Raw genomic sequence first — 72,089 nt, 5'->3', positions numbered from 1 at the left:
GTCCCTATGTGAAAAAAGGTTACTGTAGTGTGCCTGCTTCCCAGCTGCAGCAAATTTTCAATTTGCCATTTTTACTTCACTTGAATAAATAGATATAGCATTGTATTATTTGGTAATTCCAATTTTGAATTTTTGGATCTTCTGTTTGTTGCTTAGTTATTCATTACCCCCTGCAGTGTGTTTGTTTATATGCTGTTATTTCTTACTATTCACTGTTTTCATCCTTGGAAAATTATTTGTTGGAATTAGGTGAATAATCATAAGGGATGAAGGTATCTCTGACCAGAGCGGATTCTTGTTGGCTTTTGTCAGGTGTTTGGTTCCAGTCTTTTGTTGGCTTTTGTCAGTTGTTTGGTTCCAGTCTGGGATCACTTTAAACAAGTTCGTGGCTCAGAGTTGCTTGGGCTATCTGGACATGGGAACCCAACTTGCAAAAGTGCATGAAGCTGACAGGAAATCACCTAGTGTGATTCCCGGTGATGTGTCGGGATGACTCTTGGGGTGTGTGTGGAGTGAAGAATGGTTTCAGAAAAAGCTTGACAGCTTCTTTTTGGATGATGAAAATGTTCTAATATTAGATCGTGTGGTTAGATTTAGCAAAACTCTAAATATTCTAAAATCAGTGTACAGTTGTATACTTATTACAGGTGACTTTTATGATATATAAAGTATAACTCTGTGGGGCGCCAGAGTGCATGACTGCACTCTTCCCGTCCTGATGCCTCAGATTCTGACCAACCACTGCATTTGCTCTGGTTAGGGCAGAGTCTAGCTCCGATAGTAAGATGGTCTTCTTGTGGGATGTGTCCCCAGGGTTGAGTTACAGTCACCTGTCCGTCGTAACCCTGCTCCTTCTGACCTTTTTTGGATGGTAAAAGCCCACTTCCGAATGTGCTCGCTCTCGTCAGCCTCTCGGGACTTTCTCTTGCTCTCCCTCTTGGGGGGGCCTGAGGCCGAGAATAGAGAAGCCGCCCTGAAGCTTGTGTAAAGGTAAAGTGTGTCTCTTTTATTTGGTGTCCCTGCAAATTCACAGAGGGACCTTAAGTTCAGCTGCCCGCACAGGTTGGGGGCGGCATAACTCAATAAACTGTTAAAAATGCATGAGGCTGCTTGTGATTCTGTGTCCTCAGGGCCATGATTTTGTGTCTTTTCTCTAATGCTCTTGTCACTGCCAGGTTCCCTGGGGTGTGGGTATGGAGGTGGCGCTTGGTCTGTGAGGATGGCCTTGTGCCTGGATTCTGGGACTCTCATCCTGGTTCCTGCTTTCGGCTGCTTTCTCCTTGAATCTTCCCCTCATCAGAAGATTCTCTAGGTCTGCGGAGGCCCACTCTTCTCCTTGGATTTTGACCTTCTAGTTTCATAGTCTCTGGACAGCTCCTCTGTGTTTTTATTGAGATTATAAATCAAAGAAAGGAAAACATTTGGTATTTGGTCTAGTTTACTCCTCCTCTGCACTGTCCCCACCTCCCCATGTGGAAAGGCAGGCCCCAGCAGCTGGCCCTCATCCCTGGATCTTGAGGTCTTTTCCTTTGCTCCCTCATTTCCTACAGTCTCTCGTGACTCATCACACACTTTCTGTAGAGTGGGGCTACTTTCTCTATTATATGTTAATGTCATCTCTAATCATACAGGTGACATTAAACAAGCGGTCTGGTGAATGGGGTGAGGCTGGGACTGGGTAGAAACAGCCTGTCTGATCCTATACTTCAAGGAAGTCTGCATCTTGGTTTTACCAGAATAGTTTTAGAAATGGAGCTAATTTTAGCTAGGTGTGGTGGCCCACGCCTATAATCCTAACCTCTTGGGAGGCTGAGGCAAGAGGATTGAGAGTTTGAAGCCAGCCTCAGCAATAGAGAGGCACTAAAAAAAAAAGTAAAAAGAAACTGGTTTGATTTTTATGTGTAAGGTGTAAGTGGTGTTTGAAATAAAATAGTTGCATTGGTATGTTAGAATTTTTAATAAGGAAAATATTTTTTTGCAGTAATTATTACTATAGAAACATAGTTTTTATTCTTTTTGTTTCCTAGTGTTTCTGCTTAAGTATATTAAGCATTGGTTTTTGTGAATCACCCTTAGCTGTTTGCCTTTCTTAGTAAGGACAGAAAAGGAAAGGATGTGGCTTAGGAAAGACACCAGATGTACACAAGGAGAGGAGGGGTGAGATCTCAGTATAGGCACCAGCAATAAAATGCATGAAACAGCACTTTTGCTACATTAAAAATAAAAAAAGCCACATTTACTGAGCTAACAGCAAATGAAAATGAGGTTAATAATATATTTCTAAGTTCAAAATTTATAGTGTATTTACTTGCATAGAAAGAGCCACACGTTTTTCAAATGGAGTTACTTTTTGCATTGCATTTTTTTTTACTCTAGGCTTTCCACTTATTCTGACATATTCACGTCCCTATGTGAAAAAAGGTTACTGTAGTGTGCCTGCTTCCCAGCCGCAGCAAACTGTGACACCTGTGTGGTTTATTTCAGATCCAGCCTCTTCCTGCTTCCTGTCCTAACCTCCTGTTTTAAGCCCCATAGCATTTTGTACTGCTTTGTACCCTGGAACACAAGTTACCTTTGTTTTATAGTTTTCCACTTGCAAGAAAGCAATATCATAGATTTGAAAAACCAAAGCGTATAGTATTAAAATAGTGATAATGAAATAATGCTAGGAACCACTTAAATGAGCTTTGGCATTGCTTTTCCTGCCATTTCCCCAGTGCATTACCTTGCTTTCAGGGAGCCACAAACTCTATGTCGCACTCTTTTTTGTTTGCTTATGCAATTCTTCCATGTTACTCAATGTTATTTTTGCCAATTTTTAAACATCTTCTTGTTATTCTACACTTCCACACTTGCTTCTTGTTGGATATTCAGGTTTCTTCCTGTATAGCCCCTGTCCCTCCTGTGCTTGGACTGTCTCATTATCTTAGAGTCCGGGGAGTCAGCTGATAGGGTGAGAGGATGACGGAACCCCTGTGGGAGGTGGGAGTGAAGCTGGAGGACCAGCCTGGAGCCTCTACCTGCCTGGAGCGCTTGTTGCCTTTCTCTCTTTCTTCACTTCCCACAGCTGTTCCCCCTGGTATACTTTAAAATGTTTTTGCAGTGCTGGGATGGAACCTCAGTGGACTCCCACGGCCCTCCAACTTCCTACCTCCAGAGTGGACGGTGGTAGGGGGTCACTTCCATCATCTGAGTTCTGGGTGCAGACTGCTGGCTAAAGGTGGCCTGAGTCTGTTCCCTTGCCTGGGGGCTTGTCCTGCTGCTGTGCTTTCTTAGAAATTCCTTGAGCCTCCTTTTATACATGCTCAGCCACTGCTTCCCATTCTCTGCTTTGTGGTTGGTTTCTCCTGGTGCAGAACCTGAGATTTTGTCTTAGGTTTCATTTGGCCTTTGCCAGATCTTTCTGGATTCCTGATTACTTCCTGGAGCTTATTTGCAATCTTCTCTGCTTAAGTCATTCAAGAATCAGGTAAGTGTACTTGCTGTGCCCTCCATTTTCAGGTAATTCATAAAGGTGCAACAGGGTGGTCAGGGTGCAGTGATTGGAGACTAGCATTCATCTGTAGAATACGTTCTCCTGTGTCCTGCTTCAGCAACATGCCTGTCTCCATCACTATTTTCTCAGAAGGGCTTTGAATCTACAGCCTTCCTGGAGGGAGAGGGTGAATAGCTAAGAAGCAGAAAGGGTTTCCTTCGTTATTTGAGGATTTACATATAATGAAGACATGGTAGGCTCAGACACCTTCATGTCAGTGAAAACACATTTAGGTGTTTCAGTTGATTGAAGGCAAAATGTGGCCCAGCACTGTGAAATGCTGCCAGAATAGATGGATCAGATCCTGGTTATCAACTTCTGGCTGTGCTAACAGGTTCCAGCATCCAGATAAGGAGGAGAGAGCTTTCCAGCTTATGAACTGTTTTTTTTAAAACATCATTATTTTTAAAAAGAGTGTATATGAAATTAGAATTCTTCAGGGTGCATTGCTCAGGAAGTGAGGGGTTCAAAACCCTGTCTTCCAAGGAGATTCGGCCAAGCAGTTGGATTGGTTCAACTTAGAACACAGAGTATTTTTGGGCAAGTGAGACGGGTGAATGGCTTCCTAGATGTCAACAGTCACGAGGAGTTGGCTCTGCTCTTACACATACTTAACAAGAGAAAATTGAAGGTTTTAGAGGTGAAGTAATTTGAACTCGGAACTGGCTGTCTGCAAGGTGGCAGGGTGGGCTGGGGAACGAGGGGAGACATTCTCTGGTGGGAGTTTCTGATCAGCACAATCTGACTGGTGTCCCAGCATTGTCAAGCAACAGGGCAGACATTATTGCTCTAAGTGCTCTGAACAGCTTTAGATCATGTGTGTATTTTTTTCTCTTTTTTTTGACAGCATGGGAGATTGAACTCAGGGGCACTCTATCACTGAGCTACATTTCCAGACTTTTAAATTTTTTTTGGTCTTAAGACAGAATCTTGCCAAGTCACCTAGCTGGCCTCAAACTTGCAGATCCTCCTTTCTTCAACCTCCTGAGTCTGGGTTACAGATGTGCACCAACATGCTCAATTGTGTCTTTTCCCTTTGAGTTGAAGCATAAGGAAATATCCCAGTCAGGATCTGGTAAAGGAGATAGGAAACCTTCTGGGTACTTCAGTAGAGGGCATTAGTTAGGGAATTGATTTCATGGGAGTTGGAGGCTAGAAAGACAGACAAGAAAGCTTAAGATGGCAGAATGTAGCTAGAGGAGGCAGCTCGCACCTCTAGGACCAGGAGACAAAGTGAAGCAATAGAGAAGACCTGGGGAACTAGAGCTGGGACTGCAGAGGTTGGGAAACAGCCAGGTGGTGCTGTGTATGTGCCTGGGTGTGAGGTGGGTCCTGGGGGCACCAAGGAGCTGGGAGTGCAGGGGGCACGGTTCTTTTGTCGGCAGTCTTCCTCTGGTGTTCCTGATGGCAGAATCCAATAGAAGATTCTCTGGAATAGAGGTAGGAGTTGCACTCTCCTTGTGTCTGCATCTCCAGCAGAGGTTAGGAGGGCATCTGGAGAGTGGGCTCCTTGATCCCCATTGCAGGCTGCTCCTTGGGACAAGTAGCATCAGTTTGTCCGTTCTGTGTATTCTTTTTTTTTTTTTATTCTTTTGGTTGTAGTTGGACACAATGCCTTTATTTTATTTATTTTTATGTGGTGCTGAGGATCGAACACAGCACCTCGCACATGCTAGGCGAATGCTGTACGGCTCAGCTACAACACCCCCCCACCTGTTCTGTGTATTCTTGAACCTTTCATGCAGCAGTGGTGGTTCTACTTGCTGTGCCTCTGTAACCATCTGATACACAGAGCCTCCACCGAGGGAGGGTGAATAGCTGAGACACACAGTGAGTTTCTGCTGGCTTGTCCACCTAATGAGCCTCTTTGCTTGCCCACAAGGGCCTCATGGACTCTGTGGACTCCTTTATGGCCAGAGGTTTTTGTAATGAAGCATGTCTTGGTTCATGCCTAGGGAAGCACATACATGGTCATCATGGACCACATGTGGATCTCACATTTCTCCCTCCAAGAGGCAGGGGTCAGAGCCCCACTTAATTCTCTTCAGTGATGACTACACATCTGGGCCTGCTGGCAGTGCACTAGAATTTTTTTAAAAATCAAGAATGAATTTCATTCAGAATTCAGAAACATTCAAGAATGTTTCAGAGATGTCCATGATCCATGTGGTTGAGAAATGTGCAACCTTCTTAGGAACCATACTCTTCACAAAAATCTGGATGTGGAGTAGTGAAGTTCCATTTGTAGAATCAAGAAGGTTCCAGTTCAGTTTCTTCTTAGCTTCTTTGATGAGCGTTTGTTCTCTTCGTAATAGATTATGACTGTGAGATTATTCTTGATGTAGTGCTGTGCAGGAAGAGAAGCCACAGCATCGAATCTGTGATGCTTTGCTTCTGTATTCAGAAGGAGAACCAGAATATTAGAATAGTTGCTTATTGCTCTTCAAAACAGCCAGGGCTGCCCTCCATATGCAAGCCTGCTTTTCTGTGGTCGGGCTGCTTCCCGACTGTAGTTTCTCTGGAATTACATATTTACTGTTGGGATATACCTGTAATTTATATAACAATTTTTCTACTGTTAGATATTTAGTCTGCTTCTGATGTTTCAGTATTATAAATAATGATATATATATATATATATATATATATATATATATATATATATATATATATATATATATATATATATATTAAACCTTTGGTCCAGATTTCTGGCTATTTTCTTACTGTAGTTTTTAGAAGTGATGTAAAAAACTGGAGATGAAGCTTGTAAGGGGTGTTGCTGTGATTTTCAAAATTGCTTTTCAGGAAGGCTGGGCTACTTTCCATGCCCACTAATGGGATCAGAGAGTTTCCTTCTTTGTACCATGGGCAGTGTCATTTAAAAAAGTCTTTGCAGTTATGTAGATTTGATCATTTAATTGTTTTAATTATTAGTGTTACCATAAGTGCACTGAACTCTTTTGCATATGTTTATGAGTCACTATGATTGCTTCTTTTATTATTCTTTCATCTCTTTTGCTTATTTCCAAACACAGAAGTTGAAGGTGAGCTGCACCATATTAATACTCTGGGATTCTGCAGCCGCCTGGTTCTGAGAATTATTTTGTAACTCTTAGGACCTAGAGGGAGGCCCCTTTTGAAGTGCGGACTGGGGCTCAGGTCCCAACCCTTTCTGATCAGTGTGTGTCAGTGCCTTGGGTAAAGATTTGGTGTGCTTACCAAGTTTTCTAAGTCCAGGTAGTACCGTGGATGAGAAAATCACCATGATCATGCTGTTGAAGGACAGACTGCTGGAGGTGCTCAGATACTAAAGGGAGGTGTAGGAAGTCTTACCTGTAGTGTTCTCCCCGCTTCCTCCCCTTCTGCACTCTCCCTCTCTTCCTTCTTTACCACCATTCCCTCTTTCCTTCCTCCCCTTATTTCCTGCCAATTGCCTAAGTGCTGATGGACATTCAGAGTCCCTGTGACCACCCTGGGGAGTACAGAGCTGAGTGTGCAGCCCCTGATGGGTCTCCACCTGGGCTCAGACTCCTCTGTGCTCTGTGCAGTTGAGGCTGCAGGTGAAATATCTTATTTTGTTCTGGATCTTCTTTTTTGAGCGGTATTCGCAGAACTGACCTGATAGGGGGTGGTCCTGAGAGGTCTCTAAGTGACCCTGTGCCCCTCTGTGAGTTGCAGAGAGTGGGGGATATTGAGTAAGGGAGATAGGCTCTGGAAGAATGGATGACCCTCACCCAGGCTGAAAAGGGTGACCATTGGTCACTTGGGGACTGACTTGTACTTGCTGATAGTCATTGCACATAAACTCCTCCACAGGACAGACCTCACAGTTACTGGAGACCTGTCAGGAGGAATTGGAGGCCACTCCTAGGTGATTGAGGATTACTGTGTTGCTAGGAGGGTGCTTGCTGTCATGGAAGGAAGGATACCAGGTAGACCTGATTCAGGGAATAAGGGAATAGTTCAGCTCATTCCTAGACTTGTGGCCTTAGTGATTTTTTTTGGGTGCTGGGGATTGAACCCAGGGTGCTCTACCACTGAGCCACATTTCTAGCCCTTTTTCTTTTTTTATTTTGAAACATGGCCTTGTTAAGTTGCTGAGTCTGGACTCAAACATGTGATCCTTGTGCCTCAGCCTCGTGAGTCACTGAGATTGCAGGTGTGTGCCATGGTACCTGGCTCCTGACTTAGTGGTTCTGAAATCACTTAGAACATTAATTTCCTGCAAAACAGGTATTGATGTGTGCTTCCCACAATTGATGTGTGTATCTAAAGATGTGATGTTGCTGGAGCCACCTGTTTCCCTTTCCTTAAAGGTTGCCTGTGTAGACCTGGTCTTGCAGCTGACTCTGGGACTCTCTTCATGCCTTTGGGTGAAGGTGACAGAAGGCTGATGGGTTGGTTTTTAAAGCATATCAGAATTTTTAGCCTCAGATAAACATTCAGTACTTGTAGAGCAACTGCCCACCAAGTTGCAAATTAGCAGATGGTGCCTGTCATCCATGTTCAGGGCATCTTTCTGCCCTGCATGCCATGCTGTAAGCCCAGAGGCTTGGGGTAGCATCTGAGGCCATTGCTCATGCTGTTTCTGCTCCTCTGTCCCTCGTTCTTACTACATAAGATGGGAATGATGGTATTGGTCTCCTGATCCTGGTGGTGAGATGGAGGGGTAACTAGGCACTCTGAAACAGTTACATGTTCTCTCATGATTGGCTCACCATGTGGCACAGGTGACTTGGACCTTCCAGCCTGTCATTGGCCGTGGGCAAACAGGGGATTTCGATTTTTCTTTTTTGGACTCTGTTGAGCAGAGAGTAAGACCCTTGCTTAGGAATCTGTGTTACTGAAAGGAAAGACTGGGGGGTGGGGTCTCCCTAATTCACTCTATCTCCTCTTCCAGTCCAGGGCCTGCTCTGCAGCTGGGGTTGATGGGAGAATGAGCCAGGCAGTGTCAGGCTAGGCCAGGCCCAAGGGGATCCTATCTTTAGTTTTTTGTTGTTGTTGCTGCTGCTGCTGTTCTGAATGCTTGGTTCCTTGAGTTCTTTCTCTGTCGGGAAGGGAACCAATTAGCATCCTGAATTGCACTTTGATGAAGTTTACTTTTGTTCATTGAGATTCTACTGAGAACTACAGAAAAACTATTCATCTGGGGGTTTCAGAGGAGGGTTGTGTCATGCAAAGTTTTTCTTTGAACTTATAAGGTTAGAACTCAGGGGAGCTAAAAAAAAAATTAAACTTTATAGTGTGGCTCATAAATAACTTACTGCCTTTCAAGATGAGTGAATTCATTTGGGGGAAAGCCCTGTGGAGGTTTTCCTGCCCACATAGAAGAAAGAGGCCACTAGGATGAAGACTTCTGCAGTCCGGTCTGTGGGTGGATCGGATCCTGTGGGAGCCTGCCGTCCGGGGAGTGCGACTCTGCTCTGATGACAGAGGAGGTCTTTTTCCAGGTGTGCTCTTTCTTCCTGACCCTTTCTATTTCACCACCATTTGCCCTTTACCGACGGTGGTGCACTGTGTAACCAGTCATATCCCTTCTCTGTCATTTGGAAAATGGATGCCATCAGTGTGTTACTGCTTTGATCTATTATTTATTTAGAAAAATTTTGTATCATGAGAAAATGGGAATTGTGTTTTGAACTTTGAATTCAATCAAGGCTTTGGTAGCTGGTGAGTCATGAAACTTTATTAAAACAAATGATCTCAGACATGTTAGATGTTTACTGACACTGTGTTACCAGAGTTGAGACATTTAAAGTGAGCCACACATTATTTATATGAACTCATAAAATACAGAGAGAGCATGAGCTGGTTGGGGCTGGATTCTGCATCCTTCTCCAATTCTGCCTCACTTCAAAAGACTGAGTATGTGCTTTTATGTGAACAGGTGTAGAAAGCTGGAGAAGGGTGTCAGCTGGAAATGGAATTAAGCCTGAGTTATGGAAGAATGTTCTTAGTTTTACAGCCTCCTATTACTGTTCTGTTGCTCCAGTTTATTTTTTCCCTTAGCATTCTGAAGCACATGGGGCTGCTCTGTCCGCCAGGGGCAGTTGGGGCACTGTGTGCATAGTCTGCAGCAGGGTGGTCCTGAGTGTGCACACTGCCCTGGGCACTCAGGTGGGCGTGCCTTAAAACATTGCATAGTTTAGGGGCAATTGTCTTTGTGAAGGTGAATTGTACTTGCAATCATTTGCATATGGCTCAGAAGTAAGACACTTATTTTATAATGTATAATATAATTTTTGGTTTAGGTTTTAAGGAATTGGAATGCTTGTGAAACAAATAAATTCCATAGTGATGAAAAGTTCAAAATTTGCAGTATGTCTGAAAAATATTCATCCTGAATCTACTTCCCTTTATAGTCCAGGTATATGTGCAGTTTGCTCAAAATTCCTCACATAGGGCCTTCAGCATTGCTTTGAGGCTGCTGAGCTGGTCCGTGGTGGTGGCGGCTGTGAGCTACGTTTCCAGCATAGATCATAATGCTTTTTGCAGTTTGTCAGAAGGCGCTCTGTGCTCAGGCAGATGGAGGGGCTGAGGCAGGATGTTGAGAATCTGTGAGGACATCAATCCTCCGTTTCTGGCACAGATTTGTTTGGTTTGCCTGGGAAGCCATACGTTAACTTCTGCTTCAACCCTGCCCGATCTCGCCACAGATGCTAGCTTTACACAGGTCTATTTTTCTCTGAAATTGAACCTGAGAGACAAAAATCCACACTGGAGTTGTCATAGATTTTGCTAGATTGAGACTCATTGAGCTGATTGGATGCTTTCTATCTGCCCAGGTGATCCCTTATGTAGCAGTCAAATCGTCATCCCGGGGAACATGTCAGGAGAGCTGCCTTCTAAGATGGGAGTTTCTGTTTTTCATTTCCCCTAATATATGACCAAAATCCAGCACTTAACTCCCTGCCTCTCTTAGGTACTGGGGATTGAACCCAGAGGTGCTCTGTCATTGACTCCTTTTTCATTTTGAGACAGGGCCTTACTAAGTTGCTGAGGCTGGCTTTGAACTTGAAACCCTCCTGCCTCAGCCTCTGGAGTTGCTGGGATTAAAGGTGTGCACCACAGTGCCAGGCCTAAATTTTCTTCCTGAGAAAGTAATGATGAATTCACTTTGCTCTGGTCTAATGGAATCTGTGTTGGGTCAGCTCTCTCCTTTGGCCTCAGGGCCTGTGGTTTCCATCCCCAGAGGGGAGCCAGAGAGCAGCCTTCAGGTGACTCTTTACTTGTCCCACCTGGTCCCTTCTACTGCAAGGTCATTCCTGAGTAGGAGTATTCAGATGCTTCCAGCTCCTTGGGGTCTGGCCCAGGAGCTGAAGATTCTGCTGGGTTGGGTTTATGTCTCTGTGGTCTTCCTCACTTGCTCTGTGTGCCCTGGTTGTCCTTGTTCTGCAGACCAGATTTCAAGAATCTCAAGGGTGAGAATGTCCTCGGAAATCATCTGTGGAATGAAAACATGAGCCTATTGTGGACCACTTCTTCTGTTTTTGTAACCTTTGTCAGTATTTCTAAATGTGCCATAAGGGCACAAAGATACATAACACAAATACATGTTGAAATGAGTCCCTGGAAGGCAGTGTTGGCGGCTGCAGGCAGGCCCTAGGCCACAGCTTCCCTCCCAATGCTGTACTTACCAGCCTTGCCCCCTGGCTTTCCTTTCTCTGTCTTACCTGAATATCTGTAAACTGCACGTGTTCCCGTGTGCCTCCCGCACCTGCAGAAGATCTGTCTGGTGCAGCTGGGGTCTTTTACAGTCACTGTTGTGCACCACCTGCCAGTATATGCATTTGTTGAATATTTGGGTTGCCCTTGCATATTGTAAATAATGCTGCTTTAGGCATTTTTATATAGGATTTCTGCTTCACAAGTGGAATTTTGGGGTGGTTGCTTAAGGATAGAATTGCAGGGTGACAGGGCTCAGTTTTAGAAGATAACTGCCAGTGACTTTTCAGAAGGTTGTGAGCTCCCACCAGCAGCACACAGGCCTGCCGTTGTGCTCTCTGCCAGCACACTGGTCTTTATTTCAGCCGTTTCATGGGTATGGTATTTTGGTTTTAATTTTCCTTAAATTTAATTTTTTTTCTTTTTCGAAATTGTTATTTACTAATGGGGTGAATGTGATAATGTTTTGGTATATATACACATTGTGCAATGATTAAATTTAGCAAATTAGCATATCCATCACAGGGTGAGAACATTTAAAATGTACTTTTTGGGGAACTGGGGTTACACTCAGTGAGTAGAAGAGCACTTGTCTTGCATGTGTGAAGCCCTGGGTTCCATCCCCAGCACTACTAAACAAAACCAAAAACAACAAAAAGAACCCACAACTGTTTTTTTTTTTAATATTTTAGTTGGACATAATATCTTTACTTATTTTATTTTATTTTGTGGTGCTGGGGATTGAACCCAGGGTCTTGTGTATGAAAGGCAAGCACTCTACCAACTGAGATATATCCCCAGCCCTATTTGTTTATTTTTATGTGGTGCTGAGGATTGAACCCAGTGCCTTGCATGTGCTAGGTGAGTGCTCTACTGCTGAGCCACAACCCCAGTCCCCCTCCCCCAACTATGTTTTTAGCAAACATCTTTTTAGGCTTTCTTTTGGTAAATAGGAACAGGTGAGATTTGCTACTGCAGTGCATGTGTGTGCATATCTTCCCTGAGGCTTGTGCTTGTGTTGAAATCTTCTCACCTTAAGGTCAAGATTTGTCCCAGAATGTGTCCTAAAGCTTTACAGTTTGGTGCGATTTGCTTAGGTCTGGTAACTAGGGTGCAATAACTCCTGGTATGGCCTGGAAGTTCTGTGTCATGCCTGCTCTCTTGGCATAATTATTCGTATCATCCTTTTTCATTCAACAGTGCCCCACGTGGATGGCAAGTTGCACCGACTACTACTTACTGGTATTGGGCTTTGCATATGGAGTGAAGGAGGAGTCCAGTTTCACTTTGTTCCATATAACTATTCATTTGTCCGATACCTTTTATTTCCATGGACTGAGGTTATTCCTCTACAGTGGTCTCTGGCATTGGCTTGGGCGTGCCACTGGCCCTGCCTCTGGCATTCTGTGCTGCCCTGGGTGTGTCTTTCTGTGTCAGCACCACACTCTTAATCTCTGTGGCTTCATATGATCTGAAAAGCAAGCTGTGGCATCTGGTGTTCAGGAGGACCTCTCTGCTTCTTCCCTTTGCCTTGCATACACATCTTGGGATCAGCAGCTCTGATTTCCCTGCTGAAGCTCTGACGGAGTCCGCATAGATGATTCAGCCAGAGACTTGATCTCAATAATAAGTTTTCTAATTTTCTGTGTGGAGGTCTTTCACATCTTTTATTAGAATTATTCCTAGTTATTTAAAGTTTTAAATGCTATTTTGATGATGTCTTAGAAGTGTTTTCTCATTTGCTCTGGTGCACACAGGAACATAGTTGGTTTTTATGAACTGATTTGCATGCAGCAGCCTTGCCGAACGTTAGAATTTGGATATTTATCCTCATATTTGTTTGGATCTAAAAACACAGCCATCGTCTTTTGCAAATGGTGCCAGTTTCTCTCTTCCATCTTTACATTTTCTCTTTTTAAAACTATGTCACACCATCTAGGATTAGTGTTGAATAGAAGGGGATATCCTTGACTTTCTTCTTACCTCATAGGGAAAGGTTTTAGCCTTTTACTACTAAATGACAATTTTTGCAGAGTTTTTATAGATAGGCTTGATCAGAATAAGGGAGTTCCCTTTCCTTGCTGTGAGAGTTGTTTTGATAAGGAGTGTGTGGTTGGTTAAGAGCCTTTCCTGCCTGGGTGGGTTGGTCAGCAGCCTTCCCTGCTTGGATTTGTTGCAGTGGAGGAGCATGCTCTCAGGTGCAGAGCTGCTCTGCAGGTTGAGCCTGGCTGTATCCACTTTGGGACACAGGTCTTGAGCTCTTTCTGTATAACGAAGTTATTTAAGATTTTTGCCCATTGTTATTGATGAGAATGACTCACTGATTTTGTTTAGTTTTGTCTTTTTGGTACAGTTTTTATACCAACATTATTCTAGTCCAGAATTATGATTTTGGGAGTGATTTCTTATTTTTCCTATTCTCTGCCTTTTAGCAGGATTTGTAGAACTTGTTGTCCAGATCTTGATTTTTTTTTTTTTTTTTTGGTTACTGGGATTGAACTGAAGGGTGCTTTATCATAGCTACATCCCCAGCCCTTTATATTTTGAGACAGGGTCTTGAGATCATGGCTGGCCTCAAACTTGGGATCCTCTTGCCTTAGCCTCCCAAGTAGCTGGGATTATACAAGGTACACAAGCAGACGCATAGCCTGTTCTGTTGTGAACACCTCACAGGTGAGATGCTGGGGGTGGTCCTGAGTTGAGGTTGAGGGAAGAGTGGATCTGGGGTTCTGTTGTGGTAGAGGTGATGAACATTAGTATAAGTTGAGTACAGTTGTTGGACAGCCTGTCCACTGACTGTTGTCTTTTGTTGTTTAGCAGTTCACAGTAAACCGGAGCTTTATAAATTTTCACTTACTTCCATGATCATTCAGTGTCTTACAGAACAGGAGGTTTAGTTAGGCAAACAGGTCCTAGGAACATTAACTTTGAGTATTCCTGAGATGCTTATCAGAAACATAGAAAGCCCGGTTCAAGGGGTTTCAGGTCATACAAACTCAGTGTAGTCCAGTGCTCAAGGTCTGCTGGCCGTCCTCAGGGGTTCTTTAGGACGCTTTCAGGGTTTGTGAGGGGGGTTTGCATTTCCCCTGTCGGTGTTTCCGCTGGGTGCAAAAGCATGATGGGCAAAGATGTTGGTGTCTCAGTGGCTCCAATGGCACCATCCATGCATTCTTGCTAGCCTGTTACCAGCACCCCAGGCCAGAGGTACTGCTGGGGTCCCCACCGACTGGATTCAGTTGCCTGACTGCATCAGAAATGAGAGAAAGGGCTGGGGATGTGGCTCAAGCGGTGGCACGCTCGCCTGGCATGTGTGTGGCCCAGGTTCGATCCTCAGCACCACATACCAACAAAGATGTTGTGTCCACCGAAAAATAAAAAATAAATATTGAAAAAAATTCTCTCTCTCTCTCAAAAAAAAAAAAAAAGAAAAAAGAAAACAGCACAAACATAAGAATTTAATCACAGTTTGGACCAAACTGGGGTGACAGCTAATCTGCCTCTGTCCATCCTGCAGGAACATTGCAATTCATAGGTACAAAAGCCAGGAGTTATGTGGATTTAGCAAGCTGTGGTCCAGTTTTTCAGCCTTGCTGTCAACTCCCAGTCTTTGGAGTCAGTTCCTCTGTTCCCATTCTCAGCGTGGGAAAGTTTAGTTGCAGAAAAACAATGGATCAGGAAATTTGGGAGGTGGGGGCTCTGTTACAGCCTTGCACTTGCGATAACAAGTTTTATTTTGTTAAATCTTGCGCTTTTGTTACATGTGTTTTTAATATGTTCAAGCACTTCTGCCACACGTGGAGGAATCTGGGTGTCTGAAGGGCTTCCCTTGGGTGCTTGGTACTGCAGTGGGCTTGTGTTTTCTTCCCCACGGAGCACTGCTTTTCCTGAAAGAATGACTGACATAATGTTTTCAAAAAATGGGTGAAGTGAGGGCTGTGGCTGTGGCTCAGTGGTGGAGCGCTTTCCTAGCATGTGTGAGGCACTGGGTTCGATTCTCAGAGCCACAAGAAAATAAATAAGTAAATAAAATAAGATATTGTGCCCCATCTATAACTTAAAAAACAAAAAACAAACAAAAAGAAATCCACCCAAAACCTAAAAAACCACGTCTTCTGGTTTGAGTATAAGGTGTCCTCCTGAAAAGCTCATGTGGCCATGCAGGAATGTTTAATGATGAGATTATGAAAGATGTGACCTCATTAGTGGATTAATCCATTTGATGGATTCATAATTTGATTGAATTACTGGGTGGCAACTAGGTTAAGCTGGAGGAAGCAGGTCACTGGGTGGGCCCTTAGGGATTATGTTTTGTCCCAGGTCCCTTGCCTGCTTCCTCTCTGTATCCTGGCTGCCATGAGCAGAGCTGATCTCCTCCAGCAGCACTTCTGCCATGATGTTCTGCCTCATCGTAGGCCCAGAGCAGTGGAGCTTGCTGACTGTGGACTGAACCTTTGAAACTGAACCAAAATAAACTTGTCCTTCTTAGAGTTGTTCTTGTCAGATATTTTAGTCACAGTGATGAAAAGCGACCAACACACCATGCCATGTGTGGGTCAAAGAATCACTTAAAGTATGAGGTAGAATAATAGATTTTAATGTAACAGTGTGAAAAAGTTATTGAAATGGTTTCAGATTCTGTACTGTAGATGACCTTTAAGAAGCTACCCCTAGGGGCTGGGGATGTGGCTCAAGTGGTTGCACGCTTGCCTGGTATGCATGAGGCACTGGGTTCGATTCTCAGCACCACATAAAAATGAAATAAAGATATTGTGTCCACCTAAAACTGAAAAATATATATTAAAAAAAAAAAGAAGCTACCCCTACTTGAGGTTTGGCGCAGTAGCAGAGTATTGGGGTTAGGGATTTAGCTCACTGGTGGAGTGCTTGTCTATATGTGCAAGGGACCCTGAGTTTGGTCCTCAGTCCTGAAAAGAAAAGTATTGACAGTTATTTGAAAAGACTGCATTTAGTATGTAAGGCTGGATTTTCTTTGTCTTCAGCTGAAGCAACAAATTGTGCAGATTGCATTTTTTCTTATTTTTTGGTTCTGGGGATTGAACCCATGGGTGCTCTGCACTAAGTTACGTCCTTAGCCGCCTTATTCTTTATTTTCAGACAGGGTCTTGTGAAGTTCCCAGACTGGCCTTGAATTTATGCACTTTCTGCCTCAGTTTCGCGTAGCTAGAATTACAGGTGTGCATCACTGTGTCCAGCTCACTAAAATGTTTTCTTTGGGAAAATAATCTTTTTTTTTCTCCCCCTGTGGTGCTGGGGATCAAACCCAGGGCCTAGTGCATGCAAGGCAAGCACTCTACCAACTGAGCTATATTCCCAGCCTGAAAATAGTCATTTTAAAAAAAATATTAAAATGCCAAGTTGGGTGTGGTGGGCACACCTACAATCCCAGTGATACTGGAGGCCAAGGCAGGTGGATGGCAAGTTTGAGGCCAGCCTGGGCAATCTAACAAGATCCTATCTCAAAATTTTATAAAATTAAAAATAAAAATATAATTTATGTTAACATATAACTTTTTTTGGGGGGGGTACTGGGGATTGAACCAAGGGGTGCTTAACTACAAAGCACATCCTCAGCCCTTTTTATTTTTTATTTTGAGATAGGGTATTGCTAAGTTGCTTAGGGTCTCACTAAGTTGTTGAGGATGTCCTTGAACTTATGATCTCCTATCTTAGCTTTCCCAGATACTGGGATTACAGGCATGCCTGGCTGTGATTAATTTTTTATTGTTAATTTAAAATAAATCAATAAAAATGAAAAAACCCTCATTTTAATTTTCAAAATGATAAAAGCTGATAATTATAGCTGGCAAAAGCTTTTACAGATCTTCCATAATTGTTAGGAGTATAAAAGTGTCTGGAAAATGAAAGTTTGAGAATGGCTGGTTTGTAGAAAAGAAAATACTTAGTGATCTTGTAGTTCTTGGGATGCGGGAGGTGAGGCCGGGCGTTTCAGGTTGATACTAGCCCCTCCTGCCAGCAGAGGTGGATGTCTCTGTCAGTGCTCCGCAGCAGGCTGTGAGGGAATGTGAACACGACCACCCCCTTGGCCTCCGGGTCTCTCTGAGCAGTGAGTGCAGCGCAGTATATTTCTTCTCTTCATCAACCTCGCACGCCCCTCTGTGGGAGGAGAGCTTGTTGGAGGACTGTGGGGCCTGCAGAAGAGCAAAGCCCTAAGCACCACACAGGGAAGCAGCCGGTGCTGAAAAGTGAGTGTTTTAATTAAAAATATCCATCACCCAGTGGCTCTTCTTTTTCCTTTATTTCTCAAGTGTGGCAAACGCTAATAAACAGTGGTTGCACTCTGGTTCTGTCGTAATTGTTGGTTGGCGAGTAGGGCTTTTTCCTCTTAGTGCTTTCAGATAAAACCCTGCAACGTCTGTCCTCATGACAACTCTCCCTTTATATTTTTATTTTTTTGTTACCTAATAGCAGTTTTTAAAATCATCATTATCATTATTATTTGTTCTTTCTATATATATGGCAGTAGAGTATATTTGACATATCATGCAGACATGGAGTATGACTTCCCATTCTTGTGGTTGAACACGATGTGGCGTGTGAACATAGGAAATTTATGTCCGATTCATTCTAGATTCATTCTACTTTCTTTCCTATTCCCGTCCCTCCCTTTTAAATTTTGGCTTATGTGTATTTCAGAAGTTAGAGATAAAAGGTTATAAGAACCTTCAGGAAATGCCTGCACTGTTGTGTGTGACTGAGAGCCAGAGATGGGGAGAGTTGGGGTGGGGAGAAAACAGCGCCTGCATCATGGGCACCCTTCCCCACTCAACCGTGCTTTGCTCCTGGGCTGATTGTTGGGTGGATTGACCACTGAATTGATCTGGAGGGAGAGGAATCCCAGAGTTGCCTGGAGACAGGGTTCCATTGTGTAATCTCGGGAAATCTCCATCAAGAGCATGTCAACTTTCTCTGCCAACACTGTTTTACTGAAATAGGCAAAAGTATTCCAGGTAATGAATGATCCCTTGTTCTTCCTTGTGTATATGCCCTTTTTGCCTTTGAAGTGGTGGTAGTGAAAAAGTTATTCAGATCAGGGGAAGGGTGTTGGAATTTATGAACATTTTTGTGTTTATTGAGTGGGTTGATTTTGGGGGGGTGCCTACTGCAATGTAGTAGAGGGGATGTATATTGGTTTTTTGATCTTGTGGAAATTGACCTTTATATCAGTCCCCAAGTTTTATTTTAAAACATCTTGTTTTATTAGGTAGAAGAAAAGTCAAAGCACAAGAAATAGAAGTCCAATCTTTTAGTATAACCCCAGGGCTCCCCACTGAGAGCACAGACTGCTGCTTCTGAGGTGGTGGGTGGTGCGTTGGGCAGCAGCAGCTGGGCAGGGGTATTCCGAAGTGTGAGTACACCCTTTGTTGCTAAGAGGTGTTGGGTTTGGTTTGGTTTTACCCTTCTCACCAGTGTTGCCAAGCTCTTTTGATTTGTCATACATGAGTTCTGGCCATTGTAGGGCAAAGAAGGATCCCCTCTATTCCCCTTGGTTTTTATTTGGGCTCTTTGGCTGAATATAGGAACCAGATTAATACAAGAGGTGATTAACAAGAGAAAAGCATAGAAATTTTATTTATTTTATATGTACCTGGGGATCTTCACAGGATTGAAGTTGGAAGAAATGACCAAAGCATGATGCTTATATACTTTTACACCCAGAACAGTAAATGTGTGAAGGATTGACTGGTAGGCTGATGGCTACCTAGACTGGGGTGGTAAACTCTGGGAATGTCACTGTATGAGGGAGGTAGAAGCTTGTGGAAATGAGCATTGCTTCAGAGTTTAATTTAGATTTGCTACAGCCCAGTGGCTAGTCTCTGGTGATCTCTTTTCCAGTGTTGGTATGGGAGGGACATTGCTTCTGAAAGGGTCTTCATGGCTTGCTGCATGGAGGGAAAGGCATACCCAGGGTCCTTCCTGCAGTTACATGTCCTGATGAGCTGGTTTAGCTTAACATAATCAATACTGCATGGGTCTGCTTTGCCTTCATGCCTTCACCATCAGACAGCTGCCCTGTGTTCAGGGTACAGGGTTTTGGGGAGATCTTGCTGGGGACTTTGTAAAATGTGATGGAATTTATCCCTACCTTTTGGACCCATGCAAGTTGAGTCTTGTTAGCTTTTCCATTGCTATAGTTTTCATCTTACCAGGTGGAACTAGGGTGGTTAGTTTCCTGCAAGTACTACTTAGGTGGAAATGTTGGGCAGACATGCACACTGGAGTGTGCTGGGAGCAGGTCATCTGGGGCAGGTATGGTGTTCGCATTTTTTCTCATTAGTATTTCCATTTTATTTTAAGGAAACCAGTTTATTCCTGCTGTGTTCTCATGCTCAAAATTTCCTATTGAAATTGGAATCAATAAGTAGGGGATTGACCTATCAGCATCTTTGAATGTTAAAAACTTAAGAAAAGTCTGCTTGTTTTCTTAGTTAAATCTATTATAGTATTCTGTTCTTGAGTTTTCCTTCTCTGCTCTTCAGAGGTGCCTCAGAAGTTGGCAGGTGCCCTGAGGCTCCATTTCCCCTGGTTCTTCAGGCAGGCATCATAGAGCTCCAACTTCTTGTTGTTTCAGATGTCTTAGTAGCTATTTATCCAGGATTGTGGGCGTGGGTGAGCACGTTATGTATGCATGAGGTCATGGCTGATGCTAGGGCCATTTGAGCAATTCTCTGTTGTGATGAGAAGGATGTCCATCTGACATTTTAAAATTTCTAAAGTTGTGTAACTGTTTCCTTTTATTATTTTATCCTTTAGGATGGTGTTATGGTGTCTGTATTTGGGATCTCTGGCTGAGTGAGGAAGCATTTTGGAGGAAAGCCCCATGCTATTTTAATCCTAATGGTGCTGATTCTGTTATGTAATTTACATGAACTCAGAGGTTGGCCTGAGAGTTATGGAGTACAACAGAGATCTGGCCCATGTCACAGGTTTACCAAAGCAAAGGGAAGTTTACTTTTTTTTTTTTTAACTTGAAAATGTTGTGGTTGTTTCTTGGGTTGTCCATCCAGCGACTATGCCAGGCTTATGCTTTGCACCTGCTCCTTTCCCCACTTGTATGGGTTTCCCTGATGTGCAGTGAAAAGTAGGAACCACTGTGGAGGTTGGATTTGTGGTCTGCCTCCCTCATCACGCTGTTTTTGTGATGAAAATACTTCATTCAACAAGAATAATTTCACTTTTATTTACACAATATGACCTATGAACTTTCTTGAGTAAAATTGAAAATAATTTAAAATCTAATTTTTCTTAGAATCTATAAGGGATGGCAAAAGAGCTAGAGCTCAGGACGAGGAGCATTCGGCATAGATAGTTGTTAGCCTGAGAGCATCAGCTCTAGTGGAAGGCTCAGCCTGTAATCAAGTACTAACAGGAACTGAGTGTTGGGACTGGTGGAAAGGTATGTTTTTGACCCAGTGCTGTCTGTCAGGCAGCCTGTAATTGGTGGTGGCTGGTGCATCCCCTGGGTTAAAAAGGGAGAAAGTTGGTTACCATCTGGCTGTGCAGATGTGGAGCTGTGTTGAATCCCTCAGGCTCCCCCTGCTTTGATGATTCAGCAGAGGCTGCGCTAGACTCACCATGGGTACTCATGGCTGAGGTGTACTGCAGTGAAAGAACACGGAAGCAAACAAGTCAAGGGAACAGGGGTGTGGGCTGAGGTCTGTAGGATGCCAGGCACAAAGTTCCAAGTGCCCTCTCCTAGGGAGTTCCACCAGACAGGCTTAATTCCTCTGGAACAAGTTAGGGCAGCATATATGACGTGTTGCCAACCAAGTGGTTCTTTAGAGAATTAGTCCCCAGTGTTTCTGTTGGGTGTTGGTCTTGGGGGCACTCTCTATCTGGCAGATACCAAAACACTAGGCTCCCAGAAGGCATGATCATATTATTTGTACAGATGGTTGAGGCCCAGTGAGCCACTCTTATCACCAGGTGGTCGGAGCTCCCAGAAGTCCAGGCTGCCAGCACCCAGGCCCCAGCCGAGGGTCCACTCTGCATGCAGTCTTTTCCTGGGGACAGTTTAGGTGTGCTGTGTTAGGTCCTCTCTGGGCAGGCACCCAGTTACCTTTTTCTTTTGGATTGACATCTCTTTCTAAAATACAGAGAATGGGAAAACTAAAGGGTAAAAGACAAAAGAGCAAATACTGACACATATATCACTGCTTGAAGTTTCCAACTGACCTGTGACACGTGATGTAGGTGTAGTCACCAAGGGTGAGTGGAAGGTAAGTGGGGAGATGAAAAGACTTACTTCTTTAGAATTGTATGGTAAATATGGGTAGAAACTGAACTTTCCTGAGCTTTGCTGTATACATACTAAATGCTGGTAGAGTTGCTTTTGTGAGAACATCCTTGAAGTACCTATAAAATGTATTTGTATTGCAAAAGTGGTTAAAGTAGTTTTCTTAGTCTTCATAAATTTGGATAATATTATTAAGCAAAATAATAGGCTAGTCTTTAGATGGAAGAGACAAAGTAGGAGAAATTTGTCTCTGGAGCAGAGTAGCTAATGACACTGTTCCCTGTTATTCTGGAAGGTAAACTCCTGTGGTGTTGGCTGCATTCCTCATGGCCATCTGTGTAGCACATGGTCCATTGCAAACAGGAACATCTGCACGACTAGGTGAATGCAGGTGGTGGGTGACGTCATCGAGAGCTCCTTAGGTGTCAATTATCCCTAGGTCCAGCTGGGCTTCAGTCAGCTTCTGAAGGCAGATGGGCCCATTCCTAGGGTGGGGCAAAGAGAAACATGAATTTAGTGGACTTTTAAAAAAATGAACTTGAGTACAACATTGTAAGTAATAGTTAATCCATGTGTTGTGGTCCGTATTTCATCCAGGCTCTCAGATACCTGGAGCTAAGGATTTAAGGGTAGGTTTTCAGTTAGGCAAGACTGAGTACTCTTCTGTTTTAAATGAACTGTTTAAGATGATTGCAGATTTTACAGTATGCAAAATGATGGAGACCCCATATACCTTTACCCCGTTTCCTCTAGTGCTGATATCTTGAAAAACTCTGCTGTAGCATCACAGCTCAGATTTTGGCATCCATGCAGAATGTTCTACCAACACAGATCCCTCCTTGCCCTCTGATAGATGCCGCTCCCAGCCCCCCAAATCACTAGAAGTCCTCTGTTGCTATAGCTTTGTCATATCAAGAGTGTCTTATAAATGGAATCATATCATACATATGGGACTGGCTCTGTTCCCACTCAGCATGATTCTCTGGATAGCCGTCTAAATTGTGAGTGGAAGTTACTTGTCCCATTTTGTTGCTGGGTGCCCAGAAGTAGATCTGCACAGACATGTTCAGTTGACTCTCAAGGAATGTGTGAAAACAGTGCCGTTCAATGAAGTTTTCAGCAAGCAGTGCTATGTCCCAAGAAAGGGCTTCGCTCAACACTTCACCCCTGCACACCAGCTACACAAAGTGAACACCCCAACTGCAAGACTCCTGACCTTAGAACCTCTAGAAGGAACAAGAGAACCTTCCTGACTTTGCATTAAGATACAGGAGGCATAAGCCACACGATCTAGTGGCACATTGAACTGCATCAAAATCAAACACTAGCTTTGAAACATACCATTGAGAAAAGGAAAGACAGGCAATGACTGAAAACTGCCAAGCATACGTCTGACACAGACTTGCATGTGGTATGCATAAGAACTCTCAGAATCCCACAATTGGGAAAATGCAGCCCAGTTAAAGAATGGTGGCGAAAGACTTGCATGGTCCTTGCCCAGGTGAGACACACAAGTGGCAGATGATCACACGGAGGACCACCGCAGAACCGACCTGCACTCAAGGCAAGATTGGACTAGCCAGGGATGGGAAGCCACTGGCGTGCCCCTTCTTGGCTAACACGGGTGTGTAGGCACTTGGGGGACATTTGGCTGCTTCTCATAAAGTTAGGAGCACACCCCAGCAACCCACAGAGGAACCTAAGAAGTTCATGCAGAAACCTATACATCCCACCACCAGCCTCTGCCCCCTGGCCTTCCTGGGAGACGCAGTGGGCGGCAGCTCACTGCCTGGCTATGATGGCCCAGAGCTGCATGCCCCCTTCCTTTGCAAGTTAGGCTTCTCTGGAAGGGTGCCCATCAGGTAGCGGTGGCCGTGGATCTCACACTGGAGATTTTCTTGGTTTTTATTTTGGCCTGAAACATCATCATCCTACTCTTACTGTAGAGCAGTAGTTCTCCAAGCTAGTCACCCTAGGCTGGTGCCATTTCTTTTTTTTTTTTTAATATTTATTTTATAGGTATAGTTGGACACATGCCTTTATTTTATTTATTATTGTTATGTGCTGCTGGGGATCAACCCAGGGCCTCACACGTGCTAGGCAAACACTCCACTGCTGAGCCACAACCCCAGTCCCCTGGCTGTCATTTCATTTGGCACTTTAAATTTGACTCCATGGGGGCTAGCGTTAGAGCTCAGTGGTAGAATGCTTACCTAGCATGTCTGAGGCACTGGGTTTGATCCCCAGCACCACAAAAATACATAAATAAGTAAAATGAAAGTATTGTGTCCATCTACAACTAAAAAAAAAAAAAAAAAGAAAAGAAAAATTTGACTCCGTGATGCCTTCTTGCTAACGAGAAGCCAAGGTCAAGCTGTGTGGGTAGGAAGGTGTCAGTAGCGGAGGGAGGAGACAGGCATCTAGGCTCACCCGCCCTGGGCTGCTCCGCCCTGTCTTGTCCTGGTCCCGGACCTGAGCATCTGAGCTCCCGAGGCTGCTGCTTGTCAGTGACATCTCTTTTGAAGTGTTTATGGGTTCCCTGTGACTGACCTGACCATGAGGAAATGTCCCTTAGCAGCTGCTCCTCCAAGAAGAGCCATCTCAGCCTGGTAGAAGGAAGCCCATGTCCAAAGCCAGTCCTTCCCTGTAGGCGTCGGCACTGTGGGCAGGGCCCAGCAAGGCCCAGCAGAGGGGCTGCACAATTCAGACATGAGCATCTCTTATCACCAAAGGCAAGAAGGCTGGAGGGCTCCTTAAGAGTGGACCCCTGTGGGGAGTCACAGAGCAGGGCACTCACTGCAAGGTGGCCTTGAGAGCCAGGCACACAGGTGGAGGAGGCCAACCTTCAGTACTGAGGCCAAAGAGTGGGTCCTGGGGAGGGAGGCTCACCACACACAGCTGACCCCCTGCCTGTCTGCTGGAGGATGTTGAGGGCACCTGCAAGGCAGAGGGCCTTCTGTGTCTGTGTGAGAGCCCCTTGGGCCACCCTCCCTTCCAACTTCAGGCTGGTGTGTGCGCAGAGCACCGAGGCAGGTGGGGACAAGGTGCAGGCCTAAAGGTTTTGGAGAGAATGGGTCTGAACAAGATGAGCAACTGAAGTACTCAAGGGGAAGAACAGAGAAGGTGAGGCCCGACCCATCTCCCAGCTTCCACCAAGTCCTCCTTCCCACCCCGGGGACAAGCTGGAGGCCACAGAGCTCCCCTGCAGGGATCCCAAGCCGGCTCCAGAGAAGCTCTGTGGCTTCCAGATGCCCAGAGACCACAGGTCCCATTGCCCTGCTGCCAGCTTCCCCAGTTGCCCGACAGGAAGTGAGCACGGAGTCCCACACTGCGAGAGCATGGGGACAGGTGTCCAGAGCGCCTGGCTGCCCTGTGCAGGACCCACTGTTGGGCATGGTGGAGCATGATGTCCAGGACAGGGATCTGACCCCCATGTGGGGTGCAGGCGAGGCCAGCACAGGGCAGAGGATCATGTCCCCCTCTCTCCTTCTCAGATGATGGCGCCATCAGGGTGTGGAAGAACTTTGCTGACTTGGAGAAGAACCCAGAGATGGTAACTGCATGGCAGGGGCTCTCAGACATGCTGCCCACCACACGAGGTGGGTCTGGGCTCTTTGGGGAGGAAGTCCAGAGCTGCAGGGGTCACTGTTCCAAGGCCTCTGGACCAGCTCCCTACCAGCCACCCATTCACATCAGAGTCCCCAGTTCATTAGTAGGTGGCCTCTCCTGATAGCCATGAGGCTTACAGGCCCAGGGTTCTGAGTGCCTTTGAGTCTTGGGTATGGCCCTGAGCTCTGGTCACACCTGTCCTGGTGTGAAGCTGAATGTGGCTTGGAAACACACTGTGGTTAACTGGCCCTGAGCAGCAAATGTCACATGTTCTTGAGGACCAGTGTGGTGGGCTGCCCAGGCTGGTGAGATCGGCAGCCACCAAAGCAGCTCTGGGCGTGGCTTTGCACCATCCAGCAGTTTGGGAGGACCACCAGGTCAGCCTTTCCAGGCCTGAGTTTCCAGAGCCCTCTGTGCATCTTGGAATGGCCACCTGTGAGCACAGCCCTCTGACCCTGGTGACACCAGGTGAGGTTACTGTGGCCCACCACTGGCTGCTCCTCCTCCTGCCTGTGATTTCCACAGCCCCATCTGAGTCCTCTTCCCAGCCCCTGTCTGTGTGGGGCCTCTCCTGGTTCTCTCAGTTCTGTCCCTGCCCTTCTCTCCTGCAGAGAACATCAAAATGAGCCCCTTCTCTCTGGACCTTGCTATTGAGACAAATTATAAGCAAGTAGAACCTCACTCCTCCCATAGCCAGTGTGTTTCTGGGTCGTCAGCTGCAGAATCTAGGTTCACAGGGAGACCTGCCTTCCAGAGCTCTCTGTCCTTGCCCATCTTTAATGTGGAGTCACAGCTGCCTGTCCTCGGGCCACAGGGCCTACAGGGTGTTGGAGGGATGTGCCAGGGAACCTTCTGGACTCACATCTTAGTGTTTTGTAAGAATTCTTACATTAAAAGTTCAAGATAAAGGGAAGATGAGTGAGAAAACTCAAGATGGTTGAGAAAACTCAACCTTGACCTCTGTAAAAGTTTTATATGGAGACTCAGTGTCCGATCTCCCCAGAGAAAACTAAACTAGACCACAGGGCTGGGGCAGGTGTCAGGGAAAGAGCAACACAACTACCGTCTCTGAAACCCTAAAGAAAGACCAGAGGCCCTCCTCTGTGTGGGGCCGGGGGTGTCCTTGCTACATTGTCCCAGTGGTTGGTTACACCCTCCCACGTACGTGAGAAGCTGTGCCACAGGACAGCAGTGGTCTCTGAGAAGACACAGGCAGAACCAGACCATCCTCCACACCCTGTCAGTCAGGGAGGGCCCCGGTCCATTCCCAGGGTGGAGCGTGAGGCTGCCAGGGCGAGACTGTCCCACCACCTTGGCCCCGAGAGCAGTGTGATGGTCCAGCCTCGGCCTGTGAACGTTGACCTGAGCCTTTGGTCAGTGGTTACTATTCATTAACTGGAGCAACCAAGGAGGTATACAGAGCAGCAGCCCCAAGCCTGGGGCAGGTGGCCATGCAGAGGCACAAGCCAGAGGCAGAGCTCCCCAAGTCGCAGAGGTCAGTTCTGGGCTGGCCACAAAGCTGGGCGCCTAGCCACTGGCTGGCAGGCACCAAATCTACAGCTGTGCTCCAGGGCAGCGCAGGGCGAGGCTTGGCTCTCCACTACCAGGCCTGGGATGCGGGTGGCTGGTCTGCCTTCCACGCTCTCTGCTCTGTCCTGCCTTGTCTCCCTGTTTTAAGGAAAGAATTAGCTCTTTGGTCAGGCTGTGTATCAGGACACACATCCAAGGCCTGTGTCCAGGATTCATCAAGCAGGGATCGGACCTCTGCCTTCTGGGGAGTGCAGTGTCTCCCAGTCCAGTACTCAGGGTGAGCAGGGCACAAGCACACTTTGAACTGGCGCATGGTGCCCCCATGGCTCCTGCTCAGCGAGCTACACACACCTGGGCACAGCAGCCTCCCCTCCAGAATCCCTTCCTCTGCTCCACCAAGACCTCCACGCTGCAGGCTTGGCTGCCCAGGACCTAGGGCTTGCTTCCCTCTGTAGGGCAGATGGACAGACATCAGCACTGTCCTAGAGGACTTCCACATCTCTACTCAGCTGGGTCTCTCAAGTTGCAAACTGGCTGTCCAGGTGTACCTAGACGTGGGGCTCTGGCCTTGCACAAGGTGCCATCAAGCCCACCTGCCCCCACCCCATGCTATGTGGTTGGTACCTTGTCACATGACTTCCACGTGGGGACAGGTATGCCCTCCCTCCAGGGACATCCAGGTCCCAGCAATGTTGTGGCTCTCCTACCTGTGTTCTCCTTTTCCACAGAGGCTATTTGAAGAAAAGAGGACAGTGGCCAGAGGGTGGGGCCCAGGCTGCACGAGGCTATGGTGCCTTGGTTGGAAGCAGGCGGTAGGAGCAGCTGGAAGGCCCAGGGCACAGGAGGATGAGGTGGTGGCACCACAGGACAGCCGGGACCCAGGCTGAGCTGCGTCCTGGGAGAAGTCTCTGGTCCAAAGAGGGTGACTCATGTGCTCTGGGTTCCTTGCTTCTCTCAGCATTCACCAGGTGCCAGTCCCCACAGACCCTCATCCTGGACCTTAGCCTGCCTGGTGCCCAGGCAGCCGACCACACCGGCCAGATTGCATGGACACTTCCTCTTCAGTTTCCCTCCCTTTTGTTATAAGGCGACCACAGCTGGAGAAAGTATGTGGTGCAGAGCACGTGGCCCCACAGCTCCCCTCCGGGGCTGCTTACTGCGCGAGAGGACACACTTAGATGTGGCCTGAGATGTGGTTTCCACCAGGGAATAGCTAATATGACTGTCGGTGGAGTGCCTCACAGACGTCTGAATGGCAGCTGCCTCTCTGGACCGGGTCGGAAGACCCCCAGAGGGAAGAGCAAGTGGGGGAGGTCAGACTCCCGTGCAGCGCTGTGCTGCTCCGTGTGGAGGAGGCAGGTTTTGCAGCCCAGGGGCACGCGCACATGTGGCCGCAGTGCAACTCCTGGGGCAGGCGCGCAGCTGGGCAGTCGGGTGCCACACACACGAGGCCCTGGGCCCCCCCAGCCGCACCCCCCAAAAAACAAACTGCTGGGGACTTTCAGATCTGGGTGGCGGGTTATAAGGGTTTATTTCCACCGTGTTCCTTCGTGTATGCTCAAAACCTTTATAATTACACAGTTAAAGCCGTGTGGGGCTGGGGACGTCGGTCAGCAGTGGGGCACTCACCTGGCATGTGGAAGGCCCTGGATTCCATGCCCGGCACCACACACACAAAATATTTTTGTATTAAGTAGAAACTATGATGCGAGTGTATAACTCCCTGTCCAGTTCCAGACAGAAAAGGACACCCTCATTTCTTTTCTTCCTATTTTTAACCGGGGCTCCTCTGCGTTGCCCAGGCCAGTCTTGAACTTGGTGCTCCCACCTCAGCCTCCCAAGTGGCTGGGCCCCAGTACTCTTCCCTCTCGCAGATGCCTCAGTGTGGAGGGTTCCAGGGCAGGCTGCCACCACTGCAGCAGCCTGAGCTCGTTGCCCTGGGAGCCCCAGCCTGGGTTCAGGAGGAGGTGGGGACCTGCCCAATGGTGGGAGGGTTGGCAGTGCTCCTTGGAGCCGCTGACTGAGTGGCTGCCTGGAGTAGCCCCAGGGACTGACCCCGTGTCCCGCTTGCCTCCCCAGGAGCTGGGATGGTGGTGGACTGGGAGCAAGAAACTGGCCTCCTCATGAGCTCAGGGGATGTGCGGATTGTCCGGATCTGGGACACCGACCGTGAAACGAAGGTGCAGGTAACCATGGTGGGCCCCACAAGCACCTCTGGTCCCTGTGCAGCCCCTTCCCCCAGGCTCTTCGCTCCCCCTGCACAGAACAGACCCCTTGCTCAAATAACCCAGACCCAGATCTCCAGAGCAAGCTCGGTCTGTGCCCGTCTCAGCCTTCCAGGGAAGCAGATGGGCAAGATGGCGCCTGCTGCTGGCGAGAACAGACTCCCAGCCTCGGAGCTGATCACCACCTTGGCTGCACATTAATCATGCACCTGACCCTGCGCTGCAGCATAATTAAGTCTAAGCTAATCCTGATCATTTTTAAATATTGTCTTATCTGGCAGATTAGGGAGTATCAGAAATCAGCGGGGTGAAATATTTTAAATTAGAAGATTAACTATTCGTGTGCTTTTCAAAGCTTTTTTTTTTTTTTTTTTGAGAGTGAACCCGGGGCTTCTCAAGTGCTGAGCATGCGCTCTGCCACCAAGCCACAGCCCCACCGCTTAAAGCATCTTTTCTTTTTAGTTTTAATAAAGAAAGGGATCTGCACTGGTTTTGCCTAAGACACCTGTGAGAGGGCCATACAGGCCGCCTGCTAAAATCCAGCTGTGCCCACCGCTTTAGGAGCAGAGGCAAGACCACAGCTACCTCAGGGATGCACCTGAGGGCTCTAGCCCAGGACACCCTTCTCTAGAGTCCCTGGAGAGGCACAGGGCAGAGACCTCCCCACCCTCTCCTGTCCTCCCTACCGATGGAGAGACATTGGCCCCTTGGTGGCAAGAAGGCTGCTTGCTCCACATTGCTACAGAACTGAGCCAGGAAGGAGGAGTGACAGGAGCTGGACATGAGGCTGGACCTCACCACTGTTAGGCACTGTGGTGACGCCCGGGAGAGCTGCAGCCTGAGGTCACCTCCTCTCACAATTACTGTGCTCGGAGATCCCATGATGGCACCAAACAACTTTCGTTGTGCTCCTGCTGGGGAGCTTGACAGGTGCCCACTCCTCAAGGGCAAAGCATGGAGACCCTAATGCTCAGATCCGTCTCCCTGTGGAGTGTAAGGGCCTCCAGAGCCAGAGTGTCCCTGGCCACCCACCTCCTCCCCCACTCTCAGCTGCCTTCGCCCAGAGCTGTGGTCCTGGTGCCTTCCTATGTATTTTGTTGCCTCAAGGTGCAGGGAGAAGTGGGGGGGGCTCTTGCAAAGGCCTGCCCCTCACACAGAGTCCACATGTGCAGATTTCCCGCAGCGTCCCCACTGGGGTTGGAAAGCACGCGTCCCTCCCTGCCCCCACAGGCCCATCTGCTGCCTGCAGCTTCCCCTGCTGGCGTTCACCAGTCCTCCTGCTGTGTGCAGCCACCAGGGGAAGCAGGGTCCACGCTTCCGCTCTTCCCTCGACTGATCAGGAGTCCTCAGGGGTAGCTAATAGGAGTTCTCCTTGCCAAAGTGTACTCTGTCTCTCTTCAGGAAAGAGGGAGATGGTGTTGGGAAGTTTAATTGGCCAATAGCCAGGTGGCCCTGGGTGCCTCCAGGATGCTGCCGGAGCTCGGCCTGCCCTGGCCAGTGCGCAGGTGCAGGGCAGGTGTTCAGGCAGATCTGGCTGCACCGAGTCCCATGTGCCCCTGCCCTTCCCTCCCATCTGAGCTCCTCAGCCTGCAATGGCCTCTGGCAGGTGGAGGCAAAGGCCGCAGTCCCCAGGGAGGGAGGTGAGGCCCATGTGGGCTTGGGGTAGCGGTGCCCCATCTCAGCCCTCTCTGTCTGGGCCAGGACATCCCCACGGGCGCTGACAGCTGCGTGACAAGTCTGTCCTGCGACTCCCACCGCTCGCTCATTGTGGCTGGCCTTGGTGACTGTTCCATCCGTGTCTACGACAGGAGGATGGCGCTCAGCGAATGGTAACTCACCCCCACCCCCGTTTTTGCGGCCCCTGCCCCTCCACACAGCAGCAGTCACCTCACTGCCCACCGAGGAGTCCCAGCTGCTCAGTGGGACATGATGCTTTCCCCAGGAGCCCACAGCAGGTTTCCAGCCAGGCATGTTCCACGCAGGCCAGTCCCCGTGGCCGTGGAAGTGGGTGGACGGCCTTGGGCATGCTGGAGGTTGTTCCTGGAGAGAACGGCAGTGGGGGGGTCCTGGAAAGGCCCCACCATCTCAGCCTCCATCTCACATGGGTTGTGGGCCGGGCGTCCCCATGGTCCTGTTCCTGGTCTCTTGTACACCCACTGCTTTCTGGGAAGTAGGCTTGGTGCCAACAGGACAGTCCAGGAGTCACAGCAGTGGCCACCAGAGATGAAATATCCTCATGGCCAGGACAGTGGGACAGGATTGAGATGGGTGTTGACTCAGGCACCCAGGAGACACCAGCTCCTGGGGACAGGGGGAAGCCAGGGCACCACAGGCTCTCATGTTCCCTGGTGGGAGGTCCCTGCCAGAACGGGCAACCTCTCCCCAGAGGCACCACTGTGGACAGCTGGTAGACTGCTCCCAGGGGTGCAGGTCAACAGCAGGAGTCCACTGGAGCCAGCTGAATCTTGCACTTCAGAGTGGATCTCATGGGACATCCATTGTCTCCAGACCTTTAGTTAAGCCATCTTTGTCCCCTCAAAAACACCCATCTGGGCAGGCAGGCATTGAACTTGGGAGTTGGCTCCACAGAGGGCCAGAGGATCCCAGGAAGCCCCCAGCCCCAGGCAGGGTCCCCCTCAGTACTCACCCAGCAAAAGGCAGCCTTGCTCCCATCAGGCCTGGTGATTGGGAGAGAAGTCAGCGCCTGTCTTCACCTCCCCCAATTCCCCGGGCATTGGCTGTGTCAGGCAGCTTCCGTGCCGACCTCGCCCTCAGAATACACCTAAGCTGGGTTCGTGGTGGTCCCTCCTCGCCCCAAGCCCAGCACCCTCTGCCCCTCAGCTGGGAGTGGGGACACAGGCTCTGGCCCTCCAGGTGTTGGCCCTACCAGTTCTGCCCTACCCAGTCCCCCAGCACCCTCCCTCCTCTCTCCCTTCCCTGCACCTGCCTCACAGCAGTGTCCCTTCCTGGCCTTACCTTGCAGCCCCTCCTGCCAGGCCCCTCGGCCCTCCCCAGGTATTTGAGAATGTTGCTATTTACATCTTGCATGGGGTCAGTCTCCCCCCAAGATGGGCAGTGGCTCCCAGGTGTAAGGATGGCTCAGAGAGCTCTCTAGACTGTGGCAGGAGGCAGCAGGAGAGCAGAGGCGTGCTACCACTTCCCAAGCTGCAGGACAGCAGTGGGCAGCCCACAGGCCCTAGCCGCTGGTCCCCAAGCTCCAGCAGGCAGGGACACAGGGGTCTTGGAAAGCTGGGCTGAGTGGAGAACCCCAAGCAGGCCTGACCCTGCTGCTTCTGAGGCCTAGGGGTGGATTCTGAGAGTGAGTTGACATGCTTCCCCAATGGCACAAAGTCTCATGACGATCCAATGAATCAACAGACACTTGGGAAATATTAATAAACATTTTTTATGAACTATTACAACAAAGAACTTCAGCAAGAAGGAAAATGAAGTTTATGATCTTTGAGTAAACATTTTTAGCGTAACAGTCTCTGCGACCAGATATTGAAAGAGAAAAAAATCAAGCTTATAAAACACCATTTCTCTGTTATCAACTGGAATACACTAAAAATAGGATAATGGAAATACATGTTCTTAAAGCATTTCCACAGGAAATGTCCATAATTATGACATTCTAAATCATTTAGCAATTGTATATGCTACATTAACTAAAACAAAGGTATTCCTTATTGCACATTTTAAAATTGGAAGGATACTCTAGCTTAAGTGGGGGATATTTAGGGGGAAAATATTTTGGCTCAAAATGTATACTGCACCAAGGCAGCTTCATTCTAAAAACATAAACCATTTAAAATAAACTTTTATATTTTGAAGCCAATAATCCTTTAACTTGATGAATAGTTTATAGTCCATTTTCTGACTAAGTGTCAGAGGTTAACTTTATGGGCCCTGTTTTAAGGCCTGTGAACAGCCCTCACTAATCTGAGAATTAGGTGTAGGTGGAGGTTCATCTTTAAAGCCTGAAGGCATTAAGTCTTTTGCAGCAGGTGGTGGCCCATAGTCTTGGGGACCATGAGTTGGAAGTGGTAATGGGGCACCAGGAATGAAGTACTCTCTTGGGCCAAATGAGCCTAAAGGTCTAAATGGTGCTGGTGCGGGTCCTGGAAAAAAATCACGAGGGTCAAAAGGCAAATCCCATTTTCCAGGTGGAACACATGGTGCATATTCTCTGAAGCCTATTGGTGGACGCATACCAGGACCTGGAAAATAAAAAGGAAGTCTGGTGAACATCCTGACTTGCCAGATGAGGCAAACTGAGATGGAACAAGTTTAGTTATAGCTTTTGACCAACCAGCCATGAAGCAACATATTAAGGATTTAAACATGGCTCTACCTAGCTCCAGGCTTGTCTTTTTTCTTTCCCTACTATATAATTGCAGAATTATTTCTATCTCACAAGAGCTCTATTTATATTTGGAAGTACTATATTACCATGACAAGATGATAGATTATGAAATAAGAACTTTACTACATCAAAGAAATTTTGATAAAAGGAAATTCCTCTATTTATTACTGTATCCATTAAAAATTCATGAAGTATTTCAGCATGGACTTTACACATGCCATCAGAATCAAGGTGCATGCCCTCCTGGAAAAGGCCTTCCACAGCCACCTAATTAAATCAGCAATATTTATTAGGTCACTGTTAAATCCTCCTCTTTAACACTTCCCTCTGACTTTTCTCAAGATAAGGAGGGTTTGACTTTTCTATATTCTATAACCTACTGCTTATGCTTCCATTATGGGCGATTACAAACTTTATGTTATAGAATTTTCATATCTGTGACAAAATTTTAAGTTATGGCATGTGTCTCATCCACCTTTCCATCTATTGCAGTGCATATCAACAGAGTTTCAACAAACATCTGCAGAAGTAATATTTCTGGCTTTTCTGTATATAGCCCCTTATCCTTGTCTATGAGAGATAGCTATTGCCTATCTCAGTATAAGATTATGTAGTGTTCCATATGTCCCAGAAAACTGGAGGAAAAGTTAAAATGTACTCAGCTTTATCCTTTCATTGTAAAGACCCGAGATAGCAACCAACTGTTTTAGCAAGCAATAGAAATGAAAGATGAATGTGATTTATAAGTCAATCACTACTGTTCAGATCATCATACCAAATGGTGGAGGAATTGGCCGAGGCCCAAAAGGCCCACCGAGCTGAAGTGGTGGTCCATACCGAATGGGAGGTGGTGGAGGCCGTCCCATCAGGGGTCCCATGAAGGGTACCCCTGAGAAAGGAGGGGGCCCTTTCATAGCCATATGAACCTGCAATTTAAGATTTGAAAGCAGTTAAAAGTTTTAAAATTCCTATGTATTAAGACAAAGTACCAACACCGATAAAAGCTAAAACCCAAAACAGGCACCTGTCCAGAGAACACCATCAGTGCAACAAAACTACCCACCCCTCCTGTGTATTCCCACCGACAGCTTACAGAAGTTGGAAGGATGCCACAAGAGGGAGCAGTTTGTTACTGATTATATCTGCACAGGAAAGGGAAAGGCAAGAGGACTGGCAGAGGTTATTAACAGAGGTGATTTCTGACAACTATGTCATGCTGTATTCACTACAATCTATTTCAAAGGGAGTCCCCCCTCCCCATCACTTCCCTTTCATCACAATAGCTCATTACTTCCATATTAAGAATGAACAGAATAAAATGAAAAATCCATTCTCTACCCATGTAATAATAGCTACTATTCAGAGTATCTTCAGTAAGTCTTTCATATATTATTCAACCTCTGAGATCTTTAAGTAGACTGTCTTATTTTAAATAAGAGGGAACAAAAGCAAATGGAATATCATAATTTGTTGAAGGCCACACTGCATATTAAAGGAACTCAATCCCAGGTTTGCCTCCAAGCCATGCTTTTCCCACCTCTACTCCTCTCTAACAATGGGTCTTTGCTCTCTTTTAAATCTTCTACTACAAAGGGGTTTGGGGTCTTATCTAAGGTGCCCTTAGATTTCTCTAGAGATGTATATTCCTGGAATATATATACACTGGAACTTGAGAAGTATTTTCCATCACAGTGCTATATACTGTACACCATTTGAGATATTGATTTATCATTTCCTATGAGTAGTGGGTTTGAAACTAAACAATTAAAAATTTATTTTATTATAGAGCTGCAGAAGACCTACCGGATATAATAGCAACACAGTTACAAGAGAATACACTTATGTGAACAAATGAGACCATTTCTTGGGACTGGCTCAAGAGGTCATTTCAGATGATCATTGTTTCACTGAAACAGTATTTCACTTTCAGAAAATCTGATACCAATCTAATTCAAATCACTTAAAATAGGGTTTGCACAAATGAAGGAATTCTTAAATAACATTCTTCCAAACAAAAATAAAAATGATGAATTATATAATTTATAATGAATTTACTTTGCCTTTACTTTTACTTTATATGATGTTTTGTGTTGAACATTCAACACAACACCCCATATAAAGTTAGAGTGATAACTTTTCACATTCTATAGTTCATATAGTTGTACACACTTAAGCAACATTCCCAAGTTAATGAGAAAAGTAAGCTCAATATTGCATGCAGTTTAAAGCAAACAAGATCAGTGTCATGCTCTGAATATCTTTCCCAGAAATGCACAGAATAAAACCCAATTCAGTTCTCAACCTCTAAGTACTTACTCCAACTGGATGCTCAGTCAAAGAAGTAATTGTGGAGACTGAGGGGGTCTCAGGTTCTTGGGGAACAGTTTGCTTTTTAAGAAACAAAAGGGATAGTACAAATAGAACACAAAGAAGGATAAAGCAAAGAGCAAGTACTGTAGGAAAGCTACATGTTCCTGCATGACCACATGATTCACAGTAACTACAGAACTTACCTCACCCTCATTCGTCACCTTAGCTGGAGAAAAACTTCTGGAACTGCTATTCATGTGAGCTGGACCACATCCTGGGTCTGTTAGAGATCAAAGAATGGATTCAGACTTAATTCTAACATGAAAAGAATAAAAATCATCCATCCACAATTACAGATTCTTTGAAGTTACTTGGTCCCTTTACCAGAGGCAACGGGTTTCCCAGATGCCTCAGAAGACCAGTACGAGGTAAAGGTCCATCCATTGACCCTTGGGAAAGAAAGACCAGAGCCCTTGTATGTATTTTTCAGAAGAAATAAATCACTGGTGGACAGGTCAGGTCAGGATTCAACAATAACTAGAAAGCAACATGAAAAATGGGTTTCCCAGGGGTTGGGGTCATAGCTCAGTTGTAGAGTGTTTGCCTAGCATGTGTGAGGCACTGGGTTTGATTCTCAGCACACATTTAAAAAATAAATAAAGATATCATGTCCATCTACAATTAAAAATATTTTTTTAAAAAAAATGGGTTGCCCAATATGTAAATCACAATTTATGAAGAGACTTAAGTAAAATAAAGAACTGCCTTGGGTTGATAGAACAGCAGATTAATAAGTACTGGTCCTAAACTTTAAGCTATAGACTTGAAGTATGTGTAGGCTGGCTTTTCTTTAGTCTGTATAACCTGACTGCCAATCTTACCAAGACTACAGTCCTATTTAGAATTGGAAATAAGACTCAGTATTTCATGTTGGAAATATGTATGCTACATAAAGTTTAAGGCTACTTTTATAATATTTGGGAAAGGAACACCATAGAGATTTAATTTAAAGATAAAGGTTTACACTTCACAGTGTAAAATTTAAAAGAAAAAAACAATACAGGGACCTCCAGGAAAAAAAAATGTTTTCTATTCTAGAACAGATTTTACAGAAAACATTCACTAAGATAAAGTAAGAAATTATCTTCTATATATTGTACAGGCCCAAATTCTATGTTTTCATTAGAATATTCAAAAGGGGAAAAAAAAACCAAAACCTTGAAGTAGTTTACTATAAAGCAACATGTGAATGCTCACCAAATCCGTTTCTAGGCATAGCTTTTTGATTAAGAGTAGCAGAAGGAGGTCTCTCAGCTGGCTCTGCTGTCAGTGGAGGGGAACATTCTCCACCACTCACGGGGGATGGACCAAAAGAGCCATTATGGCTCAGTGGACCTAAAGACAACAATGCCATGTTACTACTTTAAGGCAGCCTTCTCGCTGACACCAACCCTCACCTCCCGCTTTAGCAAATCATTCAGATTATTTCATAACCATTACACACAGAAGTAAAAAGTAATTTACATACATTCTGCACCAAGAAATAAAATAGCTCCTTTTACAAAGTGCCCCCTACCTCTCCGAGGAGGATTTTGTAAATTTGGTCTTCCCGGCATAGGTTTTACAATCACGGGTTCATCTTGCCACACTGCCATCTTTTGGGTCATTTCCAATAGACTTGAATATTGAGAAAGAATGGGCTGAATTATGAAACTGCAATCTATTCCTTCATAGATAATATCTAGCATAACCTTAAAACACTATAAAACATATAGTAAGATATCAAAATCACATACTTCTGTCTCAAATTAGCAGCTTCCCTTTTCTCTTCAGCTACAGCTCTTTCTGCAGAACGAGCTTTGAGCTATTAAAGAGAAAATATTCAAATTCAGTTGCGGTAGGCTATGCACAAAATAAAGAAAAGGGGGAAAAATCTTACCCAATTATCATGAGCTTTCTTCTCATGCATAGCAATCTGAAAAAGACAACATACTAAAAAATATGTTTTTAGGGACTCATTATAATAGCGTATAATTGTCTGTATTAGATATCAAAGAATTCTGCAACTACAGGACTGTATTAATTACTACCTGGTTTTTAAATGAGCGCTCCGCTTTCTGTAATTCTTCTTCCATCTCTTCAATTCTCCGCCTAAGAATTACAACAATTGAATAACATTTGAAACATTCTGACCATTTTCCCTTTATTCCATCAGCTATACTTTTAAAGACTTTATCATACATAAGAAAAACATTTCTATAGTTATATGAATCCAGTGTGATCAAAACTAATACTACAGGCAAGGTGCAATGCCACATGCCAGTAATCCCAATGATTGGGAAGCTGAGGCAGGAGGATCATAAGTTCGAGGTCAGTCTCAGCAATTAAGTGGGAACCTATGCAACTGAGACCCTGTCTCAAAGTTAAAAAAAGGTCTAAGGATGTAGCTTAGTAGTAAAGCATCAAAAATAAATAAATAAATAAATAGATAGATAAAATAAGAACCTAATACTAATAACTTCTTTATCATTTAATTGCTAGAGATTCTGAATGATAACTTACAATTTCCTTAACTGTTCATCAGTGTGTTCTCAAGTAATTCTGTTAGAAATATCTTCCTCCTTAAAACTTTTTTTCTTTTTTTCAAATTATATCCATAGAAGATTTCCAAGGTCTATCAAATGCCACACTTTTGTGGGTCTTGATAAATCACACAGCAAACTGATTTCTTAACGAATTACTACAACATACAAACCCCCCAGAACTGTTTGCATTGACCAAGTTCCCTATGGTCTTGCCCATTAGGTATAAGTAAATTTTTGTTAACATTTTTCATTTGTTAAGTTGAAATTTATTTTTTTCTCCTGTGTGAATTGAATTTATTCATATCCTCTCGTTATTTATACTTACATGCTATTTTCTTCTATCTACATAATGTAAAAAAAGATTAAAAAGAAAGCTAACACTAGTTCATTAGACATTGACACCCTCCTTTAGAAACTGAACTCACTTGTAATTTTTAACTTCCTGTACAGAGGAAACCACCTTTTCATCTGCAGCTGACAGCCGCTGCTCTTTTTCTAGTCTCTCATATTCTTCTTGGCTTAGTTTCCTAAAATAAAGCCAGTTATCAAATCAAAAGTTTCTCTTTGTGAATATCACTTCCCACAGTTCTATAAAATGCTTAGGCACATAAAATAGAAATTCAAACCTGCAATTTCGTAAATCAAACTCTGGCAAATCACTTACATTTTCTAACTTCTCCTCTTAATTCTCTACTTACCAGTAAATAAAATAAATGTGAAAACAACATGTGCCCCAAGGGCAAGTCTCCTGAGTGTAAGATAATAAAAACTCACTTTACTTCAATTTGGAAGATCAGGACTGATCAACCTAACATAAAATCTTCTAGAATATGTCTTTTAGCTATGCAATTAACCACAGAACATTTTTAACACTTTAGATATCTATTTCAAAAGAATTGTAATTAAGCAAAAAGACCAATCTGAGTTTTGATAATGTCTGTCAACCAGAAAAAGAAGCCAAACTGACCCACAATCAGAGTATTATCTACTGACAAGTTTTAACTCTGATCATGAAACTGAAGATGTTCATCTACTGAGACAAAGGTAGACACATTTAATGATTTAAAAAATACTATTTTCTGCTATCCTTGTACTACCCTCTTTAGCCATAGTTCCAATTCAAAAGATAATTAACTTGAAACTTAATTTTCCATAAATCAGAAGAACTATAGTAAAAAAGGATTATTGATACCAAATAGAAAAAGGGGATTATATATTCTTATATAGCTTCTCATTTAATTCTTCAGCAAGTATTTTATGAGTGGCTATAATATACTAGTTACCTTGTAAGATGCTAAAGAATAAAAGAGTTCACTGTTTCAGGTATAAATGATGCCTAAAGGAATATAATAATTTTCCCCACTGGCTTAAGAAGGAATATGGAGAAAACTAAATCTTGAAGGACAGAGAGAATTTTGTTTCCAATTATCAAAGAGTTAGTCTGAGGAGCACTAAGAACAATCAAAACATCTTTATAAGAATATAAAATTGTGTTTGAAGGGATCCAAGCTAAAAAGGCAGTGGAGATATATGGATGTGGCCAAGATCCATTAGAAAAAGGAATCTCAGAATTACAAGTAAGGCTGGCACTTTAAGGTACTTTTCTCCTAGGTTTACCCACATATTGAAGATAACACAAAGATATAATGAGTCTGAACTAAGCCTTCATCCAATTCTTGGGCTTAGAGGAAAAAAACAAGTGTTTGGGGCTACAAATAAAGGGACCCTTAATAAAAGCCCTAGCCTTTGAGTTTAGATTAGAAAATACTGCACACTTAAGTGATGAACAGGCAAAAAATCCAAAAGGAATAATACTGAAACATTGAAAAGACAAGTCATTTTTGAATTATCTTAATTGCTGACTAAGTTTAAAGTGACAATCTTACTCAAGTAACCTCAACACTTTTCTATAAGAAGATAACTTCATCTTAGTCCTCAAATTTCATCTATAATTATCAAAACAATGTTAGCCAATCAAAACTGACCAGGCACTCCATAAGACAAAATTCTGTGAGAAAAAATACCACAGAAAAGGAAACCACCTAATGGGGTTATCTGCACATGTTTTAAAATCACTGTGCTTTATACTGTCAAAAAAGTAAAGTCAAGATTATGAATTTCAGGGCTGGGAATATAGCTTAGTAGGTAGAGTGCTGCCTTGCATGCACAAGGCTCTGAGTTCAAACCCCATCACCACAAAAGAGGAAAAAAAAAGATTATGAATTTTGTCAAAGGATTAGAAACTATAAAACCAAGAAAAGGTTGGGTGTGGTGACCTACCTACAGTAGAAGATACTCAAGAGGCAGAGGCAGAATGATGAGATTAAAGATAGCTTGGAAAGCAGTAAGACACTAGTCCCTTATGAGAAAGAGCAAGGAGTCTGTGGAGGTAGCTCAATAGTAGAGCACTTGGCTCAATGTCCTGGGTTTGAGCTGTAGTACTGAAATAGGACTGGGGTTGTGGCTCAGTGGTGAAGCATGTGCCCCACATGTGTGGGGCACTGGGATCAGTCCTCAACACCACATAAAATACATAAAATATTGTGTTGGGCTGGGGATGTGGCTCAAGCGGTAGCGCGCTCGCCTGGCATGCGTGCGGACCCGGGTTCAATCCTCAGTACCACATACAAACAAAGATGTTGTGTCCGCCAAAAACTAAAAAATAAATATTAAAATTCTCTTTCTCTCTTAAAAAAATCCTATAAAAATAAAATAAAATATTATGTCCCTCTACAACTAAAATAATATTTTAAACCCTGAACTTTTTAAAATCCTAAACTCAATGAATGATTTTAGCAGCAGATTTGGGAAGTAAAATAAATCCTAGCGCTTTTAAGATAGGTCAGAAGAAAATATCCAGAAGAAGTAAATCCAGAATGTAGGAGGCAGGGGAAATCAAATTCTAATATGCATTATTATAATCAGAAGAGAGAATGAGGTAAAATCAACATTTAGAAAAAGACTCGAAAATTCAAGAAATGTTTAATGGTCCCAAGCAACATAACTGCAAGAGGAAAAGTGGGTGGGGTGGGGAAAACTACACCTAGGCACTTCCCAATACAACTTAAAAAAACAGAGAAATGACTACAGGAACTAGGGGAGGGATAAGACCAAACAACAATGATAATGGATTCCTTAAAGAAAAAATTTAAAACAGATGGTAATTAATTGGATATTTTTAAATTGCTAAAACTAAGTAACAGTAGCCAAAAGAAAGATCCTTTAAAAATGGAAACTGGTTTTAACTCTAATCATGAAGTTCATGTCAACCTAATACAGATTATAAAGGTAGCAATATTTAGTGGATAAAATACTATTCTCTATTTATCCTTGTACTACTTTGATACACTAATCAAATCTATCATTAAAGGACAATGTTCAAATAGAATGAAAATAATTTCAAATAAGAAACCAACAGTGTAGAATGCAGAACTACAGAAACTTTAAATATGTGTATAAATTGAATGAATGTCTTGTGGAGTTCACAGTATATGAAGTACTAACATACAATGCCACAACAGTTATCAGATTCAGGAGCTACTTAAAGCCCATAAAAAAATAATAAACCTATTAATCTATGTCAGGTTTTTATTAAATCCAGAATATATACCATGGCCTTTAAATTATGAGAAGATGAATAAAATTATAATTATATAATTATAATTCCATTATAATTTAGGATTACATCAAGCTTATACAGGGGATGAGGAAAATAATTAAAAATATTTAAACTATTAAAAAGATACAAGGAAGAAAAAAAAGAACAGGTCATCAAATAGAAAGCAAATTCTTCATAAACCACAGGCACATATTGACATGGACAGACTTATATTTTAGAAAGTCCACTCAAGTGGCTATAGAGAAAATTAATAAGAATATATTATATAAAAGAATATATATATATATAATACATTATATATATATTATATATTATATATATTATATAAAAGAATAGATATATAAATGCTAAAGAGTAAAATCAGGTGCAAATAAATAAAATCTGACACAAAAAACCTATTTTTAGAGAATTCAAGTATTTTTGTGGATTAAAAACTTCAAATGAACTTTCAAAAAATAACTAGCTCCACACTGAGAAGATTAATATATAAATATATACTACAAACAAGTACTTCTGTAATCATAACTCCTAAGGTCCTTGCCACAGTTCAATTTTTAGTGTGAACATCTGAGATATTCAAGTCCAAAACTTGTACCATCAATAAGTAAATATTATTCCTTTTTGAAGTTTTTATTCTACTAAAACATGTCATTCCAAATCACTCAGTATTTTTAAAGGTCCAGAGTTAGAGATACAAGTTCAAAACATTAGAATTCCATAACTGATCACAATGAAAGGTAATTAAAATAAATAGTGGGATCATAGAAAGGGTCTAGATCTTTGAGAGGTATTTCCACATCAGTGACTGTTAATACCAGTTTACCACTTCCTGCCTTCATATGAATTTGACAATTGATTACGATGTCCTCACAGCCTTAGTTTATGGTTCCAACTACCTCAGGACTCTTAAGACTGACGATGGAAAGAAAAATGCAACTTATAGGAAACAAAACACAAAGGAAAAAAGACAAATCTCTACTTATTACAACTAGAAGAAATTGTAACTAATCTTAAGAAAAGATAAAATTATCTGTTAGTTCACACAGTGATAACAATAACAAACAATGAAAATCTTACTTTTGTAATGCCACCTCATTTTGCTGGTAGAGTTCATTTAAAATCTCCACTTTCTGCCTAAGAGTTTTGCATTCCTCTTCCAGTCCAACTTTAGAAGACCGTAGTGAATTGCAGTCACTTTCTAATTTCTTTATTTGGTCTGTAAAGGATAAAACAGCTTATCTCTATATGTGTACAAGGACTTAAGAACTTGTTTGAGGGAGTAGTGCCAAGAAAAGTAAGAAGCATGAAAGCAAGAAGCCATTCTTTATCTTTCTAATAAAATTTTAAGTCTTTCCAACATGGTAATTTCTTCTGAAGAAGAACCCACCTTCTAGATTACATTTTGTGGACTTCGAGGCTCTTAGCTCAAGTTGTAAAAGTTTTAGATCCTCTTCAACTACTGATATTGTAGTTTGTGTCTAAAAATTGCAGAAAAGAGAGGTATTCTTAAAAGTGAGGCACAGGAAGAATTCACAGGCACTATGGGACTCTTACAAAGAACTATACCCGAGAGACATCCATCATCTGCTTAATTTGATCTTTGATCTTCTCGTTCCGATCACCTAAAAAACAAAAGACTTTAGCTTTTTCTTTCCTGACTTTTAACTCTATATTCTCCTAACTTCCCCAAACTAAAGAATGATCGTGTTCAAACACCGGAAGAAAAAAAAATCAATTAAATAATTAAACTGATTAGACTAATGACTTTTAAGAGAATTGCAAGCTTAGATTTAAAAAAAAAGAGAGGTGAATTTCAGGTTGGGGTTGTGGCTCAGTGGTAGAGTGCTCACCTAGCATGTGTGAGGCACTGAGTTTGATCTTCAGCATAAAAATAAATAGAAGTACTATGTCTGTCTTAAAAACAAAAAAAAGGTGAATTTCTAGTTTGCACAACTAAAATGTTATCTCTGCTATTCTTGTAAGATAAAAGCTTTTCTTCTCTCTCAGATCTATCTTCACCTGGGCAAGTAAGTAAGTGTCTTGTTTAGAAAGATTCAATCCTACATTTTCTCCCTGAATCTACTACCAGGTGTGGTTTGAAATACTTGCTATGTAAGCAATATCCAACTTGGGAGAAAACATTTGGAAATATTTTCCTCATCAGTAAACACTGTTACACTCCCTCTCTAGCTTTCTGATAGTCTCTAGCCTCTGTTCTCACAGCCTTAGTTTATGGTTCCAACTGCCTCCGGACTCTTAAGACTGACTGTGGACCTTAAAACCACAGAGCCATAGAGATGATGAGTATCAAAATCAAGTATCATCTGCATAAGTTAAGAAATAAATTTCTCTTACTGTACAATGTTCAATACTTAGAGGTATAGGATGTGACTATTGTAGCTGCAGTGTACTTACTAGTTTTCAATGGGATAGAAAAAGTCAGTGTTCTTCACATGCCTATTGGTACATTATACCCCAGCAACCCACCTCTGCCAATGCAACAGACATATCTATAGATCCAGTGATGTGTCTACAACCCTGAAGCTTAAGAAGAAATTCAGCCAGCTGAAAAGTGGCATCTGTATACTTAATTAAAGACAGGAAAGCAAAAAAGGATTCAACTTCCCAGAGACTGATCTCACCTGCTACCTCTCCATTGGTTAATTCATCTGACTCATCTGTACTTTGATCCTCAGATTCAGATTCACATTGTAACCGATTCAACTGTGTGATGTAATTAGTCAAAGCCTAGAAAAGAAGCAAAAGGTTGGAAGACTCTCGATTTTAATTCAGAAGATTTCAGGAGAATTCATGAGATGAAACATGTATTTGGAGTATAAACTTACTTTATTAGTATCATCTTTGTAACTAAGAGCTACTTGTAAATCTTTCTGGGACTTCTCAAATGATTTGATTTGTTCACTGAGCTCAGCATGTGATGTACTCCAGTCTTTGACTTCCTGCTGCAACTGAAAAGTCAAAACACATGAATTCATATGGGTTAGGTAGGGGTTTCTGCACTGGATACATTAGGACTACAAGACTTAGACAAAGAAATAGAGAGCCATACTCCTCGGTGGACTCCGTCAATCGAGGGGTTTGAGACCTTGGTTAAGGAAGAGGGCAGAGTGGCCCCAACTCTCACAGCTGCATCAAGAACATCAGAGCTATCAGGAAGTTGACCCTGTTTTATTGCATTCCCCAGAAAATTGCTGTCAATTCAAATAATTTACCTCCAGCAGGAATGGCTGGGCACATATGACTGTCTCCTAAATTTAGATTCCTTATCATGTAATCTTCCCTTGGCCGGTGAATCAGTAACTAGTCAAAACAGGATCATAAAATACTTAATTTTCTGGTTTAAAAAGTTTCTTTGAGGCTATGCAAGTTAATAACTGATTGATATTTGATAAGAAAAGCAATAATCCAAAAATCCAAAACAGATGGAGAACATATATATGCACTCAATTTGGGGAGCATTGTTTAAACTTTGCATATCTAGAAAAGGTCCTACATGAATATTCCTTACCTCAGAAACAGATCCAAGAAAGATACAAGATATTGATATTCACTTCTCTAGTTTACATTATGTATGACATCAAATTTTCTTTACCTGCTCTTTCTCCTTCTTAAGCATGGTATTTTCTTTCTGAAGCTTCCTGCATTCCAACTTCACCTTCGCTTCATGAAGCTTAGTTTCAGTAAGGATAATTTGAAGCTAATGCAAAACACTACAGTTAGTGAATTAATTCCAAAGAAAAAACAAAGTTATACTTTCCCAAACCAGACATCATATAGTTCTCATTTTTTGCACATTTTAGCACACCTCAAATTTTTGGTCCGCAACAAATTAAGATGTAGTATTAATATCCGATAGCAAGAGTTGGCAGCTTTACCTCTGAAAGTTCAGAATTATTCACTGAAATGACATCTTTAAGCTTCTCTATAGATTTCTTATTTTCCATTATCTGCCAGGGGAAAACAGAACACAAAATATGCATTAGGATTTCAGTAGAAATACTGATATATATATATATGTGTGTGTGTGTGTGTACACACATATATATACTAAAAAAGATAAACACAACAAAATTTTTGTCAAGCCATCCCATTACATTTCAGGTAAATGCAGGGGGATCCAGATTTGGACTAAGCAAAAAATCAAGAACTGAAAGAGGTGAGGGAAAATGAAGTCATAAATATTTCATGGCATCCACAACCTTACTGTTTGTGAGATAACCAGAAAAAAAGGTCAAAGTATAGAAAATCATAATGCAATAAGTAAATAAAATGTTTTAAAGCATAGAAAATTAACTATAATTAATTACTGTTTCAAGTAAACCAGTTCAAATTAGTAATTTTTTTTCTAGTGATAGAGAAAAAAATTTCCCAAGATCATTTTTAAAATTTTCTTATCTGAAGTAAAAAATGATAAAATTTAAGGAAGAATAGACTAATCTCACATACAGAAGAATTCCAAAAAATTTATAAAGATACTTGATCCTTAAGGAAGTGGACATAACTCTGCAATCTTTGTTTGCAATGCCTGGGATTGAATCCTGGGCCTCATGCATGCTAGGCAAGTGCTCTACCATGAGCTGCATCCTGGGCTTGTAACTCTTCATACTTTAACTGTGGGCTGTGCATGGTAACTTCCAAAGAATACAACATGAAAAGGATTGGAAAGAATTTTTACAGTGGAGAAATCTGATAAATACTACCTCAGCTGGGTGATCAAGCTTACTTGGGGGTAGGATATTTCAGAACACACTCTCTACTATCTTTTGCAACTTTTATGTAATTACAGAAACTTATAGAAATTGAAAATGAAATATGTAAGTAAACTTTTTTTTAAGTACAGAAAATTGATTAATTCATTACTCTTTCAAGTAAAAAGTAAACAAATACTGTTCAACTGGACAATAGTTTTTTAGTTGTTCTGCCTGTTTCCAAGGGCAGAGCAAAGCAATATGAAAATTATCCAAGGTTGAGAATAAAAATATTTCCTAGGCCCATAAAAATAATTTGTTGTATCAGTACTTAAAAGTTCCACAAAATGGGCAGAAGTGGGTTCAACTTCCTTGACTCCTAATCTTACTTTAGTTAACAGCTGGACTATGTTCAACTTAACCAATTTAACAAAATATTTCAAAAGCCAAATTGCAGTAACACTTAGCAGCGAAACTCTTACCAAGTCCTGATTCTTAGCATTCTGTTCTCTCTCAGATGCTAACGTAACAAGAAGACTTTTAGCTTTCTCATCCAGAAGTTCTTTATCTTTTTCAAGAAGCTTCACTTTATCCTGGAAAAAAAGGTGTCAATATTACTCACTCATTACATTTACTTTTGAGTTTAGAATGTAATTCCCCCCAAAGAAGGGATTTTTACCTTATATTTAGTTGCTTCATCAGAAAGAATCATATTTTTTTTCATGGTCTCTTGGACCTGTTTCTTTGATTCCTTCATCTATGTAAATAAAGCATTCAGAATTAAGATACACAAATTATAGTGCTACTATACAAGTTACTTCCAGACAAGTGACCCTTTCCAGAAGAAAGCAGTACTTAATACATATGACTGTTTAGAATTTGGATGATTTGTAGAAAATAATGAAACAAAAATTTTAAAATACGATTTTAAAATTAAAACAGGTAGAAATGATTCATGCTAGAACCAAGGGAGAAAGAAACAAAAAAAAAATATTATACCTTCTGTTCATAATTTGACAATTTCTGCATTAGTTCTTCATTTTCTTTCATGAAATTGTTCATCTTTTTGGAAATTTGCTGTTCAATGACTAAAAGGGGGAAATACACAAGATTATTACAATCACTAAATGAAATTCAATTACTCAATCTACTAAAAGCAAAGACATGTTATATGGTACTATGAGGAAATACTTCTTAGCATAACTATTATGCTTTTAAAAAGCAATCTATGCTTATTAGCAATAAGAGTATAAAAATTATTAAAATTTAAGAAAAATATAAGAACAATGATATTTTGCTGGGTGCAGTGGTACACACCTGTAATCCCAGTGGCTCAGGAGGCTGAGCTAGAAGGATCCCAAGTTCAAAGCCAGCCTCAGCAAGAGCGAGACACTAAGCAACTAAGTGAGACTTGGTCTCTAAATATAGGGGGTTGGGGATGTGGCTCAGTAGAGTGCCCCAGAGTTCAATCACAGGTACCCCTCCCATCCAAAATGATATTTCAATTTAAGCTTATTTCACAGATGGGAAATACAGTAAAGTGTTGTAGCTTGATATTCCTCCCTTCTCAAAACACTTTCTTTTCAGAAAATGGAATCATTTCATTCTTTGCAAAGAAAAACAGAAATGAAAACATACTGATTCACATTACCATTCTTTAAATTATCTACTCAATTACTTAATGCATGATTAAATAATTAGCATAGAAATACTCTTCAAATGTAATACATCTGCATTACATCAATATTCAAAGTTAATCTGCCCCAAATTAAAACTTATCATCATCTCCCTATCCACAATTTGTTCCTCCTCTTTATCTCCTATCTCAGAGTTGGAACCATCATCATCTACTCTATTATCCATGCTAGCAACCTAGGAATAGTAAAATTTTCAGGAGGTAAAAAAGATAATAGACATTAAAAGTCACTGTATCTATTTCTAACATACATAAAACACACAACAAACACCAATACAAAGGGTTATTACAAGTTTAAGAAACCTAAAAATTTACCTTGATATTCTCTATCTTTTACCTAGAAGAGAGAAAAAAGATTAAATTTGATGTCAAACATATGCTCAATAGAAACAGCATTCCTAAAACAACAGTCAGAATCATAACCAAGTGAGAATTTAATAACATTCTGGTTCAGGATAATAATTTATAGGATTAAAAATAAGTAAAGTTAACAAGTTAACAAGGCTTTTAAATTTAATTGGTAGTGAGATTTCATAAATAGCCTCTGACATAAAAACACTAAGATATGTACCTTATTTCACAGTAAAGATGTGTGTGTGTGTATGTGTGTGTGTGTGTGTGTGTGTGTCTTCAAAATCATTTACTTGACAATTCTAAATAACCAGGATAAAGTCTAGAAACAATGACTATTCAAAAGGAATCTGAGGAAACAATATTAAAGGCATAATCTTTGTACTAAGATATGCCACTTTCACTCACCAGAAAACATCTTAGAACTCCAATTTAAATTTGGCTATTGGCTGAATTTAGAAACTAAGAGGCTACATCATCTTATTTCTGCAAACCACTAAATATATAGCAAGAAATCTGAAAGGGAAGACTGCTAGAAGAAAATGCACAAGCAACAAGAGAAATGACAATTAACATATTCTGGAAAGGACAAAAACAATCATTTCCAAAAGACAGCAATAAACTGCCTGATAATAAAACCTAAGCAGAATTTTTTTTAAAACATCACTAAATTTCTTTGTAACTTAGCATATTACTTGTCCTTTCAAACTTATGTTATTAATGGTGATGGGATACTCAGATGTGTCCATGGATCATCCATGGGATCTCCGTAATAGGAAATTGCATTCAGAAAACTCCAACACAGAAATAAATGAACATTTCTTTAATGTCATAGCCTTGCTAACCTTTTACTCAAAATGACAACAGAGGAAAATGGGAAGTAGCATAAAAGCAGTCATCTAAGGTAGGGACTAAAGTTCCAAAGTCAAATGCTGAAACTGAGGAGCAACAAGTTAGGAACCAGATCCCACATAACCTAGTGAAAAGAGAAACAGGTACCGCAGTTCTTGAAATGAAAGAAACAAGAGAGAGAAATATAAAATGGTTTCATGTTTTTCCCTTCTCTTTATCCTTCTATTTCCTTTTTCCTTTTAGCTGAGACAAAGTTCAATGAGATTAGAAAATTCCTCACAGGAATCCAGGCAAACGATTCTTCTATTTAAGAAGGGAATACTTTTTAAGAGATTTTACTCTCAATTGTACAAGGAGAGGAAACTTATCTTAACAATGATATGTCTGAAATAATTAAGAAATCAGAAAAAGAACACTCAGATTTGAAAAGATTTGTATCCAATGCTTTTGGCCTCTTTAAATGTTAGGATTTTCATATGCAAAGTCCATTTACCTAAAATAATTTTCTTCCAATTATGTTAAATAACTATGAAACAGAATAACCTACAGTACAAACATAAGTATGTATAAGCCTATACACACACACACACACACTTATACATATATGTACACACATACACAGACATAGACTAATTCTGCTCAGGAAAAAAAAACTTAATGAACAAAACATTTAATGGATTTTTGGACAACACATAATCTATACTTCCAAATAAAAAGGTATTTTCTGAACATATGATCAAATCATAAAATCTGGGAAAATTTATATAAAAGACTGGAAAAATTATCTCATCTCCTTTTTCTCATTTTACTGTATTTCTTTGCAGCATTTCCCCCTGTTTATATGTGTTTATATTAACATACAGTTCATCAACATTTAAATCTTAGTTTCTGCTTTTTTTTCCCACTTCACATTTAATTATGAGCATTTTCTGTACCTCAAAGATTTGAAATAAATAAATCTGCCTACTATTCTATTAATCAAACATACAATAACACCTAAATGAATCAAACATACAATAACCCCTAAATAAATTATGTTGTGCTAAGTCTTCAATCTAATACACTGTTCCATTGAAAAATATTACCAAAATCTTCAAAGCATAGTTATTTCTTTAAGATAGACTACTAGACATATATGCTACATAAAAGGATATTTATCTAACCTATCCCATCTTTTATCCCACTTTTAAGACTTCTGATACATATGAAACTACTGGTTAGGATGGCTGTAAGAATTACCAGTTCTACCAACTGCACCCACACTAAATTATTTTATAAGGTTAGTTTGACTTAAACCACTAATTTGTGTTTTAGCAACTGAAAAAGAAAAAAAAGGGGGGGGCAGTGACTATATAAAATAATCCTTGTGCTTATGTGCTAAGGAATAAGTAAGTCAATTTACTCACAACAAGAACAGTTCTCCAAAAGAAAATGAGAAAGGATACAATCCCAAAGAAAACAGTGAAAACTACAGGCTTCCATGGTAGTCCATAAAAATCAGGCCCAGGTTGAGTATCATCAGGCAATGTAGTAACCAGCTGAAACAGACAAATTAGAAAAAATGGGAAACCTTAAATTTATAACAAAACAGTCACAAAGAATCATGGCAATTCTAAACCAACCTCCTCATCAGAAAACCACCTCCTCAATATTTTCCAATAGCTTCTTCAAGAGAGAGGATACTGGCAGTCTCATATTTTTTGTTCTCTTGCAGTGTTTTCAAGTATAATGAATCTAAATACTTTTAAAAAAATATTTATTTATGTATCTTTAGTTTTAGGGTGGACACATTGTTTTGTTTTTATATGGTGCTGAGGATCGAACCCAGTGCCTCATGTATGCTAGGCAAGCGCTCTACCACTGAACCACAACCCCAGCCCGAATCTAAATACTTTAAATTGAGCATACATTTCCAGTTTGTAACAGACCCTATATCATCACATTGTCTAACACCTGGCTAGAATCCCTCTGGATCATTCTTTTCTCTGATAACCTGGTTTTTAGAATTTAAAAAATTCATTTAAGACAAAAACTTAACTATATGAAAGAACTAATTAATTTTATGGCAACAAATAAAAACAATGATGATATATGTATAAGATTTTAAATCTTACTTCCATTCCACTCTTATATAAACAGACAAGTGACATGTAATTTCAGACAACTCTTGAAAACTGGCTTAGATAAACTTCTCTGAATTTAACATCCTTCTATAAAATTCAAAGCCTAATTTTAAATGGTTGCTCAAAGGCAGTGTAGTAAACACCTGCCTACTCTTCCGTTTTCACCGCCCTCTACAGGTAATACCAGATAACTGTCATTTGGGCCCAATTCCCCAGCAGTCTCCCTAGGGAAAAAACCTGTAGTAACGTTAGCTGTTTGGATTGTTGGCTGCATTTCGGAACATACCATGAGGTTGTCACCTCTATTCCGTCAAAAAAAAAAAAAAGTGCAAGTGGGGAAAGCTCAAGTCCACTCTTACTGGCCTCGCTTAACAATACAGTCACGTCCTGCCTGCCTTGGGCCTGACACACTCCATTTCTCCGTCGCAGCGACAGTCAGTGCACCCACTCCGCCAGAACTCAGCCACCCGCCGCCTGCCAGAGCTGGGGTCCCTCCCTGGGAATGGGACCATCACCTCCAGTAGCTTGGCTATGAGGGCTGCGTAGAGCATCAACAGGGGTCCCAGGAGCTCCGGGTCCCCCGGGGAAGCACAGTGGCAGGTACTGTGAGTCCATGGTGTAGGGACAGCTGAGCGGAAGTGATGCTTCCCTGCAGAACAGCACAGGACCCTGTCTTTCACTGTTTCCTACTTTGGGAGGACCCAGCACAGGGGGCGCGTACTGGGAGTGAACTTTGCCTTCCTCCACCAAAGGCGCTTTTTGCCCAAAGCATGTAAAACGCGTCATCAGAGGAAGCCACTGGGCGGACTGCAGTGAGCAGATGGAGGATGCTGAGGGGTGGGGCTGGGAGCGGAAAGAACCAACTGCGGAGCCCAGCGGGGGACAGCACAAGGAGAGCCAAGCGGAAGAGTCCAAATGAAAGGACTCCAGAAGGAAAGACGCTCACCTGTCCCTGGATTACTGCTGTACATAGGTGTAATCTTAATATAATCTTCTATTTGTTCCTTCTGTTCTTTGTTCTTTTTCTTTTCTTTCTTTCTGTCTTCTTTTGCAGAAATACCACTATCGGTATGTTTTAGTGATTTCTCTATTGGCTTATTATTCCTCTATTGGCTATAACTCTGTTTTCTAATCTTAGTGCTTCAGAGTTTAGAATATACATCTTTAATTTGTCACAATCTACCTTCAGATGATACTATATTACTTCACATATTCAATAAGAACGTTAAAATAATTACTACCCTTCTGAGATTTATAATGTTGTCATGTATTTTACTTTACATGTTTTCTAAGTCCCATACTACACTGATATTTGTCTTTAAACAGTCAATGACTTTTTAAAATGTTCAAATAAGAAAAATTATTTTAAACATTTATGCACACAGTAACCATTTTCTTTACTCCTTTATTCCATTATTTCCATCTGCTGTCTTTCAGCTTGTATGTCAGTACAAGTCTTCATTTTAGAAAGATATTTCACTGGGCACGATATTATCGGCCAACATTATTGCTCTTCAAATATATTAAAGGTATCACTCCACTATATTCTGTGTTTCATTCGGGGTACTTCTCTTGCTTTGTCTTCAAGTTCACTAACAATTTCATTGCAATGCTTATTCTGGCATTAATCTCATCCACTGTATTTATCATATATTTTCAACTCTAGAAGTCTGATTTTCTTAAAATATATCTTCTATATCTCTTTTTACCTTTTTAACACACGAAATATAATAGTCATAACTTTAAAAAAAATGCCATTACCTCATTCTAACATCTCCGCCAGTTCTCAGTTGGCTTTGATTGGATGATTCTTCTCCTCATCATTGTGGATTGTATTTTTCTTGCTTCTTCGCATGCCTGGTAAGCTTTGATTCGATGCCATACATTACGAATTACTTTTCTTAATATTTTGTATACAGTTAAATTACTGGAAACAATTTGAGTCTCTTGGGTCTGAATATTTGTTAGGTATGACATAAATTATAACAGTCAGTCCGAGGTAACACCCTTCTGATTATTCTACCCAACTTCCTTAGATAGTTTTTTTCAGGTGCTATTCTGGTCCCTGTGTTAGCTAATCACTTAAGATTGTTTCTCTGACTTGCTAAGCAGTTTCATCACACTTATGTGCTGATCAATACCCTGCTGAACACTCAGGGAGCCTTTCACAAATTTCCAGAATTGTCTCTCAATGTAGCAACCTTCTTTTGTTACTCCACCCTGTGAATTCTAGTCACTTTGGTTTTCCTGGAATCTCAGCACCATCTCTCAATTCATGGTATCCTCTGGTTCTGCCTGACTTCCCCTTCTTTGTCATGGCTTGGGAATCTCTTAACATAGTAAAAGCTGGGACAACTATAGAGCTCATAGCATTTGCTCCTTATGTTTCCAGAACCATTCTTTGTTGCTTGATCTTCAATGTTGCTTGATCTTCAAATTTTATGTTTGTGGTTTTTTTTTTCATATTTATTTTAGTTGTTTCAGTTGGGAAGGTGAAGCCAGTACCTATATAAACCTATCATAGCTAGATGTAAAAATCATTTGCTTTTCTTTTTCTTTTTATGGTGCTAGGGATTGAACACATGGCCTCTTATATGGTAGGCAAGTGCTCTACCACTGAGCTACATATCCCTTTTCTCAATTGCTTATTTTTTTAATAGCAGAATACATAATAAAATAAATTTTTAAAGTTAACTATAAAAGAGAGTAACATCAAGTTCTTTCAAAATCAGGCAGGAGAATCACAAGTTCAAAGCTAGCCTCAGCAACTTAGCAAGTCCCTATGCAACTTAGTGAGAACTATCTCTAAATAAATATAAAGAGGCAAGGTATGTGGCTCAGTGGATAGGAGCCCTGGGTTCAATCACCAGTACAAAAAAACAGAAACAACTTATTTTTAAAAATTAACTTTGGCTCTTCTAAATATTTAAATAATTGTAAAATAATTTAAAAAATCTTAAAAAGTAATACCTAAATATTGAAAGCAAAAATGAAACAACCTGTGATATGAAGTTGGTGACAAACCACAGAAATGAGTTATTTCAAACACACCTTAGTGGGATATAGCTTAAAGACAAGATAATTTCATTTCATTTCAGGAATACATTTCTGAAAGTATTTTAAATAACATAAATATAGTCGTATGTTGCTTAATGATGGGAATAAATTCTGAAAAACACATCGTAGGCAATTTCAGTGTGCAAACATCATTGAGTATACTTATACAAACCTAGAAAATATAGTCATTTCCACACGTAGGTATTCATATATGGTATATCATTGCTTTGAGGATAAAAACCTATAAGATATTATTATACTGAATACTGTAGACAATTGTAACATTGTAAATGTTTATATATCTAAACATATCAAACACAGAAAAGATATTAAAAATACTAGGTGACATGAATTTTTTAGCTCCATTATTATGCACTAATGACCAAAATGTCATTAAGTGGCACAATACTGTAAACAATTATATTGATGTCATTGAAAACTGGAACTCCAACATCAGAGAAAGAAAACACAAATCTAAGATAGATGAAGTGAAGTAAAATCTCTAGCATCCTGAATTTTCATGGGAATTATCTAAATGACATGATGAAAAACCCCCACATATTTCTGAGCTTTGTTCACTAAAAAGGCCTACAAATGACAGTCAATTTGAGCAATAAGGAATCCTAGTACTTGTAATGTAGCCTCTAAATATGACTTCCTATTGAAAGGAACCAAAGTTATTTTAGAGAAATAGTTCCTTCAAGGTCTGGACAGGAAATGTTTAAGATGAACTTGGAACATCTCATACTTCAAAAGCAAGGGAAATAGGTAACAATGACCACTAGGTGGTGGCAAAGGGTCCCAGGAGCCAAGATAAAGAGGCTTCTACAAGGCAAAAGGGGGGAGAAATGGAGCATCAGGTAAGAACAATTACTATTCCTAATTGGATTAAACACACCAAATATTTTTAAATGCATGATAATCATATTGACAAATAAAAGTTAAAAATATTTCAAGCCCCTTTGCGTATCATTTGATAATGCTAGAAGAATACCTTACTATTCTGAATTGAACCTAAACCTGACTACCAATTTGCAAGAAATATAAAGCAACAGACAGAGGCTGAGGTTGTTAGCTCAGCACTTGCCTAGAATGCATGGAGCCTGAGGTTCAATCCCCAGCACCACCCCCCCCCCAAAAAAAAAAAGGCAATAGAGAAAACAGGTTAAATTGTTGTACCAGGGGATGTCATTTATTCACCAAAACTATAATATATCCTAGAAGTCCCACAAACATATTTTTTTCAATTATTGCAAAAAGTTATATATATATATTTGGTACCAGGGATTGAACTCAGGAGCACTTGATCACTGAGCCATATCCCTAGTCTCAACCCCATTTTGTATTTTATTTAGAGACAGGGTCTCACCGAGTTACTTAGCACCTCACTTTTGGCTTTGAACTCGTGATCCTCCTGTCTCAGCCTCCCGAGCCGCTAGGATTAAGGCATGTGCCACCATGCCCAGTCAAAATATATTTTTAAAGAGCTATTTTTCAGATAGAAAGCCACAAGGGACATGCAACTGTCACCACTAAGAGCAGGAGAACAAATAGGTGAGCATTCTACCTGGAGGCACCCTCTAGACCTCAGTTTGGGAAGGGGAACCCAAATGGGGCATAACAGTCTCACTGAGGAGAGAGAGACCAGAGTTCCAGGAGATTAAGCAGCCAAAAATATGTAGAGAAAACTACCAGAAAGATGGGAGCCACAAGAAAAAGAGTTCCAGAAATCCGCATGGAGGTGGTCTTCAGTTTAGGGCTACATTCTAAGCAGTACCTGCGAGGGCCAAGAACAACTATAAGCTAACCAGTCCCACAGTTGGCACTGAGCTGAGAGAAGTCTGGATTCCAGCTAGCCAGAGAGAGTTGACATACAAAAACAGTATGGTCAACAAGCTCATGAAGAAGTATTTGATCCAGGCATCATGGCACATGTCTCTAATCCCAGCAACTCAGAAGGTTGAGGCAGGAGGATCCCAAGTTTGAGGCTGGCAACTTATCAAGAACGTAAGCAAGTTAGTGAGACCCTATCTCAAAAGAAAAAAAAAACTTCACTCAATATCATTAATTATCAGGAAATAAACTCACAAAGACATACCCACTAGAATGGCCCAAGTGCTAGTGAAGATGAAGTCAAGTGGAAGTCTCCTAAATTGCTGGTGGAAGTATAAAATGATTGTAGTCATTTTTAGCATGGCTTGACAGTATCACATAAGATAAAAACATACATTAAACGTAGGAGGCAATTGCACTCCTAGATATGAGTCCACTTATAGTGGCATATATATGAAATAGTACTGTAGGAAAAATGAATCTATAGTTTAAAAAAAACTTATCAGTGGTTGCCTGAAACAGGTGGTGAAGGAACTCACTGGGAAGGATCCCAAGGAAACCCCTTTTCTAGTGAAAAAACTGTTCTATATCTTGATTATGGTAGTTTTTACATGGGTATCTACATTTGTTAAAACTCAGAGTGTGCTTGCTTTGGCAGCACATATTCTAAAATTGGAACAATACAGAAAAAATTAGCATGGTCCCTGAGCAAGGATGACACCCACATTTGTGAAGCATTCCATAGTTTTGTGGAACCAACCCTTCAACAGATGAATGGATAAAGAAACTGTGGTACATATATGAAATGGAATATTACTTATAGCATTAAAAGAGAAAAAATTATGGCATCTGTGGGTGAATGGGAATATCAGGTTAAGGGAAGTAAGCCAATCCCAAAAACCAAAAGCTGTATGTTCTCTCTGAAAGTGGATGCTGAACCATAATGGGGGTGAGGTGGGTGGCAAGGGGCATGGAAGAATGGAGGAACTTTGACTTGGCAGAGGGGAGGTAGGACGGGTGAGGGGGGCATAGGGATAGGAAAGATGGTAGAATGAGATGAACCTGATTACCCAAGGTACATGTAGGACTACACATGTGTTGTGTACAACTAGGAAAAGATTTGTTCCATTTATATACAATGAATTGAAATGCATTCTGCTACCATGTATAACCAATTAGAACAAATTAAAAAAAAAACCTCACTGATATTGGCTATCAAGGAATTACTGTTAAGTTGGGTGATGGCCCGTGGGTTCATTATACTATTCTCTATGCTTTTCTTTAAAGCTTTTCTAATTAAATTTATTCTTTAACTAGTACATAGAAACAAACACTGCAATTATTGAAGTAGGTAACATGACATTTTGATGCATGTATACACTATGTAATGTTTAATTCAGGTTAAATATATCTACCTCCTCAAACATCATTTCTCTATGGTAAAACTTTCACAATCTTTTCTTCTAGTATTCTGAAATGTACAGTATGTTATGGTTACCTATAGTCCCCTACTATTCTCTCTGCTCTTATTTGAAAGTTTCCATGATAAAAATACTAAAAATAATTTTTAAATTAAGATATAACTTCAAATATTTAAAGGATTTCTATGTAGAAAAGAATTCAATTTTATAGAGGAAATCATGTGAAGGAAAATTTGGAGTCAATACAAGGATGAACTAGACAACAGAAGATCATATAGCCTTGTAAGAGAGTGACTCATGCTAGGAAATACTGGTGTACAGGCCTCATAACTACTCGTCAGGGCCACAGTAAAGAAAATTACAGCAATGAATGAGAAACTAGACTAGCAGCCTTCCAAGGTTTCTTATAATACTAAGATTCCGTTGATCAATGAATCTGATTGGTGCACATCTCCCAAACACATCAGAGCCTATTACTATCCAGTCCTATCAGATATCATACTACTTGATTAAGATTTTACATTGACTTGTTCATAATTTTTGCATATATTTGTTAAGTCCTTTTCTTAAGGCTTTCAACAATCACAATCATGCCTTACACCTGTTAGACTCTTTTAGTCCTCACACAATGTCCTGTACATACTGGGCCATCAAAATGCCTTTTTGAAATCTCCTTTCAAATCAGTCTCCTAACATTGTGCCTCTTCTTTACCACTCACATCTATGTCTTACCTATCACCTTACAATCACTGACCATACCTGCACCACATTCGTGTCACCCGACCTAGACCTAGAGGAGGGCTCTGTGCATACCTAAAAATATGAATAAAGTAATCCTTCCCATATCGAGAGGCTGTTAACTTTCCAAGTGATGCTGATTCATTCTGATAATCAAATTATGACTGTGGAAGACTGCTTTAATCACTGGAAATATCATTATTCTAACTGCCTGGCTTGTATATACCTCTTACTCAGGTGGCTGCCACCATCATGAACAAACATGGAGCCAACTCAAAAATGATTTGTTTCTCCCCACCACATCTATTCCACCCTGGTGGTCTTTCCTCCCCAGGTATATTCATTGTCTTTATATCACCTTCTGACTGCCTACATGAGAATTAGGGGGTGCGTGGGGGTAAAACCCTTCAAAGTGCCAGACACCTCACCAGACACTTTACCTTGTCAAATCATTAAATTCTTATGATTGGAGTAAGCATTATCTACATTTTTCAGATGAGGAAAACTTTTTTCAAAAGTTTAGTTATTTGCCCAAACTTCTAAATGATAACCTTGGGATTTGAAACCAGATCTACCTGGCTACAACATTTATACATTTTACAAGGAAAACAACATCATCATCTTTCTTACACAAGCCTTGAAATAAAACAATCTACAGGAAACAACTTCAGTTGAGGAGGATTACTGTCACAATGGCCCTAGGACCATCTTATCCTCCAACCTCTAAAAGCTTTCTCATTCCTATAATTAAACTTTAAAAGTCCAATATCAACAAATACCAATGGGGGGAGGTAAGCCCTAAAATGCTTAGATAAGCTTCTAGACAGATTAAATATCTTGTTTGGATCATGATTTTCTTTAGAAAGATCAGCCTTAAGTGACTCTTTCTAAGAAACAGATCTAACCTAATTCCTTTCATTCTTAAAACTTTCTAAGGATCCCCACTATTAATGGTCTAATGCTACTTTGGCTCATGAATTCCTTTAAGATTTGCTGGCCTCTCCAACAGACCATCCCCTTCCAACTTCACACTTTACAACACCAATTATTCACATTCTCCTGCCCTCCCCAAATATCCTTTTCTTCATGTTTCCATTTCTCTGAACACATTTCTTCTGACTACCAGCTTCCCCCTCCGTCTTCCACCCCAGCCTGTCTAATCAACAACAAACCACATGTCAGACTCCTGTTTGCCCTTTGCCAGTGCTTCAAACACATCTCAACTACTTTATGACCGTATTGATCACCCTTCCAACCATAATAAATGCATTTATGGACAATAATGTTCTACCATCAAATAAATACCTCTCTTTCTGCCATTATCTTACTGTGTTTCAAGTGAATGCTGTTATCTCCCTGCCAGAAAGAAAGGTTCTGAGGGGAAGAACCAAGTTTTTACAGGTGTGCAAATGACCAGCCTTGGTAGACAGCAAATCTTCCTCATGTGCTAAACCAGGTAGCCATTTAAGCCACACCCCTATGGCTTTTGTTTCTGGAGCTATCTACTCAAAGGGTCAGGAGTCATTTTCATAAAGACATTTTAAGTTCTTCACTTCATGACCAGAAGCCACTTACAAACTAATAAATAATCAACATTCTAAATGAAGAAACTATGTCAAACTTACCATCTTAGACAAATAAAGCAAGAATGAATGTAACAAGAAAAGTATGCTGTCCAAAAGGGTGGCATCTGCTGGCTCTTCTACCTTTATTGCTAGTTGGTTTTCTGTATCAGCAGCATCAACAGGAGTACCTTCTGTTATAAGTAAGTAGCTCTAAAATTGAAAGTGGAAATGGCTATTTTATTTTATGTTATAGAATAAGAATTGTCTCTCTTCAGTTTCAATATTCATCGAGTGTTTCACTAAATATATGAGTCACAGTGCCTGGAATATGTGGCTCTCCTAAAGACAATTAACACAGAGAAGAAAACTTCAAAATCCTAATTAGAGCTGTCAGACCCTTCAATTATAAAATGAACAATCTCCAGTCTACTCTCCACTACTTCCATGGCCATACAACTGCTACCAGAACAATATTAACTCAAGGAAAAATTTTAAAACCAGAGATATGTAGACAGGGTCACATTCAACAAACATGGATTTAGTGCTGGTGAAACTTTGTGTTTAAAATTTTAGGAAAGCTGAAAGAGAGGGAGTCTTGGTTTGCAGATTTGCAGGTAGAATGAGCCAAGGCTTAACACAGCATCTGGCACCTGGCAGAGATACTCAACAATTATGTATTGAATGGACAGATGACAGCTATTTAAAAAGAACACAGTAATACCAAGAGAGACTAAAGGGAATTGGGTGCAGACCTGCATTGAGGCTCTGTGAATGAGGTAGAATTCCAGTTAGAACTGAGAGCTTGTAGGGGTGGAATTTCAGTATGAGTTACATGAGCCTGGGGTACTTTTGATTAAACAGCAGGAGTCCAACATGCAGTTATTAAGAAGATGGACCAGTTGCTTCTAAGGTCTTTCTCAACCCTGAGATTCCATTCACTACTATTCTTTTAAGCTTTTGCCTAATTTTTTTTTTTTAGTTTTTGATGAACCTTTATTTTATTTATTTGTATGCAGTGCTGAGAATCAAACCCAGTGCCTCACATGTTAGACAAGTGCTCTACCACTGAGCTATAACCCCAGGCCCTCCATTCACTATTGGTGTATGAATTTGACTGCTGGTGAAGTCTGCCCCATTGCCTCAGCATCTCAGCACCTGAGACACATTAAATGACATTTGGGAAGATTTTACCTATAGAGGTCATTGACATCACTTTGTGGTGGAACCTAAACATCTCCTGAACATCTGTCTCTTTTCCTTTAATATGAAGTTCGATGTCCACTTTTGGCTCTTCATCATTATCTGTCTTAGAGGTTTCCACGAAAAGACCAGATTCTGCACTTTCAGGATAAATATAATCTGTTGCTGCTTGTGGTTTCTTCTTTTTTCTATCTGGGACTAAAGCTTCCTCATCTTCTGTTTCTTCTTCTGAATAAGAATTCTCCAAATCCATCATATCTGTTTTCTCATCACCACCTGTGCCAATAAATAAAGTATCCTCCAAGGTTGTCAGTATATTTTTATCATCATCCTTGATGCCCGGGGGCAGAGTTACCTCAACCTTATCTTCTTCATTTGAATTCTGCTCTTCACCTATTGAATATTTCTCCACTCCAAACTCCACTGTGAATTTCATGTCTTCTTCATTTATAAAGGTTAGTAATGGGAGCTCCCCAAAGCTTTCCTCATTCTCCTCTTCTTCCTTATCAAATGCATAATAATCAGCATCCAATTCCTCATCATCAAAATCATCTTCTATTGAAGTCCCCAGTCTGGTCGTCTCATCATCAGACACAAATGCATCAGCAGTAGAGCCAAATTTGGTTTTCAAGTCTAATGTCATTTCTTTTTTCAAAAGTTTATAAGCATCAGTCTTCTCCTGTTCGTTTGAGACCTGAGAAATGTTGCTGGTTTTGTTGCTTTCACTTTCTGGCACTTTCAATTCATCTGGTAGTATTTCTTCAAAAAGTTCAAATGAAGTTTGTTCACACTGAGCATTATCTGTTTGACTGTCTGCACGAGGATGGTTCTTCTGAGCCAAAAATTGTTCCCCAAGATCCATAGTGTTTTCTGAGAATGCACTTTCAATGCGCTCTGAGTTCGATACTACTGGTTTAGGTTCAGGTTCAACATCCTGGGAGACTTCAGGAAATTGTTCCACTTTTTCTATAGCTTTCTCAGAATCTTCATTTGCAGAATCATACAATTCCAAAAATCCTAGAAGTTCTTCTACATTATAATTATCAAAATCATCTCTTCCACCATCAAAACAGACAAAATAATCTGTCTCCTGTAAGGAAAAAAAAAAAAAAACATTAGTGTGTCAATAACAAAGTGTCACAAAAGCAAACTCATCCACGCTCCCAAATTCAGGATTGGTTCTAAAGAATCTTTGGGGTCAACCAGATTACCCTCCTCCAACCCCCATTGGCTAACTACATCTATGGCTTAGTAAATCTGTCTTTTTCTAGACTACAGTGTTAGAAAGTCTATTATTTCGTTCTTTTTTTCTTTCTTTCTTTCTTTCTTTCTTTTTTTTAACATGGGTCATATTCTTTGAAAAGCATAATGAGTAAAAATGGTGACAATTTGGTCTCCAACTGCCTGACTCTTGGGTCTCTCTCAATTTTCCCTGAACATAAGTAGGGAAAGGCAAGGTATCACTTATAGGATCCTCCAGCTCTTAATATCTACACCTATGTTTCAGAAATTTAACTCTTAATCATTTGCTCAGGAGAAGCTGGAAGATCCTGCAGCATTGAGAAAGATGAATCAGTTTTAAAGTATCTTACTGAGATACAAGTACATTTGATGAAATAAAGAATGATATTAAGGAGGCTCCTCACATTATTATTACCACAAGAACAAACTGAAAACAAGATTCAACAAGGTATACACCTTTCTCTTCATTAGGGTTTCACAGTCACTAAGATCTCTCTCAGGACTATCTATATATTTATCTAGTCTTCCTTCTTGCCACTAGTAAGCAAATTGATATAACAGGAGCCATAGTATGAATAGAAATTAAAAAAAAATTCCATCTCCTAATTAAATCTTCATAATATTCTGCGGGGGTTCCGGGGGTGGGGGAGGCAGTTCAATGTAGTAGGGATGAGTGATTTCCTCTCCCTATCACATGCATTTCTAAGCCATGAGGGATGCATGTAATGGGAAATATAATGAGAAGGCAGAGTTCAAAACAAATGAGTTCTCTGTAATCAGTGAACTGCTGTCACAGCTTAAATCCCAAGAACTCTCTTTACCAACAATGAAGTCCAAAAAGCAACAGAAGTGATTTTATGGCCCCTGAGATTATGAAGAAATTTTAGGAACAGCAACAACAAACAGGATGACTTTATCCATTCAGCCCATCTAATCTAAGAACTGTCCTAGCCTAGCAGCTTGCATATTCTACAGCCACTACAAAGAGCTGCCCAAAGATGTTTCAGTGTTGGTGGGCATCAATTACTATACACAATTTAAAACTCTAGAAAATAATCAGCTGAAGTGAGAATTCTAGAACACGAAATCCTTTCAGTCACAAAATCAATTTAAGTCAGATCACCATACAGGAAAGTTGTATAAAGGAAGCAGTTGGGGCCTTAAAAGATCTGAGAGTGAACATCACCTGAAATGCTCAGGTCCCCCTTTCCAAATCTATAACATGACTATGATCCCATATATGACTAAGAATAAGAAAACCTTTGTAGGTACATATTTCTAGCCTAGTATAAAAGTTAGAGTTTATTAATTTAACGTAAATATACTTAAAATGTCTAATAACTAAGAGTTTTGTCTGTAAAATGAAATTATTTTCCTCTTAAATTTAATAGTCAAGTACAAATATATTATTTATTTTTCACATATAAAACAGAAGAGAAAAGCCCTATAGTTGAGTAAACAGCCTTCTACAAGAATATCTGTTTCAATATATTAGACAACTCTCAGATTATAATATAATCACCCTTGAATGCCTTTCAAACTTTTTTTTTTACAGGTAGTCTGATTTCAAATGAAAATCTGATACACAAATATTAGATTGCCCCCCAAACACATTATAAAAGTTTCAGAAGCAGTTAACTGAATATAACTGATGGATTTATAAGCCAGTTTACAATTGAGAACAAAAAAATTCATAGCTTACATCTAATGGAATTTGTAGCTCTTCTTTAGTATATTCACGAACTACCTTGATGAAATCTTTCGGAAAGTATCCAAAAATACGGCGAACCTATAGTGCAAAAGATACAAATATCAAATAAATTCTGCACAAGGAATATAAATAAGAGATTTCTCAGAAGTGGCAGATAATATACACATAATAGATAGGTATATGTTATAACCAAGAAAGAAAGTTGCTATAACAATTACACTGAGATTATTATTCCAAATAAAAATTAAGTACAGAACTGTTAAAACAACATTTCCAACCACTGAAGTTTTCTTTTTTACATTTAGCTTAATTCTCAACACAGAGAATATAAAGTTAAGACTTCTGAAGTAAATAAAGGATCTGCATAGGAGATTATTGTATATTATATGGTTAAAACTATGTAAATCAAAGCTGGTTATAAATGCAATTCCAAATAACCTCTATCAAGAATTTACCTGTACATTTTGTAGCATTGCTCATAAACCAATATTTATGTCTTTCTTAACCAATACACAACAGTCATAAAAATTAACAAGTAAAAACAATACAAAATCTCTAAAATGTATTACCACTATAGCAAATGTATTGATAGTATATGCTTTCCTAGCTTTTTCAAAATCTACTTTTACAAGTACTTGGGGAGAAAATAAAATTACAATATAATGAATATGAAACCACATATCAAGCTTCAGTTTCACCCAAAATAAATCCTCTGCAGAAAAGAACCCCATTTATTCTCAGCACCAACAGCTAAATTATATGAAGTTACATAAAGTGTACAAAAGGTATACAAAGTTCCCCTTGAGAAAGACACTCTTATTACTAACTACTGACTAAAAGGAACAGAAGATTCTTGCCAATAATTAAAGGAAACTCATAGGCAAATCAAATGCCCAAAAAAGAAAATTAAAAAAGGCATCTTTTATCATTACCTCTAAAATATCCCCATTCATGAATGTTCTTGTTATATCTAGAAACCATCTGAGAGCCAGTATTAGTCATAGAATACTGCCATGAAGATTAGATAAGATGGAGCAATTAAAAGCTTCATCACTGCAGATAAAGTCTGAGACTCTAGAAAACTAACAACATTGCAGAATGAAAACTAAAAACTTGAAAGGAGAATCATTTTTAAAACTAAAGAGTTTTTAATTTCCTAAGGATAACACTCATGACATGAGAGGCGAGTCTGAGGGGAAATACACTTTCCCTTCTGATGAAAATTGTATTAAGGTTAAATTTGGAAAAGGGAAAAAAACAAAGTTGTATGGAGAAAGAAAACACATTTATCTCTTCTTAATCTGTGTCAGTTGAGACCATAGATTATATAAAGCTTCATAATTACACACTGGGTGGTATCCCATTTCTTGTGATATGAAAAAAAAATGATGCAGAATCATGGAGGCTCATGACTGGAAATAATTTTTGTATCTAATTTTGCTTCCATACATCATCCCTGCCAAGGTGCTGTTGATTTTATTTGTGGGTGGGGAGCAAAGAACTGCCACAAGAGAACAAATTCTGCATAAGCTACTATCAGAACAAATGCACTTAAGTGCCACTGCCCTGAAAGGAAATATTCAAAAGGAAGATGGATTAGACAGGGGTCCTTTCCTAACTGAGTTTTTCACTTTATAGGGAGCTAAGATAAAACACAACCTGACTGAAGGCAAAGAAGACAAATGAATGTCACAGGAGCAATGCAAACAAAGTGCCACCCAAACACTCATCAGTCGGCAAAGATCCTTTCTGGTCAGGTGCTGAAAGCAGGGCTCCTCAGGAAGACAGGATGAGTGCTGCCACCCAGAATCGCAAGAGTCCTAGGGATGAACATAGTTAACAGGCTACAATGTGACAGGAGAAAATGTAAATCAAGCCCATTTATCCAAAAGCTCAAAGAAGGGGAGAAAGATGACTACTACATGAAAAATGCCACTTAGGTACATGGAAAAACAGTTCCAAGTTTAAAGGTTACCAATCCTATTTGGTATACTTGAAGGAAACAATAGATGGTTCTTTATATGGAGTACTGCAACTGGGACTCTGTCTAAATATAAAGTTTGTACCTAGAGGCACCATGTTTCAAGATCATTCCCTAAGAATCAGAAATGGCAGCAAAATGAAACTAGTTTTCCCATAGGGATTACTCTTATTTTCTGCTGTGTGGTGTTTTATTTAGGGTGAGAACTTTCAAGGATGCAACCTGGAATGTCTCTAAACTGGAACATTCCTACAGTCATCAAAGACCCTTGCTACTATTTTAAGTAAACAATCCACATAGGAAATGGATGACCCAGAAGTTGCAAAAAAAGAAAAAAAGGGGGAAAAAAGCACATAATGAACATAATATTCTGCTTTTTTAGAGTAAAAACAGCACAAATGATTAGGTAAAATACACAAAAAATCAACTTTAAATATGCATGCCTGAGTTACTATCTCAGATTTAATTTACAGGATTAACTCTAATGTCCATGAATCCTTCCCTTTCGAAGCAGCAGAGCTAAGAATTGTCAGGTTTTCACCATGACAACCTTTATGATGTGTAGAGCCTTCTGGAACTTGATGTGAGGGGTAGCAACCAAAACCAGTTCAGTTCTGTTTCAGAAAGTCTCCTGACATTCTATGCTGTGCCAGGCCTAAGGCGTGTTAGGAGCACAGGGCCTGGCAAAGAGGTCAGGTTAACTCTACAAAGACCCCAAGAAATCAGTCATTTAAATCTACACTGCTAAAAAAACCATCAAAAGTAAGAATATAACACCTGTCAAACTTTTACTTACACTTCCGGCCCAAAGTTCTGGTGATACCTCTGCAAGTTTATAGTAGACATATACAGGGTCACCTTTTTTAAGATTCACAAAATGAAAATCTGGGCTTGTGAAGTCTTCAAGAGCTTCACCTCGATACATTAACACTGTATACAAACATTGAAAAAAGAAAAACAAACATTAGGATTTGATTTTTCACAGTCCATATTGACTCATCAGGAAACATGAATCCCACTATGAACAAAAATCAAGTTTTTCCAGTACTCTCTGGAATCACGTTTAATTCACCTGCTCAAAGTATCTAAAATCCTTAGAGATTTAATTGCTATAAAATACAATATTCCCTGCAATTAGACAAGGGAAAAGAAAGCTTCTCTATTTTTCTCTGTGCTGAGAAATAAAAAGCAAAGTGGCTACCACCAACCATGGCTGGTTTCAGTGAAACTCTTGGTTCTTGCAGGCCTCAATTTTTTTTCTGTTTCATAATCATAAAAAGCTTCATTTTGCAAATATGTAAATCCAAGTGTAGACACGGACAGGCTTAAGTATGGCTTCATGCAGAGGTAATAGGGAAGAGGTTAGAATGTCCAGGAACCCCCAAGGGGTTAATTAACTTGAACTAACCGCTAAAAGACATTACCTTTAAGTGGCTGCAAGTGCTACCATGCAGCCGTAAACACTGTCAATTTCATTTGCAGCAGAGTTGCTGTCTCTGTGTTCAGGATCTGGGTAAATTACCAGGAAATGTATTTTCTCTGAGCAAATATTGTTGACTATATCCAACATTAAGATTGTTTCAAAACATCCTCATTCGTATTTTTTTTTAATAAACAAAATAAAAAGTGGGTATCCTATCTGACAAGGAACAAGTTTAACTGCGAGAAAAGGTCAGGAAATACCTTCATGCTTAAAATGCAGGACTAGAATCATAATTGATGTAGAAACTGGTAGAAGCAACATTTTTCTTTTGGTTGACCAAATACACAGTTTCTGATTTAAGACGAAATGGACAATAGATGTATGTAAAAAGCACAAAGAAATGGAAATAACACTTTTTCTAAAAGCCAATTAACAGTAAAATACACAAGAATGTGTGTTTTATAAAAATATAATGTCTGAGAAACAAACACAGATTTGGAGAGGGTAACTTGTTTTTTTGAAGCTAAAATAGGACTATTTTCAGAATTGTCAGCATCCTAATTCATATATTAAGAGGCCAAGTTGAAGGTGAGAGACACTTTAAGGTGGGGAATTCTCATCACAAGTGGAAATGGCAATGTTTCTCTTGTTCCCCCTTAGTCATTGAGGATTTACAAATCAGTAATATATTAGGTAACAACATAATGCATACTATGGAGCACCTATTTAGTTCTTTTTTTTTTTTTTTTTGAGCACTTATTTGGAAGGCACACAAGGACACCTGCCATACATACCTCACTACTTCCTACAACACAACACAGACCCACCTGTTGTGTTTGGTCACATCTGTCTGGACACAGGCCATTTCTCAAGTTATGTTACCCCACTGAACCTTACCAACACCATGTCTTAGTACTGAAGAAGCATCAGTGATGAGATTGTCCAGGTAGCCCACGTAGGATAGCGCTAGATAGCAAAGAATAGCAAAACTGAAAGGAAATATCATGGCAGCTGCTTTGCTTCTCTGAGTGTTTATTTACTCCAGCCTTAGGGTTACCTCTAGGAACTGCTTAACATATATTGGAGACAACTTTTTTCTTAATTGGAGTGGAACAAACAATTCAAATTATAAAATTTGTTTTTGGTAACACCAATTTAGGCATAAAGAGCTCAATGGTAAACTTCTTGGCCTTTTTAGCATGAATATTTTAAAATATGTACTGCTTACAATTTATGGACAACACGTTCATCAAGTTACAAGGTTACTAGAAACCAAGCGGGAGGCCATAAGAAGTATTCTGGGCCAGTAAATATATAGAGGAAAGAGGTTCCAACAACACTAGCGACTGAGTCTAAAACTGAATTGGCTTATAAAAATCTTGGAGTATTTATTATTGTTATTGCAACAAACCTCTTCATCTGAATCTGAATGGCTACATCCTCCCCACCACCCACCTCCAATCCAGGACTAGGAAGCAATTCTGTCAGCTTCCTGCACACAGAAGAGGCTGCAGTTCCCAGGTGGCCGGTGCAGATGCTTGGCCTCTTTCAAAAGCAAAAGATTATTGGCCCACCTGCTACCCTACCTCAAATATGAAGGGAGGCTTCTATGCACAGAAATGACAGGATTGAAGCAGAGTGGGGGCCGAGACCTTGGAACACATTGCGTGCCTGGACTCGGTGCTCTTCCCAAGCCTAAACTCTACTCCCTGGTAAAAGGCAAAACCAGCCCAATCTCCAGTGCAGCAAAAGGACAAAGGGGCCAGTGAGCCTTTCCCAAGGAGACCCACCATCAACCTGCCGCTGGGATTAGGGCCACAGAGCCTTGGAGAGCATCTGCCCTGATACCGCACTGGCCCAGGTCCCTGTGGCAGGGGGCAGAAAAGCGCTCTGCTACAGCGTGGGGAGCCCCGGGTGCGTGCAACCCCATCACCCACTGAGATCCTAGGCGAATCCTGGAAGGGAAGAAACTGAGAGCTGTCCCTGGGGAATCGTGTTTCCCAACGCTCGCCTCAGTCAGTAGAGAAAAATGAAACACCCAGCCCGCGGGGCTGGGGACCAGGGGATCGGAGCCCCATGCAGCCCCGAAGAGCCACGTCGGAGACCCTGGGCCGCCCGCCCGCCTGCTCACTCACCGGTGCATTCGTTGTCTGCACAGAGTTTGTGCTTCGAGCAGCGCCTGCCGGTGCTTGGGTCCGGTTGGCCTAGCACTCGCCAGGTGGGACAGAGCATGAACAGCCAGAAGAGCAGCCCAGGCGCCGCAGCCATGTTGTGGTCACCTCAGGGAGCTGGTGATGTGGTGGAGTAGGCTGAGGCAGGCAGCAGCGGGCAGTGCTGGAGGCGGGGCTCAGGGAGCGGGTGGGTAGAGAGGCGGGGAGGGGTGGCGCCCAGGAAGGCTTAAGCCTTTCCCCAGTGACACGTCAGCAGGGATATCTGGGGGTCAATGCACAGACTCTACTGGAGAACGAACGGAGCCAGAGCTCTGTCCTTCTCTAGTCAAGACCTTCTCCTCAACTGAAGACCTTCTCCTCTAGTCGCTGCCTTGGCAACTAGAACTCTCCTTCTCGTCCAATCACCTGCCTTTGCTTCTGTGCCCTCACAAGTCATCACCCAACCATCCCCCCCCCACTCCGCCAACCAGTCCTTTCTGGTTTTCCTCAATGTCTCCTTTCTGGTCCATCCTGAACTAGCCCACTCCACTTCACCATCACTCCCATCCCCCATTCCTGGTATGGTACCCCCTTTTCTGAACTACCAAATCCCACCCATGACTTGTCACAGCTAGTCTAGGGTTCCAGGCTCCCTCCCCTTCAAACTCCTTGAAGATCCTTGAAGCCCCACCCCAAGATCCCTCTGATTAGGAAAGGGGAAGGTGAATGGAACTGTGAGTGAGGGTGTAAACTGGAGACAGTGGCCTGCTTTTTTTTAAAGTGGGGACAGGTGGGGGCAGAGAGATGGACATTAGTCTTCGAGCTAAGATCTTGAGATTCTTATCTTTATCCATAAGGGAAGAAATTATTTAATTCAAAAGCATATTTTTAACCCTCATTTTGTGCTACCATTCATGCCAGACGCTGGACAAAGCCCTAGCATGGTGTGGGAGTGGATGAAAATCAAAAGACAAGATATCTGGTCCTGGTCCAAAAAAGTCCACAACGTAGTGGGAACCAACTGACAAAACTGATTGTCAGAGAAGAAAGCTAGTAGCTAACATTTCTTGAATGCTTTATGTCCAGTTGTTATTCTGAAGGTTTTATACATATCAATTCATTTAATCTTCATAACAATAGTACCTTACAGTAGTAGTAGGTCCTATTCAAATCCTTATTTTAGAGTAAATTGAGGCAGTCACACATCCAGTGAGTAATGGAGCTAAGTTTCAAGCCCAAGGAGTAGACTCCTTTTCATCACAACCTATCAACAAGCAATTGTTGTAATTTCTGACAAGAGGAGCAAAATCTGATTTAAATCATAATATAGCTGAATTACTGACATGTACAGTTAAGAGGGGGAAGGCACAAGCTAGCCAGCCCAAGGAAGAGTGTCTGCAATGCTCCCATCCTTGGTGGAGCCATTATCATCTGTCTGTGACCAAGGGCTTTTTACTATAGTCTCTGCTAAGGTCATTCATCAACCTCCAACAATGAACCCATCAGTTGTTTCCCCAAATTTACTGAATCTTTAAAACTTAGAGAAAAGAATGTAGTCCACCATGTTCATAATGTTAAATAAAGAAAACGATGGAAAAAAGGTGTGCACAAACATTTGTCTACAGGGGCCATGAGAGGTCCCGGTTGGTCCAGTGTACTTCTGCGCTTTCTGGAGAACCAGTGGATCATAGAGAGAAACTGTCTGAGTCATTCTTCATTTCTTTTCTACCATGTATTTATTATGTTATAAAATGTATCTAGTAGGCATCTCTAAAATGTGAAAACTGAATTCATTTTTCCTCTCAAAATTTGCTCCTTTCAGTCTTCCCTATCTCAGAAATAAGAATGACAATTTAATTCCCATTTTCCAGGTGATCAAAGCCCAAAACTTACAAACCATCTTTGATCTCTTTTCTCTCTCATTCCAACTCCAGTCCATTAGACAATATTATGTCTTTATTTTATAATTTTATTGAGATATAGTTGACCTACAATAAATTGCACGTTTAAGGTGTACGATTTGATAAGTTTTGACATGAGTATACCCATGAGACTATCACCAAAATCAAGAGTCTTTCATGGTTCTTTGTAATCCCTCCCCCCTCCTTTTCTGGGCTGTCTCCAAACATCTCCTGTCATTATAGATTGTTTTGCATTTTCTAGAATTTGATATAAATTATACAGCATTTTATTTATTTATTTTTCAGACTTCCTTCTTTCCAAATAAGCATTTGAAACATGCCCCGAATCTGACCACTCCTCTGCATCTGCTAAGCCAATATACAGGCCAAACCCACATCATAAGTCACCTGAA

The 72,089-nt window shown here is 41.3% G+C and overlaps 1 protein-coding gene and 1 non-coding gene across 2 annotated transcripts; one reads left to right on the top strand and one right to left on the bottom strand.

Annotated features, from left to right (window-relative positions):
- Positions 1-32,243: 32,243 nt before the first annotated feature.
- On the bottom strand, positions 32,244-69,893 carry LOC144251020 (transport and Golgi organization protein 1 homolog). Its single transcript, XM_077794151.1, has 27 exons — positions 69,761-69,893; positions 66,999-67,132; positions 64,213-64,299; positions 61,260-62,358; positions 60,129-60,259; positions 50,738-50,869; positions 48,444-48,465; positions 47,432-47,520; positions 47,112-47,189; positions 46,915-47,025; positions 45,620-45,691; positions 45,337-45,441; positions 44,570-44,692; positions 44,366-44,471; positions 43,290-43,345; positions 43,111-43,201; positions 42,801-42,939; positions 38,530-38,631; positions 37,610-37,670; positions 37,459-37,494; positions 37,316-37,383; positions 37,096-37,196; positions 36,777-36,914; positions 35,723-35,799; positions 35,526-35,597; positions 33,985-34,135; positions 32,244-33,063 (listed from the first exon to the last, which is right to left on the bottom strand). The coding sequence occupies exons 1-27, from the start codon at positions 69,891-69,893 to the stop codon at positions 32,744-32,746; spliced, it is 3,834 nt and encodes a 1,277-aa protein (XP_077650277.1). The 3' UTR covers positions 32,244-32,743.
- LOC144251222 (U6 spliceosomal RNA) lies at positions 56,987-57,093 on the top strand. Its single transcript, XR_013342652.1, has one exon. It is a non-coding gene; the product is annotated as a U6 spliceosomal RNA (small nuclear RNA).
- Positions 69,894-72,089: the final 2,196 nt, after the last annotated feature.

Source organism: Urocitellus parryii, chromosome Y (genome assembly GCF_045843805.1).
Source record: "Urocitellus parryii isolate mUroPar1 chromosome Y, mUroPar1.hap1, whole genome shotgun sequence".
Taxonomy (NCBI): Eukaryota; Metazoa; Chordata; class Mammalia; order Rodentia; family Sciuridae; genus Urocitellus; species Urocitellus parryii.
Note: the sequence above shows the minus strand (reverse complement) of the source record. Positions and strands in the feature narration are given on the sequence as shown.

Excerpts from the sequence above, each read along its gene's own strand:
- LOC144251020 (XM_077794151.1), bottom strand. The coding sequence starts at position 69,893 with ATGGCTGCGGCGCCTGGGCTGCTCTTCTGGCTGTTCATGCTCTGTCCC. Across the intron at positions 67,133-69,760 it reads TGCAGACAACGAATGCACCG|TGTTAATGTATCGAGGTGAA; the intron begins GTGAGTGAGCAG and ends GTTTGTATACAG. Across the intron at positions 47,521-48,443 it reads AAAAGATAGAGAATATCAAG|TCATTGAACAGCAAATTTCC; the intron begins GTAAATTTTTAG and ends TCCCCCTTTTAG.